A 72,089-nucleotide genomic window follows, 5' to 3' on the forward strand; every position below is an offset into this window, starting at 1 on the left:
TTTTTTTTTTTTTTTTTTTTTTTTTGTGTTTTGTTTTCCGCATGTCATAAGATAATATCATTTGATGTGTCACAATGTTCTTGTACCAACTTACAATTGGACGACTTTAACACTCGCATGTAGTTTGAAAGATATGGTAAGAGAGAGAACAGTCTGTCATGCAGTTACATAACCGCCTAATATATCATTGTTGTTGAAACAATAAGTTTTTTATATTGTTTTCTACTTGAAATGGGTTTTAGATTGAGCGACACTCGATATATGAATACCAATCAAGCAATAAATCACACTCGTATTATAATAAATCGTTGAGATAATGTGTTTCAAACTCGGGTTATGATGTCTTATGAGTTGTCGGGTTGTATTTTTTTTTTTTTTTGGCATTTGGGTTTCCATTTCTGTGTTATTACTGCTTCGGGTTTGTTTAGATGCCTCAAGACGGTGTTAAAATGGGTTCAGATCAAAACAAGTAGCTTATGAGTTAAACAAAACATTTTGCATGGCAATAGATTATATAAATTTTTTTCTAGTGAAAGTGTAAAATACAATATTGCTTAACGTACGAGCGCAGGGGCGGACCCACATTGGTGCCACCGGGGTCCCCGGACCCCAATCTTTTTTAAAAAAATGGTAGATTCGGTATATTAAATTATATATGGACCCCATAAATACAATTAGGTGGACACCATAGAAATTAAAAGAAAGCTGGTGTAGTGGTAAATCTCCCTCTTTTCCACCAAGAGATCATGGGTTCAATCCTTGATAAGCCCATTTTTCTTATTTTTAAAAAAAAATCTAGTTCAAACCTCACTTTAACTCGACCCGAACGAGGACCGACCCGAAAATGGACCCTATTGAAATAAAATCTTGGATCCGCCACGAGCGTACACTTTGACATTACGCACGTTGTAAATTCAAAACCCTAATCACGCATGTTGAAAAATCATAATAACGCATGTTATACTTAGGTAATGAAGCATGTTATGGTTTTCAACATGCTTGATTATGTCTTTTCAAACATGCGCTATTAGGGTTTTGAGTTTTACAACGTGTGTAATTTCACAGCGTACACTCGTACGTTAACCGGACTCTTTTTTTTCTATTCCCGCCTATTTTTTGGTCAAATCATGAAATGAGACTGTTGTAGAGTTGTAGACTTGTAGTTGCTTTACCAAAAAATATAGAGCCCAAACAAATTTCATCTCTTTTTGGACCGAAATATAAACCCAATTATTTACATTTAATCCTCGTTCTAAGGGCCCGACAAATTGTATGATGCAACTTAGAAGTGCACAAAAAACCTGAACTCGAAGAAACACCCGGACCCGGTTAAAAAAACCGGGTATTTTAAACCCGAACCCGACCCTACCCTACCCAGGTATGGTATTTCAGCTAAGATACCGGGTAGGGTCCGCGTATGTGTAGGGCTGAAGTCGAACACACGGCCCCTCAGATGACACATAGAGTAGTTTTAGTTATCTTATCTTTTTATATGTTAAGTTATCATTTTAGTAGTATGAAAAAAAAACATATGACTAAAGGAAAAAAAGGTTATTTTAGCAAATATTAGCATCTTATTGTTAAATTAACAAAACAAAAGCCATCGTGGAGCTAGCTTAGTTGGTAGAGACTTTTGTCTCTTAGTGGAAGGTCTTCAGTTCAGTCCCAAGTCCCAAGCAAGGAGTTCTGTAGGATTAAATTTGGTGTAAATGAGGATGCAGTAAGTATTGTCATTTAAAAAAAAACAAAATAAAAATAAAAAGTAAATCTAATAAACTTTATTTTATGAGTTATGAGTCTTAGCGGGGTCGGAGCACTTGCCGAAATGCATGCAGGTAAATGGGGTGGTGGTCCATTGGCAAAGGCAAAGGCAAAGCCTTTAAACACTTTGGGAGAAGGAGGTCTTGGGTTCAAGTCCCACAGACGACAGGAATAAAATAAATTTGCCGTTCAAAAAAAAATGCATGCAGGTAGCCCCTACCCGACCGACAACACGGGCGCCAGTCAACCGGGTTGGGGTCGTTGGGTAGGGAATTCGGGTTGTGTTAGCGGATCAGGAAATAAAAAAGGTGACCAAATGCATGAAGCTTGATGGGTTTGAGTATGTTGAAGATAGAGAGTATGTTGCAACTCCGAACTTATCGACGTCGTTAATGGCGGAAATGATCGACACCGTTAATGGCGAAAATTTGGAGAAAATGGGAAGTGCATTGTTCTTTGAAATCAAGATCTGAAGGTTATTATGTGTATGATTGGTGTTGAAGACAAGTGGGGAGGTGAAATGACCGTTCTACCCTCATGTGCAGTGCACATGACATAACTTAACTGAAAATTATAACTGGGTTTGACCTAAAGGACATAACGTGCAACATTTTCAAACATTAAGTACAAAAGTCATCAATTTAAAGGTAAAGGACAACGCCTGAAATTTGGGACAAACATAAAGGACAAAACTTGAAATTTACTCTAAATTTAATTTTAAATAGAAAAATAAAGAAAAAAAGTTTTAGGATAGCACGGCCATCAAAATTAAGGCTGAGGGGTGTAGGAAGGGGTCGGAGAGTTGGTGTGACCCTCTTCCCTGATGGGGATCACTGCCCCCCCCCCCCCCACCCACCCACCCCGGATGTGATTTCGGTGCTCACGGTGAATTCTCCCTGAGCTCCCTGACGAAGTGTTGTGTGTTGGTGATGATGAGTTTGAAGGATGTGATTGCAGGGGAAGGAAAACACCACCTTCCCTTAAAGGGATGGAGAGAAAGGTGGTGTGAAGTGATGTGGCGGAGGGGGGTGGTCGGGGAAGACACAAGTACAACCACAACCCCTTAGCCTAAGTGTTTTTAGGGAACTGGATAAAGGAAGTGATGTGGACTTTGCCCTCTACATCAAAAAAAGGGGGAGGGGAGATCAGGCTGGTGAGAGGGACAACGCCTTTGGGCGTGGAGGGGTTGTGTTTAGGACGCGGAGAGGCTTTGCTCTCCCCTCCACGCTCCATGGCGTATAGTCTTAAAGTAGTGATGCCAGCCCCTAATCACTTTTGAGATAATATATAATTATTTATTATTTGCAATTTTTTTTGAAACTTAAACTTCATTAAAACAAACCTCCGACCCAAACGGGCAAAAGGCCAAAACAAAACCACTCCACCGACGTAAACGGGCAAAGGAAAAAATTACAACATATACATATGATATTTACACCACTCCTTCCAACTAATATATTAAATGACGATCTATTCCTTAACCGCCAAATATCTTGCGGACTTCTCCTGATCTGATTAAAAACCATTCCGTTCTTGATTTTCCAAATACACCAACACAAAATAATAACCAATCCATAAATAATCTTGTTCTTTCTTTTCCCATCGTGAATAGAATTGTATGTAATTAGTGAAGGAAGTTGAATAGATGGGTCTGACAAGTTACCAAAGAAGCCAAAAAAGTACAAGAGAAGAAAACCAAACAAAGATCAAATTATATGCACTTGTTTGCTAATTACTCACTCTTTTTCATTTCTGACATTTTTCCAATTTCCACTCCTCCTTGGCATTTATTACTCAGTGCACACTCCCATCACTCTATTTTATTTTATTTTACTTTTAATAAAATGGACATTTATTAAATGTATAAATATATACAAGTTAATAATCGATCAAAGTGGATCTGTGATCTATATCCCTGCAAGTATCATTAAATATTTATTACATAAACGGGTGCGTGGCACCTCTCATATGTGAAAAACTTACTTTAATCTAATTGTTACGTCATTTTTCACACCTATCACATAGTAAGAAAAATGGTATTCACAATTTCACATATCATACGGTTTCACATGCCACATAATTATTTATTTTTAGTTACAAATACTATCTTATGGTTAAGAATTTGTAAGTTAAAATTGAACGTTTAAAAGTAACTTCTAATAAAATAGTATAAACAAGCTACAACGCGAGCCATTTAAAAAAACACAAACATAAAATAAGATAAAAGATATTTATATCTAGTCTTTATTGTTTTTAGGTAGTCGAAGTATGTAAATATGTTCCATCAAAGTTACTATACACATACGTACTAAAGGCGTATATGATCCAAGAAATACTTTATTTAGAAACCAACTTGGTTTTCAATAAAATTTGAATCAAAATGTTCACAAAATAATAATAATAATAATAATAATAATAATAATAATAATAATAATAATAATAATAATAATAATAATAAACACTTTGTATTTAGATTTTTTAAATAAGTTACATAGTAAAACTTGTTACTGAATAGTTAATAAAAATGCTTAATTAATTGTTGAATAAGATGATAAAAAAAATTCGAGTTAATTGCCATTTTAGTCCCTGTGGTTTGGCCCAATTTGCCAGTATAGTCCAAAGGTTTCAATTTTAACATCTGGATCCAAAAAGGTTTCATCGTTGCCATTTTGGTCCAACTGACTTAACTCCATCCATATATGTTAAAGCTGTCAAGGGCATTTTTGTCAATTCATTATTCCTTTTATCAACCCTTTTTTCTTATTTCTTTTTCTTTTAATTAAAGCCTTTATAAGCTCTTTAAATGACATAGCTGCTTCATTTCATCGATCACAACACACACAGTTCCCCCAATTATAAAACCCTAACAACGAAAGAAGACGATCGATCAAAGGCGACTGAGCTGTGAACGAGCATTGTGCGGTGGTTTCTGAACAATGAATGACCCTTGGTGTGTTCGTGATCCTAATGAAGTATTCAATCCAGAAAAGGCATATGGTAAGTTCTGTTTAATACTCAACATTTTGTTTAAACCCCGGCAGACGTTTTTATTGTTGCAATAGACAGGTATTTGGGTTTCTTTCATCATCTTCATAATCAGCTGCGATTTATTCATGTTTTTGTCCTTTTTTGTTAACAGGGGAAGGGGCTGTGGATTCGTTGCTTGGGCTGAGGCTGAGTTGTGTCAAAGATGTGCAGGAATCATAAGAGGGCAGTTGAACTCCATCCGCAGGCTTGAAGAAGAGAACAGGAGATTGAAGTGGCTATTGTGTGTTACTTGGGGTTTATTGATGTTGTACTATGTGTGTAGTTAAATGATGCGTATTTAGGTTATTTCGAGTGTTTGTAGTTCATGAATATGGTATGAATGTTGTAAGATTTTTGGTTTAGTTAATGGAACTATGTTAATGGTGTTATATGAATGATATTTGAATGATTATTGATGGTATGAATGTTGTAAGATTGTCGATGGTGTTAACGGTATGAATGATGTAAATTTGCCGATAGATTGTATCGTACAAAGCGGCCATTACAAACCTGCATTATATTGAACTATGTTAATGGTATGAATGATGTAAATTTGCCGATAGATTGTATCGTACAAAGCGGCCATTACAAACCTGCATTACATTAAAGTAAACTGCCAAAATACAAATTGGCCATTAAAAGAAACTGACCCATTACAATCCTGCATTATATTGAAGTAAACTGCAGCCATTACAAACCTGAACTAAACTGCCAAAATACAAACTGACCCATTACTGAACTAAACTGCAGTTGACGATTACATACCAAAAGACTAACTGACCCATTACCATAACAGATTACAAGTACCAAAAGACCTAAACTGTTTTACCAAAATACATAGCCATAACCCATGACAAGTACCAAAATACATAACCATTAATTGTTTTACCAAAATACATATCAAAGACCTAAACTGCAAGTACCAAAAGACCTAAACTGCACCACTTTGACTTGCACCAACATTTTCACTTGGACCTGCACCACTTTGACTTGCACCAACCTGACTTGCACCATCTTGACTTGCATCTACATCTTGTTTTTTCTGTCTTTTCTTGCATGTCCTCTTGTTGTGGCCTCTTGCCTTGCAAATCTCACAGGTTATAGTGTTTCCCTTTCTAGTCAACTTTCCCGCATCTGGAATGGATGCTTCAGTATTCTGTGTTTGGGTCTGTGTTTGACTTAATTCCTCTGCTAACTTCTTCCTCTTTTTCTTTGGTCTGCCTATCTGGTTATGATGTTTAGGAGGTAACAAAGTGGTGGGGCATCTCGACTTTGGCCATTCATCCATACCATTGATTGGTTCAATGGTACACTCATAAACCAGCTTCCATGTTTCATACCAGTATGCTTGATCAACCCACCTTTCTGGTATGGGTTCCCCACCTCCATGTAGACCCTGATTCTAGATTGCAGCCACTGCGTGCTTGCAAGGCATACCAGTAAGGTCCCATTTCCTGCATGAGCATGTCCTTTCACCAAGATTAACAACCCTTTGATCTAAGCCATGACTGACCTGATACTTTGTTCCTCCAGTCCAAATGCAAGTGTACTGTGAGGCTTCAGACTTGATTGCATCAAAGATCCTAGTAGCAGCAGGTGTTAAAGGACCATTACACTTGGCAATTAGCTTTTTGACAACCACAATCTTTTTCATTAGGTATTCCCTAATGAATTCAAGACAAGTGATGATAGGTTTGTCCCTACCATACACCATATAACAACCCTGAACCGATACCCTTGATAATTTTTCCGACACCCTAAAAATATTTAAAATATCCCAAAATGTCTTTAAATGCACCCCGTATGTGAAAACCGAGCCCGAAATGTAACATAACATTAAAAATAAATTAAAAACAAGAAATATTAAGTTGAGGCGGGCCGCGTAGACCCACCCCAACATTTACGCGGGCGGTATTAGGGTCAGAACATGATTCCGTTTGTTTTCGTTAGTTCAGGCGGGCCGCGTAAGCTTAAGCTTACTTTTACGCGGGCCGCTAGAGTCTTAGAATGTGGCGCAGCCCGGTGACGACACATGTCATCAACGTGTTGAACCTATGCGTGACCCGGATCAGCTACGCCTAGACCCCTAGGCCACGCGGGCCGCGTAAGCCCGTGTTGTCTTTTACGCGGGCCGCGAGAAAGGCAGATTACAGCCCTATATATAGAGGGCCTCAGATCTTCAGTCTGCTCGTTCATTTTCTTTCTCTCTCACGAATTTCTGAATAGTAGAAGTAATACTCGGGCATTATACCCCCTAAATAGCAAGGTTCTGCTACGATGCAAGTATTAAAACCCCTAGAGACGTATTAGATACTCTGCCCGGTTGATCTAGGGTTCCGTAACGGCTGTCGTGGTTCCGCCCGACGTAGTCGTTGGAATGCCGTCTCGGGGAGGGTATTACTAATGTTAAAATGAGTTATTATACTAACACCCGTGCATTTGTGTAATTTATAGATTATTCCCAGGAAACCCTTACTGAAAACCCTAAAACAACAATGTGAGTGATCCTTCTTTTTTATGTACTCATTTTTGTGAGTAATCCTCTTTTTGTTAAATGTTTTTACAAAACCTCACTTAAATTAATATATACGAAGCAGTTATTGAGTATTTGTAAGAATACAATTATAGTGGGTATGTTGGGGTTTTGTATACAAAATTTGTTACTGGCGTGGTAACATTCCACAAGTTGAGTATGACAGTACCACTGATGTTAATTGTTATATCTTGGAAACAAATGTAATTGCGGATGCGCCCTCAATACTGTAAAATGATTGGTATTTCAACTTGATTAAACTGTGATTCACTCACCAGTATTTCCTACTGACAAAATGTTTTTAAAACGCGTTTCAGGTAACAAAATGTGAAAGCCAAATAGAATCCAGCTGGATAGCACTGAAGGCTTGGAAAAGTGGCAATAAAGTTACCGAAAAAGAAATAGATGTTTTTCTTAACTAAAATAGGGTGTATCCCTATGAAATTATGTGTACTGAAAACTTGGGCTTTACCCATGTGTTTAATATTATAAAATGTGGTGGTTTACTCTGATAAAATATTTCCTAACTACGGTCCTGATGAAAATTTCTGCTGCCAAATTAGACAATAACGTGATACCACCGAAACTGGCTCGCGGCCGCCCGTTCCCAGGGATTTGGGATCAGGGGTTGCGACAGAAGGTGGTATCAGAGCTATGCCACTGATTCAGCCACAGAAGTGTTCTGCTGACATCAAAATTCAAAGTGTTAGGAAATAAATAACAGGAATACGTGCATAATTGTATTTTCTTGTTATGTGTTATCTGACTATTTGTTAGTTTACAGTATGAGCGACCAAGGACCATCTGACGCGTATCGTCAATTGTCTGGTTCGCCTAGAAGCGAAGGCACCTCCTCTTCTCAGCCTGCCCTCTCGGGGTACTCTGCTGATACGGAAGAAGGAATCTTTGTATTTAAGGCTCAATATGAAGAGTCATTTCCTCAGAAAAAGAGGGGATGGTTCAGTAGGGGAGCACATGAGCGTAGAAAGCGTATGAAAAAGTCGCAGGAACAACGAGTGTTAGCCACAGCCAAAAGAGAAACCGATGCCTATGCCCAGGATATGCTTAATAGGGGTATAGCCAATATCCATATTTTAGCAACCACTGCAGCTGACCCAAACTTGGAGTAAATGCTAGCACCCCAACCACAACCACCAATTCCTGATCAACCCATGGAAATAGAAAACCTTGGAAACCAAATAGAAATGCCTGATTTCAACCCGGAGGAGATACCTAGGGTACCTGCACCAAATCCCCTAGACCCAAATTACGATCCCTGGTGGGATGATGTTAGAGACTATGTGCAACGCTACCCGATTCACGAAAATGTGCCAATGCAAAACCTAGGAGCTTACCCAGGGTTAGATCCTCAAGATCCCTATTTCAATAATGATGCATACATTAGGGAGATCTTAGAGAATCCCTACCCATACCAGGCCCCGTACCAGAATCCCGCACCCCAGATTCCAAACCCAGTCCTAGAACCTACAACCCCAATGAGTGCAGAAAACGTACAAGAACTTAGGACTTTCGGTGAGGAAATTTTAGAAAGCAGTGAGAGAATGCGACAGGTGGGAGAGCGTCTCGTATGGAAATACAACGAACGCAATATGGATTTTTGGATGAATCCATATCCATGAATTGATGGTGGAAACGGTAGTAATAATAATATAATATGATATAATAATAAAATATGTGTGTATGTGTTAGAAAAAAAAAACTACGGATGCATATTACTAGTATTGTAGCTTTACATTTCAGTCGGTATTGTAATTTTTATTTCAGTACTGGTGTGTAATAGATGCATACTATATGAATAGAGTAAGTCGCAATGATCGACGCTTTTGACCAAAAGTGCGTGTCATGTGATTGGCTATATTCGAATATTATTTGTGATATTAATATGTGGTAAATGCTTAAAATTCAGATGGACAACGAAGTGAATCAGGAAAACCAGAATGATAATATTCAGAACGACAACCACTCGAATAACGATAATCTGAATAATGAAAATCCGAACAACAATAACAATGGAAACCAAATGGATATTAGTGCCGTTCAGCATATAGTGGCACAAGGAATTATAGATGCAATGCCATTTATTATTCAAACAGTTCAAGAAGCGAATAATAAAAGTAAGCATAGCAGTAAGCGACCAACTGAACCGGAACACAGCGTGAACAATGGACCCGTACTTCAGGTGCCCATTCCCAAAAGAAGAAGAACCATGCCATATGGTTGTTCTTATAAAGAATTCTGGTCCTGTAAACCAATAGAATTCTCGGGCAATGAAGGACCCATTGCAGCTCTACGTTGGATAGAGAAAACTGAAGCTGTTCTGAAAATAAGCAAATGTGCTGAAGAGAATAAGATAATGTTTGCTTCTAATCCGTTTAAGAAATTCAGCCCTAGAATGGTGGAACACTATCCTCCAGTCAAGAGGAAGTGATAGGGTATATAACATGGAATGGGAGGAATTTAAAAATATGGTAGAAAGGAAATTCTGCCCTCCCAGTGAAAAGGAGCAGATAGCGAATAAATTTTTAAACCTTAGGATGACCGGGGTAGATAGTAAGGGGTATGCTACTACATTCTTTGAATATGCTAGAATAGTACCGACCCTTGCATCACCTGAATGAGTATTGATCTCCCATTATATCTGGGGATTAATCGGGGAGATTAGACATGTAGTCAAGGCAGCTAGACCCCAAACCATAGAAGAAGCTGTAGAACTAGCCAATACCTTGACTGATGAACTAGTGCGAACTAGAGAAGAAGACCAGAGGAGAAACCTATCCCAAAGGCTTACTCAAGAATTCCGTTCTGGGAATTCCAACCGTAGGAATGTAGGTTCTACCTCTGCACCATACTGCAGAATCTGCAAGAAGAAGCATTCAGGAAGATGCTCCATTCACTGCAATTTTTGCAAGGCCCCAGGACACAAGGATGAAGATTGCAAGAAGAAATCCAGTAATGGAATGTGTTTCAATTGTGGAGAAAAAGGTCACATCAGGACAAATTGTCCGAAATTGGCTCCAGCTGCAAACAACAAGAATCCTAAAAATGCTAGAGCATTTGTTCTAACTGCAGATGAAGCCAAGATGATCCCGAACGTCATAGCTGGTACGCTTTTAGTTAATGATATTTTTGCTAAAGTATTATTCGACTCTGGTGCAAACCAAAATTTTATTAATACTTCGTTTTGCAAATTTCTGAATCAATCATTAACTAAACTACCGCAAGAATGTCTAGTAGAGACCGCAAATGGAGAAACCATTAGGATTTCTGAAATCTTGCAGGGAGCAAGAATAAAAATTTTTAATCAAAAATTTATTACAAACCTTTACCCAATGAATCTGGCTGGATTCGATGTTGTGTTTGGAATGGATTGGTTAATAGCCAATAAAGGCAGTATTTTGTGTAATCAAAAGTCAATTCAAGTAAATTCACCAAGGGGTGAAAAGATCACAATTAAAAGAGATAAGCCATCTAGATCCACTAAATTCATCTCTGTGATGAAAACTGCAAGTTATATAAGAAAAGGATCTATAGTGTATTTGATTTCTATAATCACTAACACTAAAGGAAAAGAATTAAAAGACAATCCAGTAGTGTCCCAGTTTTCATATATCTTTCCAGAAGAATTGCCAGGGCTACCGCCAGACAGGGAAGTTGAATTCAGAATCCATCTGCTACCAGGGACAACACCGGTTGCCAAAGCACCTTACCGTTTGGCACCCGCTAAAATGCCGGAACTGAAGAAACAATTAGACGAATTGTTGGAGAAAGGATTCATACAGCCAAGCTCATCGCCATGGGGAGCACCAATTTTGTTTGTTAAAAAGAAGGACGGATCAATGCGTATGTGCATTGACTACCGTGAATTGAACAAAGTCACGATTAAAAATCGGTATCCATTACCGAGGATCGATGATCTGTTCGATCAACTGCAAGGAGCTCGATTTTTCTCTAAAATCGATTTAAGGTCGGGATATCATCAATTAAAGGTACAGGAAGAGGATATTCCTAAAACCGCATTTAGAACAAGGTATGGTCATTATGAATTTACTGTCATGCCATTTGGTTTAACCAATGCCCCAGCCGCATTTATGGACATGATGAACCGAATATGTAAGCCATATTTGGATAAATTCATAATTGTCTTCATAGATGATATTCTAATTTACTCTAAAAGTAAAGAGGAGCATGCAAAGCACTTGCACTTACTTTTAAGTCTGTTAAGAAAGGAAAAGCTTTACGCTAAGTTTTCAAAGTGCGAGTTTTGGTTAGAACAGGTACAATTTCTTGGACATTTAGTTAACCATGAAGGAATTCATGTGGATCCAACAAAGATCGAGGCGATTACCAAATGGACAACCCCTGAGTCGCCAACCGAGGTTAGAAGTTTCTTAGGATTAGCCGGTTATTATAGAAGATTTATTCGAGACTTCTCTAGAATAACCATTCCTTTAACTAAGTTAACCTGTAAATCCATTAAGTTCGAATGGGGACCAAAACAAGAAGAAGCCTTTAGAATCCTTAAGCAAAGATTGACCCATGCACCCATATTAGCGTTACCAGAGGGAACGGAAGACTTTGTAGTCTATTGTGACGCTTCTAAGTTAGGTTATGGATGTGTGCTGATGCAACGTCAAAAGGTTATAGCTTACGCATCTAGACAGCTTAAGACTCATGAAGAGAATTATTCAACCCATGATTTGGAACTAGGAGCTATAATTTTTGCCCTTAAGATTTGCAGACATTATCTTTATGGTAGTAAGTTTACCATATTCACTGACCATAAGAGTTTAATGTATGTTTTTTTGGGCAAAAAGAGTTAAATATGAGACAAAGACGCTGGATGGAAATGCTTAGTGATTATGATTGTGATATCCAGTATCATGCAGGGAAAGCAAATGTAGTGGCTGATGCTTTAAGTCGAAAGTATCACGAAAAGCCAAAAAGGGTACGTTCTCTTAAATTAAATCTACAAGTAGATTTAAACGATCAAATAAGAAAAACACAAGAATCTGTAATCAAGGATGATACTGAAAAATTAAAAGGAATGATTAAAGAATTAGAACAAGGAACAGATGGAATTTGGAGATTCCATAAAAAGAAAATGTGGATACCTAAATTAGGAAACCTACGCCACCGTATATTAGAAGAAGCCCATAAGGCTAAATATACGATGCATCCAGGAAATGATAAGATGTATCAGGATTTAAGGAAAAATTTTTGGTGGATAGGAATGAAAAAGGATATAGCAGCTTATGTTTCTAAGTGTTTAACTTGTTCACAAGTTAAAGCTGAACACCAGAAACCCTCAGGATTGTTGCAACAGTTAGAAATGCCAGTGTGGAAATGGGAATTGATAACAATGGATTTTTTACCAAGTTACCCAAAACAAGAAAAGGTAATGATACAATCTGGGTGATTGTAGATAGGCTAACCAAGTCAGCTCATTTCTTACCAATGAAGGAAAATTTTAGTATGGAACAGTTAGCTAAATTGTATGTAAATGAAATTGTTTCATTACATGGAATTCCTTTATCAATTGTTTCTGATAGGGATAGCCGTTTTACCTCTCATTTTTGGTCAAGTTTCCAAAAGGCAATGGGAACCAAGTTGAATCTAAGCACAGCTTACCATCCTCAAACGGACGGACAAAGTGAAAGGACAATTCAGACAATGGAGGACATGCTTAGAGCTTGTGTAATTGATTTCGGAGGTAATTGGGATGATCACTTACCTTTAATAGAATTTTCTTATAATAACATTTATCACACAAGTATCAATGCTACACCATTCAAAGCACTTTATGGACGAAAGTGCAGAACCCCAGTCTGTTGGGCAGAAATTAGGGAAAAGCAGCTATCTGGACCTGAGATAGTACAGGAAACAACAGATAAGATCATTCAAGTCAAGGAACGACTGAAAGCAGCACGTGATCGACAGAAAAGCTACGCTGATAACAGACGTAAGCCGTTAGAATTCTAGGTAGGTGACAAGGTATTGTTAAAAGTCTCTCCTTGGAAAGGAGTGGTAAGATTCATCAAAAGAGGAAAGCTAAGTCCCAGGTATATTGGACCTTTTGAAATTGTTAGAAGAATAGGACCTCTAGCCTATCAGCTACAACTGCCAGAGGAAATGACAGGAATACATAATGTATTTCATGTATCTAATCTCAAAAAGTGTCTAGCTGATTAATCACTGATAGTACCTCATAAGAATATAGAGGTAAATGAACAACTCAAGTTTGTAGAAAGGCCTCTACAGATTGAAGACAGAAAAGTTAAAAATCTCAAGCATAAGAGATTAGTTCTGGTCAAAGTGAAGTGGGACTCCAAAAGAGGACCTGAATACACATGGGAGCTTGAATCTGAAATGCGAAGAAAATATCCACACCTATTCCAGTAGACCTCGAGGACGAGCTCTAAAACAAGGTGGGGAGGATATAACAACCCTGAACCGACACCCTTGATAATTTTTCCGACACCCTAAAAATATTTAAAATATCCCAAAATGTCTTTAAATGCACCCCGTATGTGAAAACCGAGCCCGAAATGTAACATAACATTAAAAATAAATTAAAAACAAGAAATATTAAGTTGAGGCGGGCCGCGTAGACCCACCCCAACATTTATGCGGGCGGTATTAGGGTCAGAACCTGATTCCGTTTGTTTTTATTAGTTCAGGCGGGCCGCGTAAGCTTAAGCTTACTTTTACGCGGGCCGCTAGAGTCTTAGAATATGGCGCAGCCCGGTGACAACACGTGTCATCAACGTGTTGAACCTATGCGTGACCCGGATCAGCTACGCCTAGACCCCTAGGCCACGCGGGCCGCGTAAGCCCGTGTTGTCTTTTACGCGGGCCGCGAGAAAGGCAGATTACAGCCCTATATATAGAGGGCCTCAGATCTTCAGTCTGCTCATTCATTTTCTTTCTCTCTCACGAATTTCTGAATAGTAGAAGTAATACTCGGGCATTATACCCCCTAAATAGCAAGGTTCTGCTACGATGTAAGTATTATAACCCCTGGAGACGTATTAGATACTATGCCTGATTGATCTAGGGTTCCGTAACGGCTGTCGTGGTTTTGCCCGACGTAGTCGTTGGAATGCCGTCTCGGGGAGGGTATTACTAATGTTAAAATGAGTTATTATACTAACACACGTGCATTTGTGTAATTTATAGATTATTCACAGGAAACCCTTACTGAAAACCCTAAAACAGCAATGTGAGTGATCCTTCTTCTTATGTACTCATTTTTGTGAGTAATCCTCTTTTTGTTAAATGTTTTTACAAAATCTCCCTTAAATTAATATATACGAAGCAGTTATTGAGTATTTGTAAGAATACAATTATAGTGGGTATGTTGGGGTTTTGTATACGAAATTTGTTACTGGCGTGGTAACATTCCACAAGTTGAGTATGACAGTACCACTGATGTTAATTGTTATATCTTGGAAACAAATGTAATTGTGGATGTGCCCTCAATACTGTAAAATGATTGGTATTTCAACTTGATTAAACTGTGATTCACTCACCAGTATTTCCTGCTGACAAAATGTTTTTAAAACGCGTTTCAGGTAACAAAATGTGAAAGCCAAATAGAAGCCAGCTGGATAGCACTGAAGGCTTGGAAAAGTGGCAATAAAGTTACCTAAAAAGAAATAGATGTTTTTCTTAAATAAAATAGGGTGTATCCCTATGAAATTATGTTTACTGAAAACTTGGGCTTTACCCATGTGTTTAATATTATAAAATGTGGTGGTTTACTCTGATAAAATATTTCCTAACTATGGTCCTGATGAAAATTTCCGCTGCCAAATTAGACAATAACGTGATACCACCGAAACTGGCTCGCGGCCGCCCGTTCCCGGGGATTTGGGATCGGGGGTTGCGACACACCAGTTGCCTATTGAAGACCTCACACAGATTGTTCAGGAGTACATCACACTTTGCCCTACCTGTACATGCATAACTTTATGTTATTAATGTGTACACTACAATAAAGAAGTTTATGCTATATATGTCATACCACTGAAATGAGATCTAGACCAATGCCTTGGAGGAATTTCTTTCAACCAGTCATGTAAGTCGTTATCTTCTTCCTCAACTGCCTTCATTGCATTTTCCCAACCTCTTGGTGTAAGGACACTAGCACAGCTCCATAACAAATCTTTGTAGACATCACCCTTCCATCTTGGTTTCATATTTTTATGTATATGCCTTAGGCAGAACCTATGTTCAGCCTTTGGATACACCTTTTCTATTGCTGGTATTATACCCTACATATGCAAACAGTTTATGATACATAAGTAAACAATTAAATCAGTTACATAAGTAAACAATTAAATCAGATACATACTTTCTGCCTATCACTTATAAAGGTGAAATATGAGTTGGGATCCAGCCCTAGATCATCTCCCAAGCACATCAAAAACCATGTCCATGAAGCTTTAGATTCTGACTCAACCAATGCATAGGCTACCGGGTAGATGCCATTGTTTGCATCTATACCAACTGCAGTTAAGACCTGCCCTGGATAAGGCCCCTTCATGAAACATCCATCTAAACCCAACAAATTTCTACCAGCTATCTGAAATCCGCTTTTTAAACCAGCTAAACAAATGTATATCCTTTTAAACTGCCTTGTTGGAGAATTTGGGTTAGGCTCCTTCTCAACCTCTATTTTTATTGTTGTACCAGGATTAGCCCTAAGCAATTCTTCACAGTAGTCTGTAAGCATTGTATATTGAACATTATAATCACCTTGAACTCTCTTTGTTGCCTGAGACCTAGCCCTAAACATCTGCATTACAGTAATTTCTACGTGGAACTTCTTTTGTATCATATCTTGTAAGGATTTGAGTGGAATAGTAGGATTAATCCGAATAGTACCTTCTATCTCCCTAGCCAACCAACCGAATGTGCAGAGCCTAACATCCCTTGTGTTTAAACATATGTGCTCTTTCAAGAAGGTTTTAACTACCCAAGAGCCGACACTCTTGCTCTTTGATATGTGCAGCAGCCAAGGACATGTAGTGTTTATATCCCTTTTTTTAGGTTTAGGTTTAACTTTAGGCCCACTTGCACTTTTTGCTGAATTTACAGATGTACCCCCAATATTTAATGAACTTCCAGATATACCCCCAACATTTAATTTACTTCTAGATATACCCCCAACTGTCACATCTTCAACTTCCAGCCCTTTTGCTTTTGTTTTACCCCTAATGTTTGTTACATCTTCAGCAACAGCCCCATCTTTTGCCTCTGTTTCAAACCTGACCAGTTTAGGATTGAACCCCTTACACACTACACGAAACCTAGATGTATCATTTCTTACTATCATCAGTTGCCTCCTACTTTCCACTGCATGTTTTTTAAGTAACCTTTTGATTTGTTCCTTATTACTAAAGGTTTGACCAAGATAAAAAGGACAACCATCAATTTTTTTTGGTTTTTTCATGCTTCCTCCTATGAACCCTCATGCTCTTTTGCATCTTTGTGTCATTCTCATCATCACTCAAGCTATCAAATTCTTCTAAGTCAATCTCAACGTCCATGTTCACATCATCTCCAATATATAAGTCTGCCCCATCATCACTTAAATCAAAATCTACTGCAGCCCTAAAATCATCCATATCAACATCATACTCCTCAACAATGTTATCAACATCCATAATATAGTCTGAGTCTTCATCAGATACATAATTACCCTCAGCTGCTTTGCCCTTTCCTTTAGAAACCTCATCTACTTTGCCCTTTCCTTTAGAAACCTCATCTACTTTGGCCTTTCCTTTAGAAACCTCATCTATACCACTACTATCATCCTGCTCATAATCACCTGCCTTAGGTTCAAAATTGTTATCATCTGATCCATCACTACCACTATTTTCTGATCCAACACTACCACTATTTTCAGATCCATCACTACTTACAATCTCTTTAACAATGTGCTCCCCATCAGCTGCACTACTGCCATCCACATCATCTACATTTTCATTGATATCATGCTTTGCATTGTTTCTTAACTGCAAACCTTCATAATCAGCTCTAATATGTTCTACAAACACATCTATCAGTTTAGTAGTTCTAGATAGCTTTAAAAGATCAAGAATATAGCCATCATTTAACAGTGGTCTTAGCCCTAAATCCAGATCCTCTCCTGGCAATTTATACATAAATCTCATATCATCCTCCTCTCTGTACCCAAGACCCACCATCATATCCTTCAGTACAATAACTGAAAAGTAGTCTGAGTTAACCTTGTCAACATAAGAAACCTTACCCTTCGCATATGTCGTTCCAGGATACTCTGTAAATTCACCCCCATGGTGTATTTCGATTGAAAAGTTTTCAGGGTAGTTTACTGCATCAATGAATATATAAACTTCAAATAAGTGATCAATCCACTTTAAAAATGCAAAATTTAAACAAAATGTTGAGTATTAAACAGAACTTACCATATGCCTCTTCTGGATTAAATACTTCCTTAGGATCACGAACACACCAAGGGTCATTCATTGTTCAGAAACCACCGCACAATGCTCGTTCACAGCTCAGTCGCCTTTGATCGATCGTCTTCATTTCGTTGTTAGGGTTTTATAATTGGGGGAACTGTGTGTGTGTTGTGATCGATGAAATGAAGCAGCTATGTCATTTAAAGAGCTTATAAAGGCTTTAATTAAAAGAAAAAGAAATAAGAAAAAGGGTTAATAAAAGGAGTAATGAAATGACAAAAATGCCCTTGTCAGCTTTAACATATATGGATGGAGTTAAGTCAGTTGGACCAAAATGGCAACGATGAAACCTTTTTGGATCCAAATGTTAAAAATGAAACCTTTGGACTATACTGGCAAATTGGGCCAAACCACAGGGACTAAAATGGCAATTTACTAAAAAAATCATTGTCTTTTTCATATTTAGAAGATAAGAGTAATAGACAATAACCATTACAATTTATCTTTATAACCAACCGTACTGATAACGTTCGAACAATATTAGTACAACATTGATTCCAACCGAACAACTTTCGGTCGGTATTGGTACTATCAACATCGTTACTGATATTTGTGTTTATGGGTCATTTTAAGCATATCATGACTGTATCTTTGGGTTTTATTTTTCAGTTGCGATACCGAGTGCCAATACCATAATCATGTCGTAATGAGTAAAACCGACACCGACCAAATTTCCGTCGCTAACACGTATGAAAATTCTACTAGTTTACTACATATACATTTTCAAGATGAGGGACTAGTGCCAGACAGCTTGCCTGACACTTCCCTATTGGACCAACCTATTTTTATTTAATTTTATTCTCAGCTTAAAATTACGGTTTCGGCCTTTATTTAAAATTACGTTTTTGCCTACAGTTTAAAATAAAATTATATTTTGCCCCTGGCTCAAAATTACGATTTTGCCCTCAATTCAAAAACTCATTTTTAATTTTATTCCCAGTTTAAAATTACGGCTTCGCCCTCCGTTTAAAATTACGTTTTTGCCCCCAGCTCAAAATAAAAATATGTTTTCCCCTAGCTCAAAATTACGATTTTGCCCTCAGCTCAAAATTACGTTTTTGCCGACAGTTCAAAATAAAATAATGTTTTTCCCCATAGCTCAAAATTATGATTTTACGCTCAGTTTAAAATTATGATTTCGCACCCAGTTCAAAATATAATTACGATTTTGCCCTCTGTTCAAAATTATGATTTTGTTCCCATTTCAAAAATTACGATTTTGTTCCCACAGCTGCCTGACACTTCCCCATTGGTCCAGCCAATTTACGATTTTGTCCCGTTTAAATTTACAGTTTTGTCATTGGTTTTGTTTTTTTCTCTCCATCCTAATTACGATTTTGCCCTCGGTTTCAAATTTACTAGTTTGTCATTGTTTTTGTATTTTTTCCTGTCAAATTACGATTTTGCCCCCAGTGTAAAATTACAGTCATGCTTTCGTTTTAGTTTTTTTTTTTTTTTTTTTTGACAAATCTATGGTAGTGTTTTGTTTTAATTATTGACTCGGTGTAATTTTTATTCGTGTCAGGCGGTTGCGTGGCACACGCTCATTTGTCCTGAAAAATTACAATTTTGCCCCAGTTAAAAATTATAGTATTTTCATCATTTTAGTTTTTTTTCTTTTTTTCTTTTTTTTTTTTTTTTGCAAAAGTATTGATAGTGTTTTATTTTAATTGGTTTTCTCGATGTAATGTTTTTTGAGATCGTGTTATGAGTAGTATGTACAAGGAACCGAAACACAGACATATATGAAAGAGAAATATTTGGCTTAGTGTCCCGCAACGCGGGCGGGGCAACATCTAGTATGACACATTTGATAAATACCAACAAGTTTTGTATAGATAGTTATTTATATGTAACCATATATACATACACGTGTATCCTAAAAGCATAATTGTATGTGTATTGCACAAAGTATATATCACTTAAAACATTTAAAAATGTATGAAATTCTATTGAAATAAAAGCATATATTGACCATGAACTATGTATTATTAAAATTGGTTTTATGTGTGACAAAAGGTATCTAATAAAATTTGACATATTGGAAACGACGATGATAGGGGTGGGGTATCCTCTGCATCTCGTTTCACACTTACCTTCCCTTTTTGGAATGTTTTTGGAAAATCAAGTGTACGAGGATGATGGGTACAGTCATCTTTTGACGTCACGTGCTCATCACGTGTTTGTCTGTCTTTCATTCATAGACTGACACGTTGTCAGGGGGGTCTATTCATCAATGATGTCACCACCACTTTGTGTAGTGTAAACCAAAAGCGTGCATCATAAATTGATTAAAAGATGACAATGAGATACTCATGGAGGGAGATACTTCGTATTTCAAGTGAATCAGGTTCAATTCTTGCTCCCAGTATTTAGTTTTTGCAACACCTGGTGATAATGAGAGACTAGGCGAGTAGGCGGTGATCGCTAGTTCGATCCTTAAACTTAGCGGGTTTTAACTCATAGCACTGCCGTGTCTTCGAGCGAGTGTTCACGGGCTTCGGCCCTGGGTGAGGGTTTTCCCCGATTCGGAAGGCGAGTGTATCCCGATGTGATAAATTTCGCCAGTAGCCCATTTAGATGATTCGTTGGCCATTCATAAAAAAAATGATTAAAAGATTTTTGTGGGGTGGCGATAGTGGGAGCCACAAAATGCATTGGGTAGCATGGGAAAGAGTTTCGACCCCGAGTGTAACATTTCGTATTTTCAAACTTTCCATTTTTGGAAAGTCTACTTGTACTTTCTACTTTTGTAAGTTGTACCTTTGTTGTACTTGATTCAAATTCCAAAATTGTACTCGAGACTTGAAATCATAATGAAATTGCATGATTTTATCCATATTTTGTGTTTGAATACTATGAATCATTGAAACTATGAAACTATGTTAAACACGTTGAAACTATGTTAACACGTTGAAACTATGTTAAACACGTTGAAACTATGTTAAACACGTAAAAACAGAGGAATTCCATCTTAATTTCGACTCTTTAATTCATCGTTGCCAAGAGATTACCCTAAACCGTACAAAATTGGGAATTTATACGCTAATTCGGTAAAAATATTGAAATTTGGGTTAAAAATGGTTATTTTATTATTTTATTATTATAAAATAACAATTTAAATTAAATAAATAATTATTTTCTAAATTTTTATTGATTTTTAAGCATTTCCGTTAGCGAATCTAACCCCGTTGGTGAAAACCGGTTAAATAAGACTAACCAGGTTAAGTTTACTAAAGGGCAGCACTAACTGAGTCAGAAAACTCAGTTAGTGGCTAACCCAGTTAGTTAAAACTAACTGTATCAAAAAAAGGGGATTTAAATCCCAAGGTATGCGTGACCCAGGACTCGAACTCGCGTTCCCTCATACACTAACACACATGCGTGACCAACTGATCTACAGCACAACTTGTGAAATGGTTGGACCTGAATACTATATAAACACGCATTAATTGCGTGATTTAATTCAAATCAAAGAAACCGCCATGTCTGTTCATCATCTACAACCTTTCAGTTTATTTCCGGCTTGTGACCTTCCATTACCTCGTAACCGATCACCCATTCGTCTATAAAACCCGAGCCTCACCCATCTCGTTTTTCCTTTTCACCCGAACTCCGAGACAAAACCGAACCCGACTCGAAGCTATTCGCCGGAAACCAACTTCGTCGCCGGAGCAACCTCTCTTCGCCGGAACTCGCTGCCATCCTCGTCGCTGCCGCACCACCACCGTCCGGTAAACATCTCCCGATTCGTTTTCCTTTTCGTTTTTCCGGCGATTATATGTAACTGTTATATTTATATTATTATTATTATTATATTATTATTATGGTAATATTATTATTATTAATAGTAATATTATTATTATTATTAGCTTTATTATTATTCCTGTTTTTAGAAATAATATCTGAAATATTATTCCTGTTTTATATATAATCAGAATATTTTTTTTAAGTAAATCAGATTCATTTATATAATATTTTTATTTTTATTAAACAGATTATTTTATTATTTCAGTTTTATAAAATCAGATTTATTAAAAATCAGTTTTTGTTTATTTATTTATTTCAGAATTTATTTCTGAAATTTAATAAAATCAGATTTTATTTATTTATTTATTTCGGAATTTATTTCTGAAATTTAATGAAATCAGATTTTATCTATTTATTTATTTCAGAATTTACAAATCAGAATTATTTATGTATTTCAGAATTATTATCATAAAAATCAGATATATTGTTTTTATTAATTCAGAATATTTATTTTAAATGTTGTTTAAATTATAAATTAATTCTGAATTACCATTTAATTATTATTTGATCATATTTATTAATTTCAGGATTTATATTCTTTAAATCAGAATTATTGTTTATTTAATAAAAATCTAGAAATTTTATTTATTTTATTTTCAGATTTATTTATTTGTTTTATAAACTAGAAACTTTATAAATAAGTTATTTGTTTATAAGATTATTAACTAATGTTGTGGTAATTATTTTAGATTGTTAAAATAATTATTTATCTATTTAAATTCCTATTTATTTTATTGTTCCAACACTTTAGGAATTTTGTATTATTTATGTCTTATTATCTAAATTATTCTATAAATTCCCAAATAATTAATCAAATCCTCAAATTAATAGGGTAATTCTCTTGTGCACGATCTTCTTGGAAAATCCCTGATTCTATTATCTTTTTCCAATATACGCAACGCAACCTAAGGTGAGTATACTTGACCCATTTTCTTTTTACACATTTTGGGTGTAGTATGCATTTCCTATTCAAAAACACATGCTAAACATTTTTATTGCACGATCTATCCATACTAATGTGAAACTACTTGATCTTTGATTATCTATGTTGTGCTGATGTTAACACCTATGGCTATATGTTCATTAACTTTGCAAGCCTCCCCTATCAATGGCAGCGCTGTAGGTTGTAACGCCCCTCCCGTATATACGGGTATTGTTAGGTTTAATCTATTAACTCTATTACCACCCTTTCGAGGGTTAGGCTATGTTAATTGCGTAACTATGGTTTGGACATGTGGATTTCATCGTTACGAGTATGACAGTTAATTGAATATCAGTTGTTCACATGGAATAGATTTGATAAACTATTTAACTCTATTATGCTATATTCAAACCTGTATACTCGCCAGCAATTATTTGTTGATTGTATTTTAAATGCATACTGCAGGCTGAGGATTCAAGAAAACAAGAAAAGGCTAGGATGGCTTAGAAACCCATCAACTATTTAAATTTACAATCTATGTTATGTACTTTTTCATTTCCATGTATTGTATGAAACTTATGAATATCAATGAAATAAACTTTAATTATTGTCACAACTAGTGTTATGATGTCTTTGAACAGTTTGTACGTCTCATCTCGATGTTTCCGCCATCGGTTGGGGTGTGACAGATTGGTATCAGAGCCATAACTATAGGGAATTAGGATTGCCTTGCTTTACCTAGTCTATAGTTTAAGAGCTTTCTCATTTACTTGCTGTTAAAGACATTATCCTTTGCTTTCTTCTTTGCTTCTCTCTATTCTTTTGGACTTCTAATATACAAGCCTTTCCTAAGGCTAACACAATACACACTTGGAAGCTTTGAAGACACTCTTATAACACAATCGAAATGATTCATCAAGATAGGGGTGATTCCCACACTTGGTGATGATTTTCACTCAGCTATACTTTGATTTTGCACGAAATCTACCCTCAAGTTAGGAGTGATATCCAAATCTTGATGGAAGTTTTCCATTTCCTAATCTAGTGGACCCTCATCTTTGGATGGGTACTAACCACGTTAGGGTACGATGTTATCAAGTTAGAGGTGAAACTCGCATCTTGTTAACTAGTCCCATTCCTTGATTTTCGATCTCGCCAGAGTTTCGATTTACCCAATCGATTAAGGACGTGTAGTAACTGGAAGGACAAACATCGTTAGTCGCTCCTCGATGAGAATGTTTGTCTATTAGGCCAAAGCACGTTTCCTTAATTCGAAAAGGACTTCGATTCACTTTGGAATAGTCTATGTTACGTTCCGTGACACTCTATATTTTATGATGAATCTCTTTTTATGTTATCTCAATTATCATGTGTTTACATTTGAGCGTTATCTTCGATTCACGTTTGGGAACACGAAGCACGTTATTATCGCAATCCAAAACAATTAATAACTACTCTCTTTCGTGAACAAACTAAATTTATATTGCTTTCATTATTCTATGTGAAACATCATTCTATGTGTAATACTATGTTAAACTATGTGAAACTATTTGGTGATCCATGTGAGAAACTATGTGCTATGTGATGCATACATGAAGTCAATTTTCCTAAACAAAAACATTATGATTAAAAGTCTCATCCATTTCTTGTCTTGAATTTCTAGATGTCATCATCTCGTCAGTACTCTCACTCTCCCAGAAAATCCAAGTTCCTTTTTATCAGATGTACACTTTATTATCTTCGATCTTTTATGATGAAACTCTTCCTTGTCAATTTTGAACCATTTTTAGGATTTCACTTTTGCGCATACATCATACGATTATACATCATTAGCATGCATAATTTCACTTAATTTTAATTACACTTTCGTAACAACGAGTGAAGACATATCATCGAGATGGGAGTGATTTCCTTACCTTGACGATTAACTTCGCTTCTTTTCTCATCTTACAACGACCTCACCAACGGATTTGGGGTGATTCCCTTACCTAGGTGATCGCTACCAATACTTTCTTTAATAGATTATATTGCGTAAACACGATCATGTTTATACCTAAATCATTTATCATGTATTTCAAAATGCTTCATTTATTTAGACGTATCTCCTATTCTATAATCTATTTTCACATCGCTCGCATACACAAAAATTTTCAATGTTACCAAAAACGCGTATTCCTCGATTTCAAAAATTTCACAAAATACTACTGTCACCCTAATCAGTTTAATAAATCTATTGCCCACAAAATTTCGTATTCCACGTAATTACTAAAACGCACTCATCTCGCATCACTATACTAAAGAATTCTAAATTTCCAATTGAGAATCAAACCAACTTTTCATACAGAATATTACAAATATTATCCGATCAGTTATCAAAACTCTTTTCAAGATCAACAAAAACATTTTATTAAGGACACCTTTCACGATCACCAGGTTCATATACCAAAATTCCTTTTCCTAAGGTTAAACCTTTTCACTAGAATCTGTAAACTTCGAAGTTAGTAATACAAAAAAAAAAAAAAAAAAAACTTCTTAAAACGATGCAAACTTTTTAATTCGAAGAACTTTTCAAAACCTCGCTTGATACGTTAATTAAATTCAAAACACGTGGGCAAGGAAACTTTATAAGGACGACAAATTTTCAGCTATGAATTTTTTTTTTTTAAAACCATAATAGCACTTCCATTCTTTTACAAAGTATCCTTTCGCATAATCAAAAGATGTTTTTCTTTATATTCTCTTTACAATTCACAAACTAGATTCTACATTCCTGACAACTCAATCTAATTTAACTTCACGTTTTGCACACCTTTTTGGACCTAATGCAAACTTTAAACAACTTACAAACGCATTATGTCCGATTATCCAAGACGAAACTCCATTCTTATACTTGCATCCACTTAGAGTCAATCGTTCACTTCCATACTCCCACTATTAACTCTATTACCACCCTTTCGAGGGTTAGGCTATGTTAATTGCGTAACTATGGTTTGGACATGTGGATTTCATCGTTACGAGTATGACAGTTAATTGAATATCAGTTGTTCACATGGATTAGATTTGATAAACTATTAACTCTATTATGCTATATCAAACCTGTATACTCGCCAGCAATTATTTGTTGATTGTATTTTAAATGCATACTGCAGGTTGAGGATCCAAGAAAAACAAGAAAAGACTAGGATGGCTTAGAAACCCATCAACTATTTAAACTTCCAAATCTATGTTATGTATTTGAACTTTTCTATGTATTGTATGAAACTTATGATTATCAATGAAATAAACTTTAATTATTGTCACAATTAGTGTTATGATGTCTTTGAACAGTTTGTACGTCTCATCTCGATGTTTCCGCCATCGGTTGGGGTGTGACACCGAGAAAGGAAGGGGCCCTCGGTTTAAGTAGCCTTAGAAACGTCAATGTGGCACTTCTTTCAAAATGGGGGTAGCGTTTTAAATCGGAAAATAACAATCCTTGGAAGAAGGCCGGCGATAAAGGTGTTCCATACTTGTAGGAACAATTGGGATTTTATCCCTTGTCGAAGGACGTTGTGCGGGGTGTGGAACAATACCGTAAAAGTTATTTCAAGGACCTTGGTAGAGAATTTGCTTCTGCGTCGGTTCTTTAAACGGGTTTGTGGGAATGGAGAGAGTATTGCGTTTTGGATAGACCCTTGGTTATCTAATGAGCCGCTCAAAGATATGTTCCTGAATCTTTTCAGCATTAAGCAGGATAAAAAAATGCAGGATTATAGACAGAATTGGAGGGGATTCAGGTGGGTCTTGGAGCTGGAAATCGCAGCCGAACACACCCCAACAGTTAGCTGAATTTACTCAGTTTAACACCTTTATTCAGCCGGTTCAGCTCACGAGTAGGGCGGACGGTTCGCAATCGATTGGTGCTGAGTCGCGGGAGTTCAGTGTGGGAGCTGTGAAAAACTTGTTGGCTAAGGGGTTGGGCCGTAGCAGTAATTACGTGATGCATTGGTGTCGTTGGGTTCCTCTGAATTGAAGTATTTTTGCTTGGTGGGCAGATTTGGGCAGGATCCCCACGGGTATGGCGTTGCGGAGTAGGAACATAGTAATAGAATATATGATTTGTCCTTTATGTGGCACCAGTGACGAAACTTCGAACAACTCTTCACATCTTGTTTGTTCGCGACAATCTTGTGGCAACGAATTAGTTTGTGGTGTCATATTTCATGCTTTTTTTTGTTTTCAGTTTTAGAGACTTGCTCAATTTGCACAACCATGTGGGTCTTAAGGAACCGGCCAAAAGCGTCTTTCAAGGCATCATCATTACGGCTTGCTGGAGCTTGTGGAGAGCTCGTAACAGGTGAAAGTTCAACAACAAGACCCCGAAAGTGGAAGATATTATATCCGAAGAGAAGACGCTTGGGTGTCTTTGGGTGAGAAATAGATCGAAACTAAAGGGCCTCTTGTGGGCTAATTGGTGTATTTTTTTTAATGTAAGCTCTTTGTCTTGGCCGTCTCGTTTTGGGGTAAGTGGCATTTCTAATGAAGTTAACCTTTCAAAAAAAAAAAAACAGTTAACTAGCGTACAACTATTTATGCATAAGGTATAAGTTGTCGAAATTTGATTTCGAAGTGATGAGAAATTGAGAATACTCAATGTTCTTGTTTTTAAAATTTTTGAAAACGGGTTTTCAAGACTCGATAATGTCACACCCCAACCGATGGCGGAAACATCGAGATGAGACGTACAAACTGTTCAAAGACATCATAACACTAGTTGTGACAATAATTAAAGTTTATTTCATTGATATTCATAAGTTTCATACAATACATGGAAATGAAAAAGTACATAACATAGATTGTAAATTTAAATAGTTGATGGGTTTCTAAGCCATCCTAGCCTTTTCTTGTTTTCTTGAATCCTCAGCCTGCAGTATGCATTTAAAATACAATCAACAAATAATTGCTGGCGAGTATACAGGTTTGAATATAGCATAATAGAGTTAAATAGTTTATCAAATCTATTCCATGTGAACAACTGATATTCAATTAACTGTCATACTCGTAACGATGAAATCCACATGTCCAAACCATAGTTACGCAATTAACATAGCCTAACCCTCGAAAGGGTGGTAATAGAGTTAATAGATTAAACCTAACAATACCCGTATATACGGGAGGGGCGTTACAACCTACAGCGCTGCCATTGATAGGGGAGGCTTGCAAAGTTAATGAACATATAGCCATAGGTGTTAACATCAGCACAACATAGATAATCAAAGATCAAGTAGTTTCACATTAGTATGGATAGATCGTGCAATAAAAATGTTTAGCATGTGTTTTTGAATAGGAAATGCATACTACACCCAAAATGTGTAAAAAGAAAATGGGTCAAGTATACTCACCTTAGGTTGCGTTGCGTATATTGGAAAAAGATAATAGAATCAGGGATTTTCCAAGAAGATCGTGCACAAGAGAATTACCCTATTAATTTGAGGATTTGATTAATTATTTGGGAATTTATAGAATAATTTAGATAATAAGACATAAATAATACAAAATTCCTAAAGTGTTGGAACAATAAAATAAATAGGAATTTAAATAGATAAATAATTATTTTAACAATCTAAAATAATTACCACAACATTAGTTAATAATCTTATAAACAAATAACTTATTTATAAAGTTTCTAGTTTATAAAACAAATAAATAAATCTGAAAATAAAATAAATAAAATTTCTAGATTTTTATTAAATAAACAATAATTCTGATTTAAAGAATATAAATCCTGAAATTAATAAATATGATCAAATAATAATTAAATGGTAATTCAGAATTAATTTATAATTTAAACAACATTTAAAATAAATATTCTGAATTAATAAAAACAATATATCTGATTTTTATGATAATAATTCTGAAATACATAAATAATTCTGATTTGTAAATTCTGAAATAAATAAATAGATAAAATCTGATTTCATTAAATTTCAGAAATAAATTCCGAAATAAATAAATAAATAAAGTCTGATTTTATTAAATTTCAGAAATAAATCCTGAAATAAATAAATGAATAAAATCTTATTTTAGTAAATTTCAGAAATAAATTCTGAAATAAATAAATAAATAAAATCTGATTTTATTAAATTTCAGAAATAAATTCTGAAATAAATAAATAAACAAAAACTGATTTTTAATAAATCTGATTTTATAAAACTGAAATAATAAAATAATCTGTTTAATAAAAATAAAAATATTATATAAATGAATCTGATTTACTTAAAAAAAATATTCTGATTATATATAAAACAGGAATAATATTTCAGATATTATTTCTAAAAACAGGAATAATAATAAAGCTAATAATAATAATAATATTACTATTAATAATAATAATATTACCATAATAATAATATAATAATAATAATAATAATATAAATATAACAGTTACATATAATCGCCGGAAAAACGAAAAGGAAAACGAATCGGGAGATGTTTACCGGACGGTGGTGGTGCGGCAGCGACGAGGATGGCAGCGAGTTCCGGCGAAGAGAGGTTGCTCCGGCGACGAAGTTGGTTTCCGGCGAATAGCTTCGAGTCGGGTTCGGTTTTGTCTCGGAGTTCGGGTGAAAAGGAAAAACGAGATGGGTGAGGCTCGGGTTTTATAGACGAGTGGGTGATCGGTTACGAGGTAATGGAAGGTCACAAGCCGGAAATAAACTGAAAGGTTGTAGATGATGAACAGACATGGCGGTTTCTTTGATTTGAATTAAATCACGCAATTAATGTGTGTTTATATAGTATTCAGGTCCAACCATTTCACAAGTTGTGCTGTAGATCAGTTGGTCACGCATGTGTGTTAGTGTATGAGGGAACGCGAGTTCGAGTCCTGGGTCACGCATACCTTGGGATTTAAATCCCCTTTTTTGATACAGTTAGTTTTAACTAACTGGGTTAGCCACTAACTGAGTTTTCTGACTCAGTTAGTGCTGCCCTTTAGTAAACTTAACCTGGTTAGTCTTATTTAACCGGTTTTCACCAACGGGGTTAGATTCGCTAACGGAAATGCTTAAAAATCAATAAAAATTTAGAAAATAATTATTTATTTAATTTAAATTGTTATTTTATAATAATAAAATAATAAAATAACCATTTTTAACCCAAATTTCAATATTTTTACCGAATTAGCGTATAAATTCCCAATTTTGTACGGTTTAGGGTAATCTCTTGGCAACGATGAATTAAAGAGTCGAAATTAAGATGGAATTCCTCTGTTTTTACGTGTTTAACATAGTTTCAACGTGTTTAACATAGTTTCAACGTGTTAACATAGTTTCAACGTGTTTAACATAGTTTCATAGTTTCAATGATTCATAGTATTCAAACACAAAATATGGATAAAATCATGCAATTTCATTATGATTTCAAGTCTCGAGTACAATTTTGGAATTTGAATCAAGTACAACAAAGGTACAACTTACAAAAGTAGAAAGTACAAGTAGACTTTCCAAAAATGGAAAGTTTGAAAATACGAAATGTTACAGATAACCTGCCCGCGGCAATCTCGCCTCAGAATGGCAAAGGAAGCAACTGACTGACCGACTCACGGCTCTAATGTCACACCCTAACTGATGGTGGAAACATCAGAGTGAGACGAACGAGATTGCTTGAGACTTCATAACACTAAATGTGACAAGTATTTAATAAACAATTTTGTTTAATTATTAATATCAAGTACAATGTTTGAAATAGAATACATCGAGTTTGAAACAAAATGAATTACAACAATTATCGAATGACTAAACTAATTAACACGAATTAAAGTTTGGTGCGTTTTAGGCATCCTACTAGATTCCGTGCATCATCATCATCATCAAAATCTTGCAATACATTTTAAATTATAGTTCAATACAAAAATTTTGGCGAGTATACAAGTTTTGAGTACTAGCATATATGTATAAGAGTTTGAACAATCCAAATGACAAAAATAGTTAACGAGATTAATGTAAACATGGCATGCAATTTAACAAGTCAACCCTCTGATTACCGCAAGAATAAAAGACTCAACATTACCTCAAGAATACGGGCGGTTAATATACATGTTAAGGGAAGGCTCGTACGAAGTTAATGACAAGTAAATCGCACAAAAGAATCATCCAAGTATACAAATAAAGTATCACGTATTTAAGCACGTATGATTGGATTGTTTGGGTTTGTGATTTAAGCATAAAGTATGTGATTGCGTGTGATTAATAGTAATAAACGTATTGCACCCAAAAGTGTAAAAGTAAAAGGGGTTATGTATACTCACAAGTTTGCAAAGGCTTTTCGATTATCCGTGAGTGATGGAGAATCGAAGGTAAGGTCATACGGCGTTTATGGAGTAGTTAGATTCAGGATTTAGAATTTAAGTACAAAAATATGTCTTGCATAAAAGTATACCTAGTCTAAGTACTCGTTTGAACACTAAGTTGTATGTGATCTCATAGGTCCTAGTTTGCCTATTAGAATCAACAACGAGAGACTTATTTTCACAGATAAGTTAGCCAAAGTTCATGACGAATAATCATAAACCGATTATCATTATAAGTTTGGCTAGGTTCATATGTATATATATATATATATATATATATATATATATATATATAGGAAAAGGATCATGTGAGAAGTGATAGGCTAGTTGAGAAACTTGAGAAGCATTCTGGACCACACATTTTTCTAAGCCTTTCGTAATATACACATATGTATAGTTTAAAATTGACTATATACATATGTGTATAACTCAATATACATATATGTATATAGTCAATTTTAAACTATACATATGTGTATATTACGAAAGGCTTAGAAAAATGTGTGGTCCAGAATGTTTCTCAAGTTTCTCATATAGGGTGGACTTCTCTTAGGATCCCTACCCTATATATATATATAAGGGAAGGTTCATTTGAGAAGAAAATTTAATTGAGAAGAAAAAGAACAAAGGGTAATTTTGTAAAATATTAAATAGTTTTTCACTTATCTCATTTATTATCATTTTTGACTAATTAATTAGTCATAAAGAATATTATCCTCCACATTAACTTTTTTTGCCTACACACATCAAAAAGTTGTCCTACATATTTCAAAATTCATCCTACACGTTGAAATTTATCTTACACAACTCGTAATTTATCCTACACAACTTCTAATTTATCCTACACTTTAAATTATTTTATTTAATTTTTTTGAAAAAATATATATTTTGAAGATAAGTTACAAAAAATTTAATGTATTAGCTATTAAAGAGGAAGACTACAAATTAATGACCTATGTAGATTTACCAATGTACCCTTATAGTAACATTAAATACTTATATTAAATGAAGTAAAATAAAGCATTCTTATTGGTTGAAATTTGTTCTTTTTTCTTCTTACAAAAAATTTCTTCTCATTTGAACTCTCCACTATATATATATATATATATATATATATATATATATATATAGGATAAGGATCATTACAGAACACTAATTATTGCGAGAACAAAAAGAACAACTCTAAATCACTAAATTTTAGGATTTAAAGTTCATATTTCTTAAATTTTATGTTTCTTACATTCATAAGTGTATTATGTACACATAAAAAATCATATATTTTTCCCTACACATAGTCTACATACATGTAGGTAATTTAGCCTACACATAACCTACATGTGTGTAGCTTATTTAAAAACTAAAGATTTTTCATATTTTGTTTTTAATTCTAGTGTGAGAAACAATAAATCTTACATTTATAACATTTTCATGTACTTTTTAGGTTTTTAGGATTGAAAAAACGAGTGGTCTATTTTGTTCTGCGTGTTCTCGCAATATTTAGTGTTCTGCATAGAACCTTCCCCTATATATAATATATATATATATATATATATATATATATATAGTTATAATGATAATCCTAAAACTAAGTCCATCATGAGTTTCATAGCTTGTTATATAAGTCAAGCATGGAGGATTAACCTCATTGTATGATTCACCAATACACAAATCATCACAAGGATGATTCGGATGGTCATGAATAAAAAGAAATAAACAAGTAACTAGTACATTATCAAGTAGCCAATAAGACCTAACCCGGGTGAACCACCACAACATGGAAAGATTTAACTAAGTGTTGGAGGCTAGACGGGGTTATGTTACTTTGAGACTAGAAAGCTACTTGAGTGTTTATACACAAGGTTCACAAGTGAGGTAGTGGAACTAGGTTCGAAAGCCAAAGCTCCCACGATTCACACTTTTACAAGACACAAGTTCTACCATAAGGAAGATGGTGAATCGTGAATTCTTTCAACACTTGGAATATAGCATGTATGAACTTAAAGTAAAAGAGTTTTGAACTCACAACTTGATGGAGATCAACCTCAACACAAAACCACAACTATAGACTAAGTTGTGAACTTGGTGGGTACAAGATTTCACCAAGTTTAGTAAAAGAAATAGAAGATATAAGAACTTTGAACAAAACAGAATTTAATCTTACTTTGGACCTCAAATATGGTAAGGTTTCACCTTAGTTTGCCATGACAAACTTGTGAAAATCTTCCTAAAGGTTTTGATAAGTATTCTTAGTTGCTTGTATGTGTGAATTAGTTGAACCATTTATGGATTTTGATAAGTATTCTTAAGTGACTAGAAGTGAGTTTTGACATAAGAGTTGAACCCATGAATTATGTTGGTCAAAAGGATGAATTAGCTTATGATAATTGAAAGTTATGTTAACTTGACGCTAGAAAGTGTATAAACTTGTTGAGTTGAAAGACACAAAGTGATTTTGGTTGGAAAATTTAGCTAATATGATGGCCTAAAAATGGCGTCCACCAAGTGTTTGATAAAATGCTAAATGAGTTTTATTGAACTTGATATTGTATCCATGTATGTCAATTGGCAGTTTGACTTTTAAAAGTCAAATAGACCTAAAGTAGAATGGATTGGTAAATGTTGTATATAAATCCATAAGGGTGATGGTCATGGTAATGGTATTTGATGACAATTTAAACATCTTGTGGATATTTTGTGATAGTTTGACTCTAGACAAGCTAGGTGGGAGCTTGGAAAGGAACGGGTAAAACGAATCAATTACGCATGGAAGCTTGAACGGACACAAGGTAAGTAAAGCTTACACCTCCTAAAATAGAATCGCAATATATGAGATGGAAGTATTTTAGTTAAGATTTGGTTAGCCGAATAAATGTTAAGATGCGACCCTATGGTGTAAACCATGAAACGGGTCAAAACGAGTAAAATTATGATGAACTAATGTCCGTGATAAATGAAAGTTTGTTAAGACAATACCCCATGGTGTAAACCATGAAACGGGTCAAAACGAGTAAAATTATGATGAACTAATGTCCGTGATATATGAAAGTTTGTTAAGACGATATCCCATGGTGTAAACCATGAAACGGGTCAAAACGAGTAAAATTATGATGAAATAATGTCTGTGATAAATGAAAGTTTGTTAAGACGATACCCCATTGTGTAAACCATGAAACAGGTCAAAACAAGTAAAGTTATGATGAACTAATGTCCGTGATAAATGAAAATTTGTTAAGACGATACCCCATGATGTAAACCATGAAACGAGTCAAACAAGTAAAGATGAGTTTTTGGTATAAACATTTGCTGACGTGAACCAAAACTAGTAATGAGTTATGGTGTAAATACTTGCTGACGCGAAATATGCAAATATGTTTGTATGCAAACTACTATAAAAGTGAATATGCAAATATGTTTTTATGCAAACTATTTTAAAAGCCAATATGCAAATATGTTTGTATGCAAACTATTTTTAAAGTCAATACGCAAATTACTATAAAAGTCAGCGTATAATTAGAATGGGTCTTACAATTGGTGCTAAACCGTATTTTGGTGGTTAACAATGAGTTTTGAAAGGATCACTTTATGGCGCAAGCCATAACGGGTCAAACAAATAGTAATGAGTTTGTGGTATAAACATTTGCCGACTCGAACCAAAACTAGTAGAAATGAGTTTTGGTGTAAATAATTGCTGACGCGAACCAAAATGGTCAAACAATATAAAGATTGATTTAGATGCCATAAAGGGCGAATCAAGAATGGTCAAAAGGACAAACGGGTCATGCAGGTCAAATGGTGATCACGGCCATTCGAGCCAAAGCACGACTAAAGAGGGATGGGTCAAGTTTGGGTAATAGATTAACCCAAGTGAAATGCATTTAGCATTTTAGGTATAACGGCCATTCGAGCCAAAGCACGTCCATTACGCGGAAATGGACTAAATTAACTAAAATGCCTTGGGTGATAAAGCGAGTAAACTACCCCTAAGGCCCTAAGGGTAGGTTGATAATAAGTCCTAAAATTGGGTTGATATTTTTGGTAACATAAAACTCAAGGTCTCATAACGGGTCATTTTTGGTAAAACGCCATACCAAAAGATAATAATGAAAAGTTAGTGTTTTGTTAAATGAAACCAACCACAATTGCGGTTATAGTTGAGAGAAAATGTGGGAAACATGATAAGGGATATAGGAGACTTGAGCTAGAACGCTTATAGTCCCTTAACGGGTCGGTTGGGTAAAACATCAAACCGAATTGGATGTGAATTGGATCGTAGAGGAATAAACCTCTAAAGAATAAAACTAGTTTATCTTTGTTGTTTTAATAGCGTTTGACCGTTTAACTCAAACACTATTTGTTTTTAGTGTTTATGTTAGGCTTTTACAAAGGCGGGTACCGGACGGACGACCAAGCATATGAAGAACCGAAACACTATTAAGTCGCTATCCCTTGGGAAATAATTATGGAAGGACGAAGCATGATGATGTACAAAAAGTTTTCAAGCTTAAGGCATTATAATTTCTAGCTTGTATTTTAAGTGTAAAATTAGTTATGTCGGTTCGTCTGGGTTATCAGTTAACCCAGACATATAAGTTCTATGTTAAAAAAAATCTGAGACCTCATTCTACAAACTTGTCTGTTATCAAAACATATTGAGCGGGTTGAATATGATTATACAAGTTTTTAACTCTATCATAAATGTGTCGACCCATTTATGACTTGAGTTAATTTACCTTAAACTTAAAATCTTTTAACTTTATGTCTAGTAATGTCGTGTTATTGAATTATGTCAAATCTTTTAACTTTATGTCGAGTAATGTCATGTTATTGAATTATGTCATGGTTGTTAACTCTACCGAATACTCATCATTGGACCTTGCTACTCATATAAAATACTGAATTATTTTGACTTTAAAATCTTATAAGGGAATCGTGAATGGTCTCTGAAATAATTTATTGAGGAGCTTGCAATGGTAAGCATGCTAAATTAGCAATAATTGTGCATTTTGTTGTTGTAGATTCTTGAGCACTTCAAAAAATATATGACCCGTGATTTTTATTCTGGTTTTGAGTGCAATTTCACACTGTCCGTATAATTATGTGAGCTACCATTAAAAGTAACCTTTTGTCCTTACCTTCTTTACTCAAAAACACACCTGCCAAATATAATAAAACATATTTTTTTAACTTCAAACTAAATTACTCTTAAAAACTTTTAATATCTACATAGGAACTAGTAAAAATACTTTTAATATTTTTTTAACTTCAACCACAAAAAATTTACATCCGACGATATCGTTGTAACACGTTAATCCTCAGAAAATATTAACGTCCAAGATTAATCTAGAAGACAATGCTAAAAAGTGTAAGTCAAGTATCATCTATTTGGAGTTATTTAAAATATATTAATATTATAAAATTAAATGTTGTAAACAAAAACATCAACATCAACATCATACTCAGTAAATCTCACCAATAGCAAAGCTAAAGTAGGGTCTGAGGAGGGTAAAATGTAGACAACTTTACCTCTACCCCGTAGGAATAGAGAGGCTGCTTCCAATGAGACCCCCGGCTCGATAGTAGTTTTGCATCAAGCCTTGGACATAAGGCACATAACACTCAGCAATTGAGACAACTGCCGATTAGTGCATGTACCCCCTTGTCTTTCGGCTATCAACGCCACCACATGATGCATGATTAATCATCCCCCTATTTTAACGTTATTTTCACGAAATTAGTAAAATAACGTTAAAATTAGTGCACTTTCACTTTTGCCCCCCCCCCCCCCCCCGCGCGGAGCGCCCACACATATATACATTATATGCGCATACCGCAAGCGGGGCGTAGTATTTAAAACAAATTTGTTAAAAACTAGAAAGTATGAATAGATTTTTTTAAAAATTTCTTTGTTAAACACTTGTTGTAATTGATTTATACTTGTAAACAATAAACAATAGTATATGTAAGTATTTAAAAAAGTTAGGGAAGAAATGACAAAACCGATTTATAGAGGTTTGAGAGATATTAACTGCAAATACCATAATATTAAGCTACTAAAAGAATCAGATAAGTGTGCAGCAGAATTAAGTTTGAATAAAGGCATAATACGTTATCTTGGAGGTTTAAAAATTATTATTACGTTCAATGAAGTAAAGGAGATGGAATCATTTGTGAAGGGCAAAGTGGAACTATGGAAAAAATGGTTTCATGAGGTGGAAGTATGGAAAGGACAGCTACTGTCATACCAACGGATTGCATGGCTAATGATAAGGGGGTACCTATACAGATGTGGACGAAGGAAGTAATGAACGTAATTGCTGAAAGATACGGGAGAATAGTACAGAGTTCGGAAGCTGATAAATACGATCTAAATGTTCAATGTGACTTAGTTGGGGTGGTGGTGAATCACGGTTGTCATATTAAAGAAACACTACCAGTCAGCTGGAAAGATCAGATGTTTAATATATGGATATCAGAAGTTGAGGAACCATGGATACCAGGGTGTATTATAAGGAGGAGAGTAGTTTCCAGTGAGAAACCAGTTGAACCAAAAGAAAATAATGGCAGGGATGCCGAAAAAGGTGCCAATGGTGATGTTCTAGTTAATTCACCGGAAAAGATGATAGTGGATAAACCGTCAGGTAGGACACCGTCGCCGGAGAAAACAACGGCAGCAGCGGTGGTGGGAACATAAGAAACACCGGTGGTGGGAAATGAAAAGTCAAGGGGAGATGAGGGGATCGGCACAACTAACCAAAACAAAAGTCAAAATTCCAAGAATAGTCATGATAGCAGAATTGAAGGAATTAATAATGACATGGGGAATCCCGAGAAAGGAGGTATTGAGGCAGTTAATACCTCGGATGTACCAGAAGAAGGGTGTGGGGCCAGTCAATTTTTTCAAAATGGGCCAAAGGAAATTGGATCGCATGACATGAATGGAAATGGGCCCTTAATTACCAAATACAACAAAAGGAAAAGAACAAACTTGGCCACAGCAAGGGCCCATAACCTAAAACCCAACTCGAAGATCAATAAAGGGAAACTACCAGACTTAAACTTAGAGGTGAATGATAAAGGCAGATTTCAACACCGACAAAAGATTCCTTTGAAGATCAAGAGGAAACCAAGAAGGATGCAAGGATGCAGTCGATAATTGAAGACCTCTTTAATGATAATAGTGCTGGAACGGTTCCAGATGATGGCTTTAATTCTGAATGGGAGGAGGATTCAAAATCAGCTGACACCTTAGTAGAAGATACCCAATTTGCGGAGGATCCCAGGTTAACGAATCAGAGAGAGCCAGAAGAGGTGAACAATGAAGTACTACAGACAAAGAAAATTGGGGAAGCAGTAGGGGTAAATCTTATCGGAAAAGAGGATCTAATCAGGAAAACAATCACTGAAGAACAGGAGGTAGCAGGTTTGCGATGAATTTTGGTACTATTAATATAAAAAGGGCAGGAGGGGCGGGTAAAGGAAAGGCAGTTAGAGGGTATTTGTCGAAGTTTGGTTTAAACTTTATAGCTATACAAGAAACTCAGTTCAGGGACCTACCTAGGGTGATAAAAAGATTTTGAGATAACTCAGCTTTTGAGTATCTCAAAATGGATGCAAATGGAAGATCAAGTGGATTATTATCGATTTGGAGCCCAGGGATATTTAGAAAAGAATTCGATATTAAAACCCAAAACTTCATTCTAGTCAAAGGAAGGATTACAGGGGTAGAAGAGGATATGGTTGTAGTGAATATTTACGCATCGACAAATTCAAGCATCAGGAGACAGATGTGGAATGAGCTTTTAGCGCTAAAAGAATCGATCCAAGGCAAATGGATACTTCTAGGCGACTTCAATGAGGTACGCTTTCCAGAGGAAAGATTTAATTCACAGTTTGATGCTTGGAATGCATTATGTTTCAATAATTTTATTATGAATGCGGGATTGCAAGAATACAATATGGGGGGAAGAAAATATACTTTTATGACAGGGGATGGGAGAAACTTAAGTAAGATAGACAGAGTACTAGTATGTGGAGAGTTCATTATGAAATGGCCAGAAGCAACTTTGCTAGCACTTAACAGGGATGTATCGGACCATTGTCCTTTGATACTTACAACAACGGCTAATAACTTTGGACCAACACCATTCTGGGTATTCCATAGTTGGATGGAAATGTATGGGTTCGATGAAGCGGTTAGAAGGGGTTTGGAAAAAGAATGTGATTCAGGTTTCAAGGATGAATGTGTAGCAACTAAGCTTAAAGCAATAAAAGACGAAGTAAAATTATGGAGATCTAATGAAAAGATAAAGGAAGAGGAACAATTGGTTACGGCAAACGAGAATCTACAAAAGTTAGAAAAAGAAGCGGAAAGGAGAGTCTTAACGGAGCAGGAAATTGAAATGTGGCAAGGATATAAAAAAACGATTAGGGAATGGCATAAAGTAAAAACAAAAGACTTGGTTCAGAAGTCACGAATAAAATGGATAGCATTGGGGGATCAAAATTCAACATTTTTTCATACGGTAGTGAATAGTCACAAAATCAGAAATAGGGTGAACGGGTTGTGGATTGATGGCAGCTGGATTACAGATGCTAAGGAGATCAAAAAATAAGTTTATGGAGGCTTTTAAGGAGAAGTTCAAGGGACCAATTGTATCGCGGCCGAGAATAGGTATGGATGGATTCAAGAGTTTAACGGAAGAGGAAAAAAAGAGCCTAATAGAACAATTTAATGAAGAAGAGATAAGAAATGCAATATGGGAATGTGGTGGAGATAAAGCCCGGGTCCAGACGGGATTACATTCACCGTTATAAAGAAGTACTTGGAAGAATTGAAACCAGCAATTAAGGAGATGATGCAGCAATTTTTCATACATGGTTAGTTACATCACTCATGTAGCTCGTCCTTTATAGCACTTATACCAAAGGTAAATGATCCAATGGTATTCTCTGATTTCCGTCCTATTTCGTTAATTGGAGTAGTTAATAAAATAATCTATAAGGTTCTAGCAAACCGTGTGAAAAAAGTCTTAAATAGTGTCGTATCGAGTTCCCAGTCGGCATTTATTTCAGGTCGAAACATTATAGACGGGCCGTTGATAGTCAATGAAATTGTAGGGTGGGCAAAAAGAATGAAAAAAGAAGTTTTTTGTGTTTAAGGCGGATATTGAAAAAGCTTATGATACGTTGAACTGGAAGTTCTTAATTTCTGTTTTAACGCACATGGGCTTTCCATCAAAGTGGAAGAATTGGATTATGGGGATCTTATTCGCAGGAAGAGGATCGATTCTTGTAAACGGAGCACCAACGGGGGAATTTCAATATAAAAGGGGATTACGACAAGGGGACCCGCTTTCTCCATTTCTCTTTATTATCGCGATGGAAGCATTACATGTAATAATGGTGAACGCAAAATCTGCCGGTATATTTTCGGGTGTGGAACTACCAGGGGAAGAGCTAATGATTACTCACCTATTATTTGCGGATGATTCGGTTTTTGTTGGGGAGTGGAATGAAAATAATATCAAAAATCTGAAAAGAATATTAAGAGTTTATTACTTGATATATGGCCTAAAAGTGAATCCAATAAAGAGTCAGTTGCTTGGTGTAGGAATTGAGGAAGAAGAAGTCATCGCAAAGGCAACAAGTCTCGGATTTAAACCAGGGAACTTTCCCTTCACGTATCTGGGTTTGAAGGTAGGTGCGAACATGAACCGTATTCACAATTGGAAGGAAGTTATCGATACATTTAATAGGAGGTTATCAAACTGGAAAGCCAAGCTTTTATCTTTTGCTAGACGAGCAATACTGGTGAAATTTGTCCTCGGGAGTCTACCAAACTATTACTTATCGCTGTATAAGTGTCCAGTAGCTGTCATAAAGGTTCTTGAAGGAATAAGAAGGAAATTTCTATGGGGTGGATGCAACTCGGGCAAAAAGATGCAGTGGGTAAAATGGGAAGAACTGTGGCAGCCAAAAAATATGGTGGGCTGGGTATAGGTAGTATAAGAGACTTGAACTTAGCTCTATTGGTCAAGTGGTGGTGGAGGCTGAAGATGGAACCGGAACAACTATGGGTAAAAGTAATAAATGCAATACACAAAAACAAAAGGAGATTTTCCATGATACCATTGAGGATCGAGCAAACGGGGGTATGGAAAACAATCGCAGAAATAAAAAAGGATATGGTAAAAAAAAGGTGTACAAATAGAGAGGAAACTTACAAGCGAAGTAGGAACAAGAAACAAAACAATGTTCTAGATTGATGTTTGGCTCGGTGACAAAGCACTAAGAGAAGAATACCCGTTAATATACCAGCTTGCAAAGAACAAAAACTCAAAAGTAAAAGAATGTTACAGGAAAATAAACGGAGGTGTGCTATGGGATTGGGTTTGGGTAAGAACACCGAACACAGATCAGGAAAAGCAGCAAATGGAGGATTTACAGGGCAAATTAAATTAGGTCAGATTATCGGAGTCAAGCGACATTTGGTTATGGAGAGGGGAAGGCGACAATGAATTCTCGGTCAAAAAGGTTAGAGGTGAGCTGTCAAGACACATAAATATAAACGAATTGGCAGATGATTACTTCTGGAATAATTGGGCAACACAGAAATGTAGTATGTTTGTATGGAGAGCATTAAAAGGAAGAATACCGACGGCTACTCAACTGAGGGAAAGAGGAGTCCCGATTCCTTCAAGTACGTGCAGAGTATACAACAGCGAGGATGAAACGCCTGACCATGTTCTAGTAAAATGCAGATCAGCAAAAGAAGTTTGGGAACAAGTGGCTTCATGGGTGAAAGTACCGACGGTCGCAAACAAAGAAACAATTGGAGAGATCTTTCAATCGATAAATGATCACAACTGGGCAAAGGTAAGAAAAAAGGCTGTACATGCAGTGTTTTTATTAACAACTTGGGTTATTTGGAAAAATCGAAACGAAAGGATTTTTAGAGAAAGGACCGGCAAGTTATACAAGATGATGGAAGAAATCAAGGAGGACTCGTTTCAGTGGATTGGATGAAGCATAAGTCAAAGGTACAATCAATCTCATGGAAGGATTGGCTTTATTTTTCATGGTGAGGATAGTTTTAGTTTGCAAAAATGTAATTGTTTTACTATTTTTATTTAATGTACTGTGATGGTTCTCATAGCATCTTGCTATGGTCTATTGGTTTTCTGTGATAATAAAGTGATTCTGTTACCATTCAAAAAAAAAAAAAAAAAAAAAAAAAAACTAATCCATCTATTTCTCTCCCCAATCCTTCTATCGAGAGTTTCTTTACTACTCGTCTCCCGAAATCCAGTAGCAACTATTCTTTTGGACTAAAATTTCATTTCATTTAGTTTCTTTTATTTTTATAATGTTAATAGTGACTAAAATTCTATCGCCATAAACAAACAACATGAAGATATTTTCTTTTTGTGTTTTTTTTTAAACTAGGATTGAGACCCGCCGCAATGCGGCGGGGATTCTTTAGTTATAACTAAGTCGATCTAGGATCCGTACGTTATGTTAAATCTGTCAAACGGGGAAGAAATAGACGATGTAAAAACATTCACCCAAAGACGCACGTTGCGTCGTGTTAACTCGCAAAATTTAGAATGAAACGTAAAAACGTTAAACCAAAGACGCAGTCGATCTAGGACTCGTACGTTATGTTAAACCTGTCAAACGGGGAAAAATAGATGATGTAAAAACATTCACCCACACACGCACGTTGCGTCGTGTTACGTCGCAAAATTTAGAACGAAACGTAAAAACGTTAAACCAAAGACGGACGTTGCGATTTGTTAAGTCACAAAATTTAGAATCAAGCATAAAGCAAAAAATTTGCGGAAAATGAAAACTATAAAGGACCAAAGTTGAAAGTAAAAAAGTTGTGAGGATAGATTGCAAAAGATAAAAAGTTTTGGGTTAAAAGTAAAAAACAAATAGTTTTGGGTTAAAACTAATTTATGAAATACTTTTAGGTGAAAAGTAAAAAAAAACATTTTTTTTTTGAAAACCCCAAAAGCCATGGTTACGACAACTATATGCATAACTATTTTTTCTTTGGAAAACCCCCAAAGCACACCTCGTGTTGCGGCGAGGCGTAAAACGGTGTCAAATAGTACTAATGTCACACAACCGTTATCGACCACCAAAACTGACTCGACCTAGGATCTGCGTGTTGCGACGAACCTATCAAACATGAAAAAATATAGGTAAAAAAGTTGAACCACACATGCATGTTGCGCCGTGTTAACTTGCAAAATTTGAAACAAAACATAAAAAAGTTGAACCACACTCGTACGTTGCGTCGTATTAACTCGAAAAATTTATAACTATACGTAAACCGAAAATTTGCCAAATATGAAAAGTATAAGTGACAAAAGTTGTGAAGTTAAATTGCAAATAATGAAGAGTTTTGGATTAAAGTTAAAAAAACAAATTATGTAGGGTTAAAATTGTGATGTACTGCAAAGTACATATGTTTATAGTGTATATTTCGGTCAATTTTCGCGTTTTCGATACTTTACGATGAATTCTTGTTTTGAACTTGTTTTGTTTGTTTTGAACATTATGTTTCTTGGCTAGACTTTAGATACTACCTAGATTTGATGATGGTTTAATTTACTTATGGATCTTTTAACGGTTTTTATTGTTTGATTATGGATTGATTTCTGAAAGTAAAGTGTTCTAGATTTTCTGATTTGGTGCGTGTGCGTATTACTTTTGATTGTGGATTGTTTACTGATTCACATAGATTTTAGTGACGGTCTTTATCACATAATAGATCTGTGTTGATTATTTGTATCCTTGCGGGTTCGGGTGATCTTTGGGTAAATCGGCCGATAGCCTTAGAAGCAGTAATTAAAATACAATTAGAAGTAAATATTCTGCTTAACTTGTCGCTGAGAGGCTCGGGTTAGTTATTAGGTCGCGGTGCAATATATAGCTAATTTAGATTTTGAGAGAAGTCGACATTAGTTCCCTAATTGCAGTTGTGTTTAGTAAACCAAGTCAGAACCTAGAATTGCCTTAGATTGTCGCGCTGAGAGGTAGATAGTCGTATTAGGGCACTTTTAGAGTCGTTAGAGGACTGAGAGGAAATCTAACAGTCGGTAATCATAACAGCCTTGTAGGGTTTCCTAGGTTTCTTCCTGAGAAGGGTCGGGAAGTCTTAGCATTGAAACACCTTAAGGTTTAGTATTTTACGATCCCGGCTCCATACAACAATAAAACCGTTAGAAGTCCATTCACAGTTAAACTGGATTCAAGTCTAGGTAGTCCTTAATCTCATCTGAATTAAAACCCTAGTCTTCGTTCGTACTTTAGTTTAATTTCATTTTAAGTATAATTTTAGGATTTTAGTAAACCCCCCCCCCCCCAAACACATCATCTGTTTCATCGTGTCAGTGTCTAGTCTAAGTTTAGTCGTTAACGTAATTCATTAGAGTCCTTGTGGGTTCGACATCCGGACTTACTTTTCTGTGCTAGAGTCGACCGGTACACTTGCCGGTGAGTAGTTTAGTCAGGTTAAAGAGTCTAGATTTTTATTACTTGAGTCTTAATTTAGGGTAATTTTAGTTTAATTAGTTGAACTACTTTTTCCACATCAAGTTTTTGGCGCTGTTGCCGGGGATTCTTGGCAATTGCGTTAACTGCTTTGTTTGGATTTCAACTGATATCGTTACGTGCTTTTTGTGTTTTTGTGAGTCGTAGGAGTCCAAGTACTTTTAGTGTCTTTTTTCGTATTTCCTTGAGTCTTTTATTGGAGTTAACTTACTTGTTTTATTCTTGGTTTTGCAGTTCATGCCCCACACGCGTTCGCAGGGACCAGTGAAGCCACCAATTGACAAGTCTTCCTTCTCCACACCAATCCCTCAGGTTCGAAAACCCCCAACTTCATCTTCAGCCCTTTCTGACTCTACACTTCCATCTAAACCACCGAACTACGACTTCACCCCGAAGTCATCACCCCATAATTCCCCACCACCCTCCCGTCACCCTAGTCCACCACCAGTTCACCAAATGGCCGAAAACCAAACTGTCCACCAGCGTTCCACCGCGGGTTTTACCGCAAACTCACCCATCACCCTCCCTGAAATCACCAATGATAAGTCTTGGCAAATTCCTTCATACATCATGACTGCCATTAACAACTCTTGTCAGTTTCACGGTCGTGATGATGAAGACGCGCCAGCACATATCAACCGTCTCACCCGTCTGTGTAGCACCTTCGGCATCGAAGGTGTGAATCTTGATGCCCGCTATCTCCAAGTCTTCCCCTTTTCGCTTGCTGGCCGCGCAGCCACCTGGCTTGATTCGCAGCCGGCAGGTACTTACACCACTTGGGCTGGACTTAGAGATGCCTTCCTTGCTAAGTATTTCCCACCTGCGAAGGCCTCCCGCCTTCGAGATCAGATCCATTCCTTCAGAATGGAGCCTGACGAACCTTATCACTTAGCATGGGAGAGGTTTCAAACATTGCTCTCGCGTTGTTCCCAACATGGACTGTCGGATTGGGCCTTAGTAGAAAAATTTTATAATGGTCTTACCCCTGAGTGCAAGGCCCGATTCGACACATCCGCAGGAGGCCACCTAATGGGAAAGAAAACTGTGGCTGACTGCAACGACCTCTTTGAGAGCTTCGCTCATGCTGATATAGATCATAGTGCTACCGGCAGGAATTCCAATCCTGTGATTACCTCCTCATCTTCTCGAGGAGTGAATCAAGTCGTTTCAGACTCAAACGTAATATCTCAGCTTGACTATATCACCAAAGAGTTGCTAGAAATTAAGAAGAAGGTAGATAGATGCGAGGTTTGTAGAGGGGGACATGACACCATAGATTGCCCAACCATCACCCTAGAGCAGGTCGAGTATTTAGCAGGTCAAAATAGGGGTCCAACTAACCCGTTCAACAATAGTAACTCTAATTGGCGTGCTAATAATTATCGCTCCTCAGGTAACCCCCCTGGTTTTCCGTCAGGTCAATACCAAAGTAGGGGGCCAGGCTTTTATTCTAGTGGGGGGTCGGGTCAAACAGGTCAATTTGCTAGTTCAGGTTCAGGGGGGCAGTTCAGAGGTGAGGGGTCAAACCAAGAGGTTCAACCTAAGAGTGAGGGGTCAGGTGGTAGTTTGTCTAGGATAGAGGACCTTCTTTCCCAATTATTGGTTAAGGATCAGGCTACCCAACGTACCTTAGAGGACCACGCTACGCTCCTAAAGAATAATCATTCAAGCTTCTTAGACCTTCAAAGGCAAGTTGGGGATATTGCACGCCAGTTGCAAGAACGACCTCCCGGTCAATTTTCGGGCAATACAAGGCCCAACCCATCTGGCTCTTTGAAGGCAATTTCGACCCGTAGTGGTAGGACCTTGGGAGAGATAGTGAGACCCGAGAGTGTTGAGATAGAAGAGGAAGAACCCGTAGATGAAGAGATTGAAATGGAGGCGCCCGGTAAAGTGCAACCTAGGTTAATCCCAGCAAGTACCGCACATCACGGGGCGCCTTCGAGTGAGAAGAGTGTAGGAAAGAAACCCGTTCAAGTCGTTCCTTCACCGAATGTTGATATTTCCCGTGCTCCGTTTCCTTCCCGCCTTAAAAATCAAACCTATTCCAAAGAGTACGGGAAATTTTTAGAGATCTTTAAGCAGCTTAGGATCAACCTTCCATTCATAGAAGCTCTCCAATCCATGCCCAAATATGCAAAATTCTTAAAAGACCTTCTAAAACGCAAGGATAGGTTAGGAGAGGTTTCTAGCATCCCCCTTAGTGGAGGATGTTCCGCCGTAGTGTTGAACAAGGTTCCGGAAAAATTGACGGATCCGGGCCTTTTTACCATCCCGTGCTTGTTTGGGAGTGATACCGAGTGTAGGGCCCTAGCCGACCTAGGAGCGAGTATAAACCTAATGCCATATTCTTTGTATGAGAGGTTAGGTCTAGGAGATTTGTCACCTACACGCATGTCTTTTTCGCTAGCCGATAGGTCCGTTAAGTATCCACGAGGCATTATTGAAAACCTTCTAGTCAAAGTGGATAAGTTCGTCTTCCCCGTAGACTTTGTCGTTCTTGATATGGAAGCCGACGAAAAGGTTCCCATCATTCTAGGACGCCCATTCTTGTGTACCGCCAAGGCCATCATCGATGTCTTCGACGGGAAAATCACACTTCAAGTCGGCGAGGAGAGGGTGACTTTCGAGATAGCACGCTCCATGGAACACCCTAGTGGTTCCGACGATCTTAGTAGTCCTTGTCATTCGGTCTATTTCATAGAGTCTTTCTTATCTTGTGTTGACCATTGCTTTGACTATATTAGTGGAGCCGACCTAGTCGAGAGTAGGATAGAGGAGGTAGTTGAGAAGGTAGAGGAGATTGTTAGTGAGAGTAAAGAGGTAGACGAGGACGAGTGGGTCCCCGAAGTGCTAGAATTGAGTGAAATTAAGAGTGAGAGTGAAAGTACTCCTATAGAGAAACCCGCCCCTTTAGAACTCAAAGTCCTCCCATCCCACTTAGAGTATGCTTTCTTAGGTGAGGGTTCCGAGTATCCCGTCATTATTTCGTCTAAGTTAGAGGAGGGAGAGAAGGGTAGGTTATTAGAGGTGTTGAGAGTGAATAGGGAAGCCATTGCATGGCGTCTTTCGGATATCAAGGGCATAAGCCCCGCCTATTGTACCCACCGGATACTCATGGAAGATGACTATAAGCCGGTGGTGCAACCTCAAAGGCGCCTTAATCCGAACATGCAAGAGGTTGTTAAGAAAGAGGTTCTTAAGTTGTTAGATGCCGGGGTAATTTACCCCATTTCCGATTCACCATGGGTTAGCCCGACCCAAGTCGTCCCAAAAAAGGGTGGGATGACGGTGATCATGAATGAAAAGAACGAGTTAATCCCTTCCCGTACCGTTACCGGTTGGCGTGTATGCATAGACTATCGAAAGTTAAACGACGCCATCCGGAAAGACCACTTCCCCTTACCATTCATTGACCAAATGTTGGAGCGTCTAGCGGGTCAACAATTCTATTGTTTTCTCGATGGATTTTCGGGTTATTTTCAGATCCCCATCGCCCCGGAGGATCAAGATAAAACGACATTCACATGCCCTTACGGCACTTATGCGTATCGCCGCATGCCTTTCGGGTTATGCAACGCTCCGGCAACTTTCCAAAGATGCATGGTTGCCATATTCCAAGACATGCTTGAGACTTCCATGGAGGTTTTCATGGATGACTTCTCGGTTTATGGCACCACTTTCGACCAATGTCTTTCTAATCTTGATAGGATGCTTAAGAGGTGCATAGAGACAAATCTTATGTTGAATTGGGAGAAGTGTCACTTTATGGTGACGGAGGGGATAGTGTTAGGACACAAGGTGTCGAGAGAGGGCATAGAGGTGGATAGGGCCAAGATAGATACCATAAGTAGATTGCCTCCACCTACTAGTGTTAAGTCCGTTAGGAGCTTTTTGGGTCATGCGGGCTTTTATAGGCGTTTTATAAAGGATTTTTCCAAAATCACACGCCCGATGACTAGGATTTTAGAGAAGGATGTACCTTTTGTCTTCGACGAGGAGTGCATCAAGGCGTTCGACTTCTTGAAAGAAAAACTTGTTAATGCCCCGATACTTGTTTCGCCCAATTGGAGTTTCCCTTTCGAGCTCATGTGTGACGCAAGCGATTATGCCGTAGGTGCGGTCCTAGGTCAAAGAGTCGATAAACACTTTCATCCGATCTACTACGCGAGCAAAACTCTCAACGATGCTCAAGAGAACTATACCACGACGGAAAAGGAACTCTTAGCCGTCGTGTTTGCGTTTGATAAGTTTCGCTCATATCTCGTGCTTTCTAAAACCACCGTGTTCACCGACCATTCCGCTTTGCGCTTTCTTTTCCAAAAGAAAGATGCAAAGCCACGTCTTATTAGATGGATTCTTTTGCTCTCCGAATTTGACATAGAAATTAAGGATAAAAAGGGAGCGGAAAACGTGGCCGCCGACCACTTGTCACGATTAGAGGATCCAAAGAGAGAGGAGGTTCGTGAGGATTCCATAGGAGATACCTTTCCCCACGAAACCATAGATTTTGTTAGTGCCGAGGTAGAGGGTTTGCCATGGTTCTCGAATTTGGCAAACTATTTGGCAACCGGAGATCTTGTGAGGGGTATGTCCTACCAACAAAAGAAAAAGCTTCTTAGGGAGGCTAGGAAGTATATTTGGGACGACTCTTACCTCTTTAGGATAGGTGGAGATAGAGTGCTTAGGAGATGCGTTTCAAAGGAGGATGGTTTAGACATCCTTAGACATGTGCACGAGGGTTTAACGGGAGGCCATCACGGGGCGAATGTGACGGCACAAAAGGTATTTGATAGTGGGTTTTATTGGCCAACGGTAGTTAAGGATGCCGTAGAGTTTGTTAGGACTTGTGACCGTTTCCAACGTACCGGCAACATCTCATCCAAGGATGAAATGCCTCAAAATCCCATCCAAGTCTTGGAAATCTTTGACGTATGGGGCATTGACTTCATGGGACCTTTCCCATCCTCTAGTGGGAATAGGTACATCCTCGTGGCCATTGACTACGTTTCGAAGTGGGTCGAAGCTCAACCTTTGCCCACCAATGATGCCCGAGTGGTGGTGAGATTCCTTAAGAAGTTGTTTACGCGTTTCGGAGTCCCTAAAGCTATCATAAGTGACCGTGGCACGCATTTTTGCAATTCCGCCATGGAAAAGGCACTTGCACGCTACGGTGTCACTCATCGTCTTTCTACCGCGTACCACCCGCAAACTAGTGGCCAAGTAGAGAATGCTAACCGAGGGGTGAAGAGAATCTTAGAGAAAACGGTAGGAAAAAGTAGAAAGGATTGGTCGGAAAAGCTCGACGACGCTTTGTGGGCATTCCGTACCGCCTATAAGACACCATTAGGGACAACACCCTTTATGATCGTGTATGGCAAAGCTTGCCATCTTCCGGTAGAATTAGAGCATAGGGCGTTGTGGGCATTAAAAACCGTAAACCTTGACCTTACCGAAGCCGCAAGGAGGAGATTCTTCCAGATTCATGAGTTGGAAGCATTGAGGGATGCCGCTTATGAAAGATCATGGAGTATCAAGGAGAAAACTAAGGCATTGCATGATAGGCGGTTGAGAGGTTTGAAAGATTTTAAGGTAGGTGACAAAGTACTTTTGTTCAATTCACGGTTGAAATTGATAGCAGGAAAATTGAAATCGAGGTGGAGTGGCCCGTATGTAGTGAAAGAAGTGTTTCCATACGGCACGGTTGAGCTATACGATGAGGTCGACAAAGGTGTGTGGAAGGTAAACGGCCATAGACTGAAACATTACTTGGGAGGTCCTATTGATACTACTGAAGAGGAAGAAATTCCTCTAGAGGACCTACCTACCTTTGCCGAACAGTGAGCGCGAAAAGCTTCGCGTGTAGAGTATGTACCGTTTGTAAATTTCTTAATTTTTCGTGTTTTTAGTAGTTTTTCGTAGTTTTTTTTCGGTGTTTGTTTTGTGTTGTTGAGAATTTTGCAGGTTTCATCGCCAATACGGAACGGAGAAAGCATGGAAAAAGAGGTCCCAGGTAAGTGTTTTAGACACTTAGAAACATTTTTGAGGGTTTTGGATGGGTTGGGAAATTTGTGAAAATTTTTCTAACGCATGGAACTTGAAATCAGACGAAACATTCTGCCAAAAATGGACCCTCGCGCGACGCCTAGCCCCTTCGCGTCACGCGAGGGGTAAAGGGTCAAAACAAATTAAAAGTGAACCGCCGCGTAACGCGAGGCCCTAGGGACCCCCCGCCGCGTCACGCGACGCCCCCTTGGACCTTTTGAAAATCGTTTAAACTGACCCTGTTCGTTGCAGACTTCTCCTTTCCCCTTTTCAAAACCCTAAAACGCGAATTTCACCTAAATCACCATAATTCACTTATTTCTTCACCAAATCACTCCGTTCTTCTTCCTAATTCACCACAATCACATTCTCCACAATCTTAGCCATCTGTTTCACCCGATTTCTCACCCCATTTTCACGATTTTGGGCAAATTCGTGTGCAAAAAGTTCAAGACTTCATTTTTCTTGTCCAATCCGATTCCAAGGTATGTTTTCTGTAATTTCTCACTAGTAGGTAGCTTTATTGCTTTGTTTTAGTGTCGGGTCAATCTTGTCTTGGTTTTAGGGTTTGTGTAGGGTCTTAAAGTTAGAACTTTTTGACCTTTTTGTCATGTTAGTGATATGCGGGTGGTTATGTTTGGATGTTTACATATAAATCGGGTCTGCGGATGGTTCGGGTTGGTTTGCTTGAGGTTGTTTAACACTTGTGGGGTATGTTTGTACCACTAGGCATCACGTTTGAGCTTTATGGGTTTGTTTGGGTATAACTATGAATTTTTGCTAAAAAATGAGTTTTGATCTGATTTTTGCAAATGAAGTTAGTTTTCTAAACAGATTTTGTTGCCACCAAAGTTGTGTCAAGGTTTAAAATGTCAAACTCTTACGTGTGTTCGCCTCAAGTGTGGGGATACTTTGGCACTTAAGCTTAATTGAGGACAATTAAAGTGCCGGGAGGAGATAGTGTACATTGAGTCGTAGGTCGTTCGAGTCGTGAGTCTAGAAGTGTTTTTAGGATAGTAGTTTGAGTCTAGTGTCGGGTTTACTTATATGCATGTACAAGTTCACAACTTTTTGCCCGTACTCAATCTCCATTCGGGTAGAATGATGTGTAACTTACGCCTTTGTAAACGGTAACCCATTTTTTTTCGAAATTAGCCGCGAACGAAATGCTATACGGCTATTTCTTTATTGTTTTACTTTTTCTTTGAAAAAAAAAATTAAAATTAAAAATACCAAAAATAGCTTGTGATACTAACAATCTGCATTGGTTTCTTGTCAAATATTTCTTGTTTTGCAGATCATGTCAGGTGCAGGGTCCTCGTCAAACCCAAAGAAGAGAAGAATTAAGTATCGTGGGAATGATAGGAGAGTTTACGCCCAGCTTGACAAGTTGAGTGATCATCCGATGTTAGATTTTGAAGAAGATACCGAAGAAAGGGTTAAGTTGAAAAAGTATGTGGTAACTCAAACTCTGGAACATCGGGTTATAGATTGGGAATGGTTGGAGAGTATGGGGGCAAGTGATAGGGTCGCGGAGTTGTTAGGACCAAGGTTGCGGATGGCTATGGATGCGTGTGAAGAGACGCAATATACCGAGCTTACTATAGAGTTTCATTGTACCTTCCGTCACAAGGAGGGTGCATTTTCTGAAGCTAATGCGGTATCATTTTCTTTGGGGCGAAATTTGTATGAGATGTCTATACCTCAATTTGGAGTGGCATTGGGTTTGTATACGCTGGAAGAAGTGGCGACGGAAGAGTTCGTTAATGGCTTAAGGGGTGTGTTTACTCATGCTCGGCCGAAGAGTTTGGGCCTGGCGGAATTGGGTGAATTTTGGGATTCGATCTCGACACAATTGTTCTCGCACACGAACCTTATCTCATCGGTTCGTGATCCGATTCACAGGTATATTTTAAAGATGTTAGCGACGACCGTTGTAGCGAGGAAGTCGGGGGAAAACAAGGCGAATTGGCTAGATATTTTCGCATTGATGTGTATGGTGGAGAAGCGGAACTGGAACTTAGCTAGCTTCTTCGCGTGGTCATTTAATAGGCCTCGTCGGGGAGGTAAAAGGGCTGCTATGGATATGGGCCCTTACATAGCTAGGTTGGCAAAGAATATTCGGGCCCTCACAAAGTACAAGCTTGATTAGATGAATGAGGGTATGCCTACAGTTCGTTGGGGTGTTTTGGACCTTCAGTTGGCAGGTATTCGTACCCAATCGGATCCACCAGAGTGGAACCATGAGGTTGGTGCTCCTCCACCACGACAGCCGGTACCTCGAGAAAGGCGGGCGGTCCCACTACCACAGCCGATTAGACCGCCGAGACCCGACCCGTTCACTCCCGAGGCTGCTTTTGACTACACACAGCAGAGGATCGATCAGATGGAGAGCAGGATGCGGGTTGACCACCAGTGGACCATGCAGAGCCACCACCGACAGGATGATATGCTCAGGTACATGATGTCGGGTATGTCAGTAGGTGCACCGATACCACAACCCTTTGCAGGACTATTACCTCCACCTGTTTATGGAGACGATCAGCAGACCCCGTATGTTTATGGTCAGTACCCGGGGTATGACCAGTGGGGAGGGCAGAGTGGTCATGCTTACAGTGGTCAGTTCGGTTGGCAGCAGGCTGGCGGTTCAGGTACTCACCAGATGGAGGAGGATTCTGGGGATGATGAGGAGTGATGGAGCGGATGGACTGAACCAGCATATATCCTTTGATATCTTTATTTTTATTTATGCTGTTTTGGTAGATTCGATATGGTTGTATTAGCAGACATATTTTTATTTTTATTTTCTGTTTGAACTTGGGATGTTGGAACGTTGAACGTTTGTAGTAGTTGGTTTGGTATGCTATGTTGGTTTTAGGTTGATGATTTGGAGCCGCTTTCCGTTCGTGTGAGAGAGAGTTTGGTATTGTTTGCTGAGCACGTTCGGTAGTGGAGGGCCTATGTGGAAACGACTGGCACTTTGACAGTCTCACATACTGAGTTAAGTCGTTTTCCTTCTTCTTGTTGTTGTATTTTTATTTTTATTTTTATTTCGTCGTCTAGTTTAGTTAGTTAGTTCGTTATTTATTTCGTAGTTTTAGGTAGTGTCGAGTCGTGTTTTCGTTCTTGCATTAGAGACAATGCAATCTCTAAGTGTGGGGATGGGAATACATGTAAATAATCGAGTCTTAATTATAAAAAAAAAATTGAAAAAGAAAAAAACATTGAAAAATCAGAAAATGTCTTTCGAAATAAAAAGAAGTTTGCAAAATAAAGCGGAAAATGATAGAAAAGAAAATTTTTGCTTGGGTTTGAATAATAATAATATGAGATTTAAATAAACCGAGTTTGCGTCTAGTTTGGGATATGTGGATAGGCTCGGGTTTTGGTTCTAAGTCCCTTTGAGTTAATATACCTTAATTGTCGGTCTGCTAGTGGGTTCTCGCCTGGGAAATATGGGAAACTAAAACTGGCAAAAATAGTATAAGGGATGCCGTTATAAGCTAAGATAGTTAGAGTTTTTTATCTTATCTCGCTGAAAAAGAAAAAATATAGAATAAAAGTGAGCTAAAAACTAAATGAAAGTAACACAGGCCTATGTAATCCGAGTTGGGGATAGCGACTCTACAGCCGGAATGCCTCTGGGATGTGTGAAATCGACTTGCCGAATAAAAGTACCGAAACCTATGTAATCTGTGATTGGGGATAGTGACTCTACAGTCGGAATACCGCTGGGTTAGGGAAAGCATCGTCTAGTCTCACGAATCTGAAAAAAAAAAAAAAAAAGCAAGCTAGAAAAAAAAAATGGAAAAAAATATAGATTTGATTTCAAACTCTCTGTATCTTGGTATAAAACGGTTGGGAATTGGTCAAATGATCGTTCTTTTAGTCCTATAAGCTTGAGTTGGGAGTAGGTGGACTGTTGATTCTAGTGTGAGACCCTAGGTGGATTGACCGCACTTAAATTAAATTCACATGATAAGGGTTTGGGATTGGATTCGGGTTTAAAGTGGATAAAGTATATTCGCAATCGCAGCTAATGCAAGCCTTGGTTTTAATTAATTGTACCTATAATTTTCGACCCAAGTGAATATTTATCTCTAATTCCGTTGCATAATTCTTTTTCAGGGACGAAAAAAGAGTAAGTGTGGGGATGTTTGATGTACTGCAAAGTACATATGTTTATAGTGTATATTTCGGTCAATTTTCAGTCGTTTAGAGTCTAGTTTAGGTTAGAACTGCGATACTGCTGACGTTAAGCTTTGATTTCAGGTCCCGTAGCTCAAAGTGTTGAAAAACGAGCAAAACCGAGCAGTTTGGAAGAAAATCGGGATTCGTACGCGCGTCGGGAAGAGCCGGAAGCTGATAAGAATAAAAAAATAAAAAAAAATATACAATGGAGGCGCCGCGTGACGCGACCCCCCCTAGGCGTCACGCGAGGGGTGTGAAATCCGGAGGAAATTAGGGTTTTTGTTGGATTGAAGAAAAAGAAACCGAACACAACTCTGAATACGAATCAAGAAACCCTAGGACGAATTTCGGAGGTGATTTTGAGCATTCTGGAGTATTTTGCCGAACGGGAATCATCCGGTTGAAGCTTGGATCGTGAGAGTGAAGATCTTTCGGGTTTTATCTCCCGGTGTTCCTTATTTTCGCGTTTTCGATACTTTACGATGAATTCTTATTTTGAACTTGTTTTGTTTGTTTTGAACATTATGTTTCTTGGCTAGACTTTAGATACTACCTAGATTTGATGATGGTTTAATTTACTTATGGATCTTTTAACGGTTTTTATTGTTTGATTATGGATTGATTTCTGAAAGTAAAGTGTTCTAGATTTTCTGATTTGGTGCGTGTGCGTATTACTTTTGATTGTGGATTGTTTACTGATTCACATAGATTTTAGTGACGGTCTTTATCACATAATAGATCTGTGTTGATTATTTGTATCCTTGCGGGTTCGGGTGATCTTTGGGTAAATCGGCCGATAGCCTTAGAAGCAGTAATTAAAATACAATTAGAAGTAAATATTCTGCTTAACTTGTCGCTGAGAGGCTCGGGTTAGTTATTAGGTCGCGGTGCAATATATAGCTAATTTAGATTTTGAGAGAAGTCGACATTAGTTCCCTAATTGCAGTTGTGTTTAGTAAACCAAGTCAGAACCTAGAATTGCCTTAGATTGTCGCGCTGAGAGGTAGATAGTCGTATTAGGGCACTTTTAGAGTCGTTAGAGGACTGAGAGGAAATCTAACAGTCGGTAATCATAACAGCCTTGTAGGGTTTCCTAGGTTTCTTCCTGAGAAGGGTCGGGAAGTCTTAGCATTGAAACACCTTAAGGTTTAGTATTTTACGATCCCGGCTCCATACAACAATAAAACCGTTAGAAGTCCATTCACAGTTAAACTGGATTCAAGTCTAGGTAGTCCTTAATCTCATCTGAATTAAAACCCTAGTCTTCGTTCGTACTTTAGTTTAATTTCATTTTAAGTATAATTTTAGGATTTTAGTAAACCCCCCCCCCCCCCAAACACATCATCTGTTTCATCGTGTCAGTGTCTAGTCTAAGTTTAGTCGTTAACGTAATTCATTAGAGTCCTTGTGGGTTCGACATCCGGACTTACTTTTCTGTGCTAGAGTCGACCGGTACACTTGCCGGTGAGTAGTTTAGTCAGGTTAAAGAGTCTAGATTTTTATTACTTGAGTCTTAATTTAGGGTAATTTTAGTTTAATTAGTTGAACTACTTTTTCCACATCAAGTTTTTGGCGCTGTTGCCGGGGATTCTTGGCAATTGCGTTAACTGCTTTGTTTGGATTTCAACTGATATCGTTACGTGCTTTTTGTGTTTTTGTGAGTCGTAGGAGTCCAAGTACTTTTAGTGTCTTTTTTCGTATTTCCTTGAGTCTTTTATTGGAGTTAACTTACTTGTTTTATTATTGGTTTTGCAGTTCATGCCCCACACGCGTTCGCAGGGACCAGTGAAGCCACCAATTGACAAGTCTTCATTCTCCACACCAATCCCTCAGGTTCGAAAACCCCCAACTTCATCTTCAGCCCTTTCTGACTCTACACTTCCATCTAAACCACCGAACTACGACTTCACCCCGAAGTCATCACCCCATAATTCCCCACCACCCTCCCGTCACCCTAGTCCACCACCAGTTCACCAAATGGCCGAAAACCAAACTGTCCACCAGCGTTCCACCGCGGGTTTTACCGCAAACTCACCCATCACCCTCCCTGAAATCACCAATGATAAGTCTTGGCAAATTCCTTCATACATCATGACTGCCATTAACAACTCTTGTCAGTTTCACGGTCGTGATGATGAAGACGCGCCAGCACATATCAACCGTCTCACCCGTCTGTGTAGCACCTTCGGCATCGAAGGTGTGAATCTTGATGCCCGCTATCTCCAAGTCTTCCCCTTTTCGCTTGCTGGCCGCGCAGCCACCTGGCTTGATTCGCAGCCGGCAGGTACTTACACCACTTGGGCTGGACTTAGAGATGCCTTCCTTGCTAAGTATTTCCCACCTGCGAAGGCCTCCCGCCTTCGAGATCAGATCCATTCCTTCAGAATGGAGCCTGACGAACCTTATCACTTAGCATGGGAGAGGTTTCAAACATTGCTCTCGCGTTGTTCCCAACATGGACTGTCGGATTGGGCCTTAGTAGAAAAATTTTATAATGGTCTTACCCCTGAGTGCAAGGCCCGATTCGACACATCCGCAGGAGGCCACCTAATGGGAAAGAAAACTGTGGTTGACTGCAACGACCTCTTTGAGAGCTTCGCTCATGCTGATATAGATCATAGTGCTACCGGCAGGAATTCCAATCCTGTGATTACCTCCTCATCTTCTCGAGGAGTGAATCAAGTCGTTTCAGACTCAAACGTAATATCTCAGCTTGACTATATCACCAAAGAGTTGCTAGAAATTAAGAAGAAGATAGATAGATGCGAGGTTTGTAGAGGGGGACATGACACCATAGATTGCCCAACCATCACCCTAGAGCAGGTCGAGTATTTAGCAGGTCAAAATAGGGGTCCAACTAACCCGTTCAACAATAGTAACTCTAATTGGCGTGCTAATAATTATCGCTCCTCAGGTAACCCCCCTGCTAGAGTCGACCGGTACACTTGCCGGTGAGTAGTTTAGTCAGGTTAAAGAGTCTAGATTTTTATTACTTGAGTTTTAATTTAGGGTAATTTTAGTTTAATTAGTTGAACTACTTTTTCCACATCAAATTGCAAAAGGTAAAAACCTTTGGGATAAAAGTAATGAAAAGTTTTGGGTTAAAATTAAAAAAACAAATTATGTAGGGTTAAAATTGTAAAAGGTAAAAACCTTTGGGGTAAAACATAAAAAACCCACCAAAGCCAAGATTACCACACATAAGTAAAAAAAAAATCAAAGTGGTTAAATTGCAAAAGATGGAAACTTTTGAATTAGAAGTGAAAAATCAAATTAATCAAACGGGTTAAACTGTATAAGATAGAAACTTTTGAATTAGAAGTGAAAAATCAAATTAAACAAAAGGGTTAAATTACCAAAGATTAAAACTTTAAACTTAAATTGTCAAAGATTAAAACTTTAGGGTTAAAAAGGAAACAAAGATTAAACTTTAAACTTAAATTGTTAAAGATTAAAACTTTAGGGTTAAAAAGGAAAGTTCTAGTTTTTTTTTTTTTTTTTTTTGAAAAACTCACTAAGCACATGTTACAACACATGTATGCATATTCAACTTGCTTATTTATAAAGTTTAAAACTTTAAACTTAAATTGTCAAAGATTAAAACTTTAGGGGTAAAAAGGAAACAAAGATTAAACTTTAAACTTAAATTGTTAAAGATTAAAACTTTTGGGTTAAAAAGGAAAATTCTAGTTTTTTTTTTGAAAAACACCCCAAGCACAAGTTACAACCAAGGTAAGCCTAAACTTGTTGCTTGTTTATATGGTTTTAATTTAATGGCTATAATTAACCTACATATACAAAAAAAAACAAGTGAGGGAATAGTGCCAGACAGCTTGCCTCGCACTTCCCTATTGGACCACTCATTTTTAATTTACTTTTATTCTCAGCCTAAAATTACGGTTCCGCCCTTTGTTTAAAATTACGTTTTTGCCCTAATTCAAAATAAAATTATATTTTTGCCCTGGCTAAAAATTTACGCTTTTACCCTCAGTTCAAAAACTCATTTCTAATTCTACACCCAGTTTAAATTTACGGTTTCGCCCTCCGTCTAAAATTACGCTTTTGCCCCCCTTCAAAATAAAAATATCTTTTTGCCCCTAGCTCGAAATTACGATTTTGCCCCCAACTTAAAATTACGTTTTTGCCCACATTTCAAAATAAAATTATGTTTTCCCCCATAGCTAAAAAAATATGATTTTTGCCATCAGTTTAAAATTATGATTGCGCCCCCAGTTCAAAATATTTTTACGATTTTGCCCTCTGTTCAAAATTATGATTTTGCTCCCATTTCAAAATTTACGATTTCTCCCCCTGTTAAAAATTATGATCTTGCCATCGTTTTACTTTTTTTTTTGCAAAACTATAGTACTGTTTTATTTTGCTTGGTTGACTCAATGTAACTTTTATTGTGTCAAACAGTTGTCTAACACTCGCTCATTGGTCCTGACAAATTAGTATTTTACCACCAGCTCAAAATTATAGACCTGTTATTGTTTTAATTTTTTTAGAAAATTATGGTAGTGTTTTCGTTTAATTGGTTGTCTCGATGTATTTTTTAGATCGTGTTATAAGTAGTATGTACAAGTAACCTAAATACATGCATACATGTTATGAAACTAAGAAATATTTGATTTAACGCCCTGCAACGCAGGCGGGCATAGGTGTAATTTTTATTCGTTCAGGCATGCCTGGTACGTGCTCATTTGTCCTGAAAGATTTTAATTTTGCTCCCAATTTAAAATTCCATTGTTTTAGTTTTTTTAGTAAAAGTATGGTAGTGTTTTTGTTTTAATTTGTTGACTCGATGTAATTTTTTTGAGATCGTGTTATGAGTAGTATGTACAAGTAACCGAAACACAGACATATATGTTATGAGAGAGAAATATTCGGATTATTACCCCGCAACGCGGGCGGGACAAAAACTAGTTTAGAAACATATAACAAACAAAAAGGGCACACTTACAAGCTTATGGTTCATTCTCAAATGATATCATTTGACTTTTTGAAAGTCAAAATCTTTGCTCTTCTTCGTATGAAATCTACAAACAGATATATCGAATTACATTTGTGGAGTAAACCATGTATATTTATTTAACAAATAGCATAGTTTATTATCTTTTTAATTTAAGGATTTTTTTTTCAAGAACGTGTATGATAGGGGATTTTAACCTAGTTATATATATATATATAAATGGGGTACCATTGTATCTGTATTTTTATAATGGAAATGCTCGATTTATATCAATTATGTTGTTGATCTTTTTGTATATAGATAGGTCGACATTCTCTTATTTTTGGTTGAATTGTAGGATTGGATTGACTATATTCTGTAACCGAGCCCAAAACAAATTCACCATAAAGAAAATATTTTTTTAATTATTTTTAGTTCAATAATTTAATGTTGAAAATTAGAATTTATAAGAATTTTCAAGATTTATATCCAGCATCTATTTATAAAGGAAATATAAATATGCTCTATTTTATTTTTAATGGAATTAATTAATCACAGACGAATAACCATGGAAAAGCCATCGATAATATCTCAAACATTTTCATCAATAACTCATCGATATTAGTGTATGCATCCTCAGAGAAGACTTTCCAACCATCAGATAAGACTTGTCAGACCCCATAGAAGACCGGTTGGTAATCCCTCGCTAAAGCGGTTGTCGGCAATCCCTCAGGAATCCATCAGAAACCAAATTACTCATGTCCATATTACGACTTTCACAGATGGATTGTCGCTAATGACCATCGTCGCCAAGTGAACTGTTCGCGGTGATACTCATTTGTTTAGTGATCCCACAACTCCCCCCCCCCTCTTGTACGTCAACTAGAGGTGTACAAATCGGTTTTTTTCAAAAACCGGTTTCGGTTTTTTCACCCAAAATAAAAACCAGTTTTTTTTATAACCGGTTCCGGTTACCAACCGGTTTTTGAGGTCCAAAACAATAACCGGTTTTTGAAGTCAAGAATAGTAACCGGTATAAAAACCGGAGGTTAAAAAAAAACCGGTTATGAAAACACCGGTTAAAAAAAAAACGGTTTCGGTTTTTTTTTCCGGTTTCGATTCTAAAACCGGTTTTTTTTGTACACCTCTAACGTCAACGCCTCAGATTTTTTTCCATCCCTCCCCTCCCTCCCTCCCTCCCTAACCCATGGTATGTACTATCTTTCTCATCCCTAAACGTTTTTAACTTAATTCATTCAAATAAATAAAAAAATATACAAAATTAAAAGATGTTTCTTTTAACATAAAAGAATCAAGGTTGTTTCACCCATCTCATCTTGTTATGTTTTACAGCACTTTCTTTCTCTTGTCCTCTATTTCAACAAGAAAATACCATAAGTCCATGATTTCTTCATCTTTGTAATAAACTAAGAATTCTTCGTATTTGGGTTAATAATTTGGATTTGTTTGAGTTCGTAGTCCATCATAAATCCACCTTGAAACACCCCTCACATTGTGAAGATGAATTTGTTAATGAAAAACTACATGTGCTAGCTAAAAAAATAAATAAAAGTCATGGTTTCTTCATGTTCATCACAAACATGTGAGTTTATTTCATTATATTTAAGTTAATTATAAATCATTAACATTGGCACAAAAACATGACTTTAGCCTTAGAAAAAAGATAGCACAATTCGGGTAGAAGATTATGCAGCCACACAACTTCAACAAATGCGTTAAAAACACAGTATGCTTATTTGACAGATAGCGAGAGAAATGTTAAATGATATCTAAGATGGATATTTATGTTTACCAATTAGATTGTATGTTCATCGTTCGAAAGATAGATTGTTGGTGCATATATCTCCCGTCGTAGTATATCTATTTTGTTTGTACTGAAATTCTTAACGTATGGGTCAAATACAATCTACAAATATTCGTGTTTTGGTTAACAAGCCCTGCGAACTAGGGGTGTGCAAAAAACCGAATTAACCGAACCATAACCAAATTAACCGACAAAACCGAACCGAAGAAACCGAACCAAATAAAAAACCGGTGGGTTGGTTAATGGTTATCATTTTTTCCATACCACCATAAGCGAACCGAACCGACATGTAATAAATCTTTGTAGGATTTGGCATTATTGGTTCCATGTTTGAAAAAGATTATCATAGTTACCCTTGGCACAAATGTGCTTATAGTTGTTATTGTCTTATTTATAACTCAAGATTATAGTTTTGTTTTACAATATAAACAACAACTGAAATCACAAACAGATCAGAGAAAACAATTGACATAAGAAACTAGCAATGTGAAACAATTGAGTTTACATATGTAACTATAAACTCAAAACCGAATAAGCTCAAAATATACAAATAGGTAAAGTTATTGTACAAATGAGTCTTAACATACCAAATACCCTTAACGTAAGAAGTGAAAGAGAGAACCTTTTTTTTAATCTTTTTTTTCATCTTATTAAGTATGTATTTTAGTCCCAGAATGAAAAAAAAAATCGTGATTTTACACCAGTAGAGTAATTTTGTAGCGTAATTATAGCTACTATACTATTGTAAAATCACAAATTTTTTTTAGATTTTTCTTAAGCAGTGGGAAAAAAAATTCTCAAAAAAAAAATCCATTCCTTCACTTCTTACGTTAAGCGTATGTTGTACGTTAACTCATTTGTATCTGATCTTTACACTACATATGTAACTATAAACTCAAAACCATATAAGTGCAAACAGGGGCGTAGCTTAGTGTGAAGTGGGGGGTGCAACCCCCCCCCCCCCCCAATTGTTTCGATTAAAAGTGTAAAATTTCTTATTTTTAGTCCAAAATTTTTAAAATTATATAAGATTGTCCCCCCAATTATTTTGCCTAAATGTTTATACAATATATAAATTGGGTCCCATAACTTTCCGCCCCCTCGAAACTTTTGATCAACCTCCGAAATATGCACAATTTAAACATTTGCTCTCATATCTTTTGAGTACACATATAAATCATTCTCCACATTCAACTTACAATCAAAACCAAACCAATAATTGATCATTACATGAATGTTACACTGTTTCAACCTATCCAAATCACTCCTTTTTCAACAACTTGAAAAAAGAAAAGAAAAGAAAATCATCCCAAATATATCTGAAAGAAAGCAACACAATGTACCTAAACATAGACATTGCAATGGCAAAGTAGAAGAAGATTGATTATTTATCTTTCCTTTTGGTACAACTTACAACCCAAAGGAAAATGAAGCATCAGTGAGTGACACAATCACTAACAATCTTTAACTTTATCTTTTTCAGTAAAAATTCCACCTTTTCAGTATAAAATCATCAATCCCTCAAACCAAACAACAAAAGCTTCAAATCCCATTTCTGTCCCCTAAACTTTATGCAGAAATTCCAATGTACAACTCTTAATGCACAATGTACAACTTATTCCAAAAGCATGATGAACACTCATGTCTGCACAAGCAATGAGAAGAAACTTTGATCATAAAAGTGAATCCACTAACATGTTTAACAGAATAAATCATTGATATAAGTTTTTACCTGATCAGTGAACACCAAACACTTTTTTCATCATGACAACACGAGTGAGTTCCGTTGGATCAAGAAATGAAGTGTTTTGATCATTAGATCTAGCAAAAGGTCAACCGTCTTGAAGAACTTGATATCTTGATCCTTGAAACATTCTTTAGCCAGAATCTTCAAAAGTGAAAAAACAGACGGTAAGAACGTAAAGCGGAATTTCTGACACAACGCGAATCTAGTACGGTAATAAGTACATAAATTGGAATTTCTGACATCACACGAATCTAACATTGTAGGTTTGATTTTAGACTAAATGGAACACGTTTAGATAAACGGGTCATGTTCGAGTTGGGTCATAGGTTGACCCAATTAACCCATTTAATTTTATATTTATTTTTTAGAGTAAATTTCTGTTTTCGTCCCTGAAGTTTGTCCATTTTAACTAGTTTAGTCCAAAAATCTAATTTATAACAAAACCATCCCTAAGGTTTGCATTTCTTAACGTTTTTCATCCCTAAGGTTTGCATTTCTTAACGCTTTTCATCCCTAAGAATTAAATGAAAAAGCACCCTTAGGGATGAAAAGCGTTAAGAAATGCAAACTTCAGGGGTGGATTTGTTATAAATTAGATTTTTGGACTAAACTAGTTAAAATTGACAAACCTCAGGGACGAAAACAGAAATTTACTCTATTTTTTAAAATATGTTTATATGTTATAATATATTCAGATTGGGTATTTTACTATTTTATGCCCAAAATGTAAAGTATAAAAGAGAAAGGAGTCTTATACTTTAAACATAATCATTTAATGTACATTTGTATTTTAATGTTGCGGTGTGTAATTTTAGAGCAATGATAATTTGAGATAAAAAAAAAAGATAACATAAAAGAAAATAATATTTCGGGTTAAACGGGCCGTGTTCGTGGAATCCCGCGAAAACTAGTGCCGTTTCGGGCTCTAGTCGCATAGGGATGACCTCGGTACCGATACTGAATATCGCTAAATATGAGTACCAGTACCGAAAATGTTCGGTACAATATGGCACCAATATTTGTATGTAAAATTCGGAAAAAATACCAGTATCGAACCGAAAATACTGGTACCGAAAACAAATTCCAATCGGGAAATTTGGTACTGGTACGGTACCAAGTACCAAATGTTCATCCCTAATATCACGTTCAGGTCCAACCTGCCAACCCGTTTAACAACCCGTGCATCTTAAAAAAAGGGATTTTTTTTTTGGGGGGGGGGGGGGGGGGAGCATACCCTGGTTCAAAATCCCGGATCTTGTAATCCCAACTTGAAACATTCCAATTTGTTCAACAGATCCAAAATGCTAGATTTCCTGAAGAGAACATGAAGAATCTTGAAAAACAATTCAGGATGAAGTTATGATCTTTATAACAAAAAACAAGAGTAGAGATCTTACAATGCTAAGTAAGTCCTTAATACAAGTTAACATCACCGTATCTTCTTGAATACGGTAGTAGTTCTTCAACCTCGATTCGTGAAGAAGCGCTTGTAGTTTTCTTGATTCTGCTACGGTTAATCGATTCAACTTCGGCTATAAATATGCTGTAAACGGGCCTATGATCCGAAAATCTTGATTCCCCGCGAACATATGACATTTGATGGAGTCCTCTACCGTACCACAATATTCGATCACACCTTCACACGAGAAATCAGTTAACGTTTAGTCGTTAATGAAGATCACAAACGGGGTCTCTTCTTTGTCCAAGTTTTTATTATTTTAAAGATTTACCATGCGGGAGTTCTTCGTTTTTCTTTCGGGTGCATATCATCACCCGCGTATCTATCCGAATTATTTGAATATTTGTAAGTCGGAGGGAAATATATCTTCCCTTCGCTCCATCCTTTAAACGCGCGTCCCCTTCGTTGTTCTATCCGAAGCTGATCTTTTTCCAATAAAGCCCTCCAATTTCGCATCTCGACAAGCGCTTTCGCAGCTCGATACGAGAGCGCGATCCGGTAATTCAAATCACCAAGCCATATGATTCGACTACGCGCACAAGAATACAAGAATCGGTTAACAATCATTAAGCGATACAAAAAACTAGAGAGTTTAACAATCTTGTGAACATTGACATACTCATGCTCGAGGATCGTTTGAGGAGAATTCTCGTCTCCCGTTCTTTGAACGCGTGGAAACCGAGTTTTTCTAAGAATTTCCATAACGTCAGAGTTTCGCCTCAACTCATCGCCTTCCTTTTGACCCGAAGTCAAGTGACTACATATGAAGCAAAAGCTCGTTTGATGCAACGACATGCTAATTGAGATCGAACCCTACAACCGTTTAACATAAAGATCAGCGTAAATCGCTTTAGGATCGTGTAATCGTGTTTTAGGATCTATATATTTTTTTGAACTTTGAAACTATTTATGATGTCATCCGGTTTTTGAAACATGTTTGATCGGTCGCATTATGAAATGATCGGATAAAGTGTTTACCTTGTTTCCGAGATAACCCATCAATCCTCTACCAACACAGGATACTTTCATGTTACGAACATCGTCTCTAAGATCACTTTTGACCCATATCGTAAGATAAATCCCGACCATTTGCTTACTCGCAACCAAACAATACATCGAGTTCCCAACCGGTTTATCTCTTTCCTCCATCGAAAACAATCCACTAAACGGAGCCTGCGAGTAATTACTATAACAAGGCGAATCATCCGGCCCGTTATCTTCATCCGAAGATCCACCACCCCACCGCGAACACGGATCGTAATCACTCGACCTGTTTCCGAACATTGCTCGATCACAAACACTGTATCTGCGTTCGAACTGGGGCTGCGAAACCTGCAAGCCGTACTCCGTCATCCTCATGCTCCGGCTCAACGATTGGAAAGACCGACGTTGGAAAAACGACGAAGTTCGTGGTCGTGTTGATCCTTCGAAATCGGAGTCTAGTTCGACTACTGGATCGGGAACCGGCGATGGGGTCTGGCATCCACCAGTCGTTCCCGGAAGACTGTTGAGCGTCTTTCGAATCAGAGCTAGCCATTTTTTCGCCGGAATGTTGTCTTCGGTGCCCAAAACGTTGCCGGCATTCAGCGGAACGATTTCTTGGAACCTGATTCAATATCAACACACTTTATGTTATCCGGATTACTATACTTTACATGTTAAAAAGAATATAAACAAAAAAGTTTGTTCTTGTCTAGAGTTCAGCGTGTGGTCCACAGCAACTTTTCGACCCCTCAGGGGCGAGGCTTTGTTTTTAGTAGATTAGGGTTTTCTATTCAGAAAGGGATGGCGGCGCAGTTTGTTGCTCGTCTACCTGCTATCCTTATGTAATTTGCCTTGATGATTGGAATGAAAATGCCTTTATTTGAAAAAAAAAAGAACGAAAAGTTTATGCAGGCGCAGGTCCCACCCTCCCCAGACCCTACTAGTAGCTTAACTACTACGAGTGGAATTATACTGGGTACGTTTATCTTGTTTGTTTATCGCGGAAATAAATACTAACCCGAGAACATAAATGTCGGCTGGCGGTGAAGTATGTAACCAATCTTCAAGATTCAAACTACTCGTAGGCGATTTTCCGGCCACATTCCAGGTGGCTGCAAAGATTCTATTACAAGATATATATTTAAATAAATTAGAAACATGTAAAACATTAACAACATACCAAATAGATGATTTGGATCAACAAACCTGTAATGATTGACATCTGTTACTTGACCAGCATCAAGATCGATTCTACTCCGGTTTCGGCTATTCACATTCTTTTTACTTGATCTTTCTGTGATAAAGTTTTGATTTTTAGCATTTTTTTCATATTGGTTTAACTTATAGTTATGTAAATTGAATTGGGTATTTTTAAATATATAAAAAAATGAAAATTAAACCTGTTCTTTTGTTTTTCTTGATGTTACAAGCTTCTCTTTCATTAATATTGTTGACCCATTCTTCATCTCCATCTGCAAAATTAACAGAATATATATAGATGTTTATAAAATGTGTTATTAACTTATTAAATCCTAAATTAAAGAATTATTACATAAAAATGTAAAAATCATAAATTTTACACATTTGTTAATTTATGATAAAATCTTAATTAATTTTTTTTAGAACAGAATATATAGATGTTTATAAAATGTGTTATTAACTTATTAAATCCTAAATTAAAGAATTATTACATAAAAATGTAAAAATCATAAATTTTACACATTTGTTAATTTATGATAAATCTTAATTAATTTTTTTTAGAACAGAATAAAATCTAAATCAAATTATATAAAAAGAGAGTGAACAACAACTACTGAAGACCAAAAAAGGAAGAAGAAAACAAAGAACAGATCTTGAACTGCATTTAGAAAAAAGTGGATAAAAGCCATTAAGATTCCAAATAAAATATGAACTGAAATATTCAGTCATTAATACAGAAATAAAGCAAAAACTGCAAGTCAATTAGTGTTGTTCCCTATACATAAACACAAAAATAAATAAAAATTTAAAAAATTTAAAAAATTTAACTGATGAACAAAATCACAAATTACCTCTAGAACTAAAATCATCAGCATGAAAATCTTCAGCTTTGCTCTTAACACCAAACCATCTCTTGAGTGTTTTAGGCCAAGAAACCTTCAATAATCCAACATCATTAAAGTCAATAATATCTCAATACATTTTAAACAAATAACAATCAAATGTCAAAAAAAAAAAAAAAAAAAAAAAACCCAACAAACCTTGTTCTTCTTGCATTCATCTCTCATTGTTTCAAAACCACATAAAGATTCCTACCCAGTAATTAATTTACAAAAACTAACTTGAGATGATAAAAAAGATTGAATTTTTATGGATACCCAGAAGAGTGATGGATCTCAAGATATAAAGAGGAGAAGAAAGTGGCAGTTTCTTGGCATTTTGGTTTCAAAAATTGCAAACAAAGAGTCAAATCAAAGAGAAACCAAACCCCAGTTGGGTGTTGTTGTTTCTGCCTGCAGGAGTCTATTCTTACTTCTTACACCTATTTGTTGTGTACGCAAGAAACAGAAAGAAAGAAATAAAGAAAGAAAACAAAGCTACAAAATTTCAAGAAAATGTGAAATAAAAAGTTGGGTATTGGGGAAATGGGAAGAGGGTTTTCTTCTCTGCAAAAAACCTCGTTCTGGGTACATCAAAGTATGGAAGTTAAAGAGAATAAAGAGGGGGGGGGGGGGGGGGGTTAGGGGGTGAGTGGGTGGGTGGGGGGTGGGGTGTGGGACCTCTCTCTCCTATTTCTTCAACAATCGAGGCTTTGAGTCTTTTCCTCAAATTCTAGGCCTAAGTTTTTAATGAGAAACAATATTAATGTGAGGGATTATGGCAATATTATGGTGTAATTAGTTGGTTACAAATTGTGTAGTTACTAATTATGGATTACTTGCATAGGTGTATTTTGTTACTTTTTGGTTTATGATTCTCTAAATGGTATTTATAGTGCGGTTTTAATTTGGTTGTTTGGTTTTTAAAAGTCATTACTGAAACTATTGTGCTCGTAAAAACTGATTATAATAAGTTGTTTCGACAGAACATGTAACATGTTGATGAAATAGTGTGGTGTTATTGTTTTATTTGTTTTCAAAAACGGAATGATTTTAGTAATAATTTGGAGATTTTGGGTTTCGGCGTAACTTGTTGCCGGTTTACCTGTCATTCTTATGTAATTTTCTTTACGTTGTATGTCTTTCAAATCTATAGGGAATTAATATGAATTTGAAAATCTAATAACCATATGGTATGTTTTACATTTAATTACGCTAGAGGGTATGGGAGGCATAGGTTGGGTCATCAATCGTCACGTAGGACCATTAATGGATTGCTACATCACCCCTTTGTCTCGTCCACTATGGTTGACATGGATTAAACCATAGCAACCATGAGCCTCCTTTCCTTTTTTAATATTTCCTTTTCCTTTTCACAAAAATAAATTAAAATAAGAGAATAGTGGTTTGGATTATGACCACACCCTTGGGATAGTGGTTTTGCATGATGGATTAGAAGTGGATGACATGACGCTGATGTGGAGGGTCATGACCACACCTGATAGCCTTATAGTGTGATGAGTGGTTTTTTCAATGTTTGATCAACTTGGTCAAACTTTTGATGAATCTTGGGTTTTACATTGCATATTAAAAGTGTGTTAATGGTTTTTCAATTTTTATAAAACTTGGTCAAACTTTAGATGAATATTGGTTTTTACATTGCATTTCAAGATTTGTCTTTTGTTTTGGTGGGTGTGTTTACACTTTGCATAGAATATGAATCTAAGGAATATTTAATGTGAGGGATTATGAATATTTTGGTATAATTAGTTGGTTACAAATTGTGTAGTAACTAATTATGGATTACTTGCATAGTTACGTATTTGTTTCTTTTGTTCTATTTCTATAAATGATGATGTATATTTATACTACATTTTTAATTTGGTTGTTCGGTTTTTAAAATCATTACTCAAACTAGTATGCTTGTGAAAACTGATTACAATACGTTATTTTGACCGAACATATAACATGTTGATAGAATAGTATGGTACTATGGTTTTATATGTATATTCAAAGGCGGAATGATTTTAGTAATAATTCAAAGATCTAAGAACCATGTTATAAGTTTAGTGAAAGTGTGATGAGTGGTTTTTTCCCAACTTTGGTCAAACCTTAAATGAATCTTGGGTTTTACATTGCATAATTAAAAGTGTGTTAATGTTTTTTCAATTTTTTAAAAACTTGGTCAAACATAAGATGAATCTTGGCTTTTACATTGCATTTCAAGATTTGTCTTTTGTTATGGTGGGTGTGTTTACACTTTGCATAGAATATGAATCAAAGGAATATTTGAGCACAACTAAAGATGGGTCAAGTAGATTTTCATTGGGGTTCGAGCAATACATACCTTTATAGGGTTCAATCTGCATGAAAATAACTATAATGTTCTTGTTTTTGGGGTTTTGGGAGATTTTGTGGAGTGTTTTTAGGATGTTAGCTTTTGTAGGTTAGGATAATTGTTTACAATCTCCTTAAAGTCTTCCTTTTGTTTGCAAGCAATCCAACAATATGTTCTTTACCATAGATCAAGAAACTTGTCATTTTAAAACATAATCAATAAATGGTCCCAACCCCACTCGGAATTGATTCATTTTAACCTTGGAAAAAAGTGCATCAAGATTCGTAATATTCTCATAGGCCAACACTAAACTAATGACAACCTGTCCGTTTATAATGTAATCTCGTTATGAAATTAAACTATAGCCTTAAATAAGACTTACTATGCGATCTATGAACCACACATTCTTTCACGATCCGAATGATAAGATTAGAGAAGGTTACCGCGACACCAACTTTCTAAGTTGTAACCCATTACTTATGACATTTACCTTCTTGCTCTTAAACCATATTCTATGAATTATGCCATTTTTTAGGATTTAAGTCATTGTATGTGTAACTGGTTAAGACATTCAACTTCGTTTAACGTAAACTAAAATCGACCCACAAATTGTCCATGGCTTTATAGTCTAGTGACATTTTAGGGGTGGGATAAGACTTTGGGACCAATAGATACTGGGTTCGATTCCCTTTCTCATATTTATTGGGTTTCCTCCTGAATTGGTGTGTAGGCATTATGCCTAGTGGAGATGGATATGATCAGGTGGTTCCGCTGGTGCCACGATATTACTCCAGTGGTCCATCAGTAATCTAAATTTGCCGTTAAAAAAATCGACCCACAAATCAATGCAACCTCCTAGAGTTTCGCATCGTGACCTATAATTATGTATATAATATTATTAAAAAATTAATCATAGCTTAGCTAGGTTAAGAACAAAGTTAAATCTTGGACTAATCCAAGTAGTAACACATGGTTTTGGGGAAGTTCTAATATTCTAAAATCACATGGTGCATGTGGGAGACTGTGCTTGGTCTTTAACCAAGGGACTTGAATGAAAAAAATAATATTACATGCAAGTGTTTTAATTATTAATAATATTTAAATATAAGGGCTAAACTCTATTAAATTAACACTTGTAGCCCTCCAAAACTTTAACAAAAAGGTTAGGAACAAACATAGCGCATGTAGCCCACTACTACCCCTACACCACCCCCCTATTAAACCTTCACCCAGCATCAACAACCAAACCAGTTGATCTCTGTTAAGGTTGTCTAAGACATGTCCCAAATTAAAAAAGTAATACATCTTCATAATAAAATATTATTTACTTAAGCTTGGATATATATAGAGAGAGAAAGTGGAAAATACAGTTAATATTAACGTATGAGCGCACGCGATGAGTATTCCGCATGTTATATGTTTTCGAGTTTGTTAAGCCGCACGTTATGGGTGTCCGGGTTTGTGAAGTAGTGTCCGGGTTTGTAAAGTACGCATGTTCTATTTATAGGATCAGGGTTCAGTGAATCCGCATGTTATAGGCTGTCAGGGTTTAGTGAATCCGCATGTTATAGGCTGTCAGGGTTTAGTGAAGCCGCATGTTATAGGCTATCAGAGTTTGTGAAGCCGCATGTTATATTTTCACAGCGTACGCATCGTGCGTTAAGACCAATTATACAATAACCGGCCCTCCTATCTCTCTCTCTCTCTCTCTCTCTCTCTCTATATATATATATATATATATATATATATATATAATTTTGGATTGAAAGGTGTGTAAATATGGTACATTTTGATTTTAAAATAAGAAGTTGTACAAGATTTTTATATATTTTTAATGATGAGAGCCATGGAAAATGCGTTTAGTGTTTTTTTTTTTTTTTTTTTTTTGACATGTTCAAAATATTCCAATTCCTGAATGCTAATAGTCTCATCAAATCTTTCTATATTAATAAATAAAAATTCTTTTTGGATACGTGTTATTCTCTGGTAATTTCTCA

The 72,089-nt window shown here is 36.8% G+C and overlaps 3 protein-coding genes across 3 annotated transcripts; 1 reads left to right on the plus strand and 2 right to left on the minus strand.

Moving 5' to 3' along the window:
- Nucleotides 1-5,719: 5,719 nt before the first annotated feature.
- On the minus strand, nucleotides 5,720-16,679 carry LOC110869542. The gene is made up of 5 exons (XM_022118785.1): nucleotides 15,696-16,679; nucleotides 15,366-15,615; nucleotides 15,243-15,294; nucleotides 6,302-6,545; nucleotides 5,720-6,190 (listed from the first exon to the last, which is right to left on the minus strand). The coding sequence occupies exons 1-5, from the start codon at nucleotides 16,677-16,679 to the stop codon at nucleotides 5,720-5,722; spliced, it is 2,001 nt and encodes a 666-aa protein (XP_021974477.1).
- A 21,836-nt stretch (nucleotides 16,680-38,515) lies between these two features.
- On the plus strand, nucleotides 38,516-39,523 carry LOC110869541. The gene has a single exon (XM_022118784.1). It carries the CDS (start codon nucleotides 38,516-38,518, stop codon nucleotides 39,521-39,523), a length of 1,008 nt encoding a protein of 335 aa, XP_021974476.1.
- Nucleotides 39,524-62,842: 23,319 nt separating this feature from the next.
- Nucleotides 62,843-68,347, minus strand: LOC110872041 (type I inositol polyphosphate 5-phosphatase 4). The gene is made up of 12 exons (XM_022120798.2): nucleotides 67,917-68,347; nucleotides 67,728-67,812; nucleotides 67,077-67,148; nucleotides 66,883-66,970; nucleotides 66,695-66,799; nucleotides 65,671-66,298; nucleotides 65,312-65,505; nucleotides 64,964-65,221; nucleotides 64,631-64,869; nucleotides 64,468-64,546; nucleotides 63,219-63,374; nucleotides 62,843-63,131 (listed from the first exon to the last, which is right to left on the minus strand). Exons 1-9 carry the CDS (start codon nucleotides 67,941-67,943, stop codon nucleotides 64,647-64,649), a joined length of 1,680 nt encoding a protein of 559 aa, XP_021976490.1. The 5' UTR covers nucleotides 67,944-68,347; the 3' UTR covers nucleotides 62,843-63,131; nucleotides 63,219-63,374; nucleotides 64,468-64,546; nucleotides 64,631-64,646.
- Nucleotides 68,348-72,089: the final 3,742 nt, after the last annotated feature.

Source organism: Helianthus annuus, chromosome 1 (genome assembly GCF_002127325.2).
Source record: "Helianthus annuus cultivar XRQ/B chromosome 1, HanXRQr2.0-SUNRISE, whole genome shotgun sequence".
NCBI classification, from domain to species: Eukaryota; Viridiplantae; Streptophyta; class Magnoliopsida; order Asterales; family Asteraceae; genus Helianthus; species Helianthus annuus.

Coding starts and splice junctions, on each gene's coding strand:
- LOC110869542 (XM_022118785.1), bottom strand. CDS start 16,679: ATGATAGTAAGAAATGATACATCTAGGTTTCGTGTAGTGTGTAAGGGG. Junction 15,616..15,695: donor TTATAAGTGATAGGCAGAAA/GTATGTATCTGA, acceptor TTGCATATGTAG/GGTATAATACCAGCAATAGA. Junction 6,191..6,301: donor CTGGAGGAACAAAGTATCAG/GTCAGTCATGGC, acceptor GCTGCAATCTAG/AATCAGGGTCTACATGGAGG.
- LOC110869541 (XM_022118784.1), top strand. CDS start 38,516: ATGGATGCAAATGGAAGATCAAGTGGATTATTATCGATTTGGAGCCCA.
- LOC110872041 (XM_022120798.2), bottom strand. CDS start 67,943: ATGAGAGATGAATGCAAGAAGAACAAG. Junction 67,813..67,916: donor ATGAATGCAAGAAGAACAAG/GTTTGTTGGGTT, acceptor GGATTATTGAAG/GTTTCTTGGCCTAAAACACT. Junction 65,222..65,311: donor CAAACGATCCTCGAGCATGA/GTATGTCAATGT, acceptor TTGTGCGCGTAG/TCGAATCATATGGCTTGGTG.